Source organism: Rhinopithecus roxellana, chromosome 4, assembly GCF_007565055.1.
Source record: "Rhinopithecus roxellana isolate Shanxi Qingling chromosome 4, ASM756505v1, whole genome shotgun sequence".
Lineage (NCBI taxonomy): Eukaryota > Metazoa > Chordata > Mammalia > Primates > Cercopithecidae > Rhinopithecus > Rhinopithecus roxellana.
This window is the reverse complement of record NC_044552.1, coordinates 164,389,529-164,461,617: the sequence shown is the minus strand read 5'-3', so window position 1 is coordinate 164,461,617 and position 72,089 is coordinate 164,389,529. Positions and strand designations below refer to the sequence as shown.

The 72,089-nt window shown below is 38.5% G+C and overlaps 1 pseudogene; it reads right to left on the bottom strand.

Annotated features, from left to right (window-relative positions):
- Nucleotides 1-24,201: 24,201 nt before the first annotated feature.
- On the bottom strand, nt 24,202-24,321 carry LOC115897154 (annotated as a pseudogene).
- Nucleotides 24,322-72,089: the final 47,768 nt, after the last annotated feature.

The window sequence follows — 72,089 nt, the reverse complement described above, 5'->3', positions numbered from 1 at the left end:
CTGGAGCTATTAACACCATAGGCTAGGGTGTTATTACAGGATGGTGGAGGGTGGAGCCTCCTCTGACACCACCCTAGCAGTGTGTTGGGCATCTCTTTAGAGTCTGGTGAGGACGGAAGTCTAGGCTCTTTATTCAGCCTTTTCTAGCATGGATGGAGATAGAGCCAAGGTTTTAATATGATATTTGGCTAGAATAGAATATTTACTGTCTATAAGCTTTCTGTCTTGCTAGGCTTCTCCTTTCCTGGTCCTTTGGCTAAGGAGAGCAGACTTTTGTTAGTGCAAGAGGCTTTTGATAGTCATCCTTGTTGCTGTATATATCAGTAGGATTTTTCCTGTATACTTCTGAGTTGTATTCTATTCTATGGGTTTACCACAATTTGTTCATCCATTCAGTAGTTGTTGGCCGTTGTGTTGTTTGCAGCTTTGGGTAATTATGAATAAAGATGTTACAAATAGTCACATATAAGTCTTCCTAAGTACATTGTTTCTATTTTTCTTGGGTAAGACCTAGGAGTGGGATTTATGGGTTGTATGATAAGTGTGTGTTTAACTTTTTAAGAACTTACCAATTTTCCAAAATAGTTGTACAATTTTGCATTCCCACCAGCAATTTGTAGGAGTTTCAGTTGTTCTACATCAGCATTTTGATAAGTATGTAGTAATGTCTAACTGTGTTTTAACTGCATTTTCCTGTTTGCTGATGATGTTGGATATCTTTTCATGTGTTATATGTTATCTATATCTCTTCTCTAATGAAATTTTTTTTCTCACTTTTTGAATTGGGTTATCTTATTACTTTGCTTAGAATGTTCTTTATATATTATAGCTGCAAATTATCTGATACACACTTAGCAAATATTTTCTATTCTTTTATTTTTATTATCTATGTTATATTATATAAGGTATATAATATATAAATAAAATAACATAATAGGAATAGCCAAGAGAGTTATTGTTTCTTCTTGACTCATACCTCAGCCCATTCTCCCTTTTTCTCTTTTTAGTCCTCTAGTAGTTACAGTTGATTCCAATCACCCTTTCCCACTACCTATCACTCTAGGTTTTCAATTTTCCTTTGTGGCTAATGGATTAAGTATCTCAAATGTAAGGAAGGTATATACATAGTTTCGGGTAGCATCCATCTTATTACATTCAGCTTATCAGATAAAATATAAACACTTTCACAATATTCACAATTCATAATATTTTAAGAATTTATCATTAAAAGACTTAAACATTTGAAGGCAAGAAAAAGGTGTAAATGGAGAACTGGAGATCTTTGTCTATGTTTTCATTTATACCAAAACTAAGTCCTTCCTATTTCCTGAAACCTGACCCTCCTCCTTTTATCCCGGTGAGTGGTATCATAATGAAATAGTCACTGCAACCAAAAATCTGAGAATTGTCCTAGACTCTCTTTTTCTCACCAATAATTCATTATTACATCTGTCAATCATGTCTTATTATTTCTGCATCTTTTCTCTCTCTCCCAGTCCTTCTACCACCATACTATTAAAGGGGCCCTTTATCTAGTACCTGACCACTTGGTTCTCAAACTCTGGTATGATCAGAATCACCTCAAGGGTTTGTCAAAACAGATTTTTGGGTCCTATCTGCAGAGGTTCTGATTCTGTAAGTCTGAGTAAGACCAGTTAATTTACATCTTTATCAAATTCTTAGGTGATGCCAAGGTTGCTGGTTCAAGGGCCACACTTTGAGATTCACTGTCATTGACTATAACAAAAAGTTTCTACCTGCCCTCCAGAATCGCTGTCCCACTACTTAACAAATAAAATCCAAGCTCCTTATTAATATCTAACCCATCCTTTATTTACAAAGAATGAGAGTGGGCAGGCACTATGCTTAGTAACACTGAGGATCCAGGGATGAATAAGTCACTCTCGTTGTCTCAAAGTGCATAGATCAAAGCATAGCTGTGAAATTGTAGGTGGCACAAGGCTGGCTTCATGGTCATATGACCTGTGCAGTCCCACAAAACCCTGTGTTTAGAATGGCCTCATGCTTGGTTTCATGTTCTGCTATTGCCATCTTGAATTTCTTAACTTTTGAACAAGAGTTCCTGCATTTTATTTTTGCACTGGGCCTCATCACTATGTACCAGTCCTTGGTGGCAGGAAGGCCAGTTGGGTTACTCCATTCTAATGCTGATAATAAAGGCTTACCTGAGACTGGGTAATTTAAAGGAAAGAGGTGTAATTGATTTGCAGTTCCACATAGCTGAGGGCAGGCCTTAGGAAACTTACAATTATGGTGGAAGGGGGAGCAAACACATCCTTTTCCACATGGCAGCAGAAAGGAGAAGAATGAGAGCTAAGAGGGGAAAAGCCCCTTATAAAACTATCAGATCTCATGAGAACTCATTCAGTATCATGAGAACACCATGACGGCAATCGCCCCCATGATTCAATTACCTCCCACCAGGTCCCTCCCGTGACACATGAACTATAATTCAAGATGAGATTTGGGTGGGGACACAGCCAGACAATATCACCAACCCTAGGCAAATTTACTTTCTCAGCTTTTACTACTGGTCAAGGCTTTCGTTTTAGTTTCTCATCCAATCTTTCTCTGAGAGTTGAGCCTCATTAAACTTCACTGACCTGGGTTTATGAAAGCAATATTCTTCACTAGGCAATCACAGAGGTAAAAATTCTGATGGGTGGCTCTGGTCATGAATGCAGAAATTGTCTTCAGCCCCTCAAAATATACTAGAGGATGCCAACCGATAGTGGGTTTTCTGGAGAGTTTCTCAGCTTTGTTGAAAATCAAGAATGCTTATAATATTTATATTTTCCTTTTGAGAACTGGACAGCATGTCTGCCACCACACACATGTGGGGTTCATAAAATTACCACATATTTAGAGCTGGGAGGACTTTAAATGTTAGTAGTTTATCATATCCAGTCCCTGTCTATGACTAGATTCTAAAAGGGATAGATGAGGCTAAAGGCCTTCCATAAAATAATCCCATCCCCAGATGATACATCTTTCTCATCTTGAATCATCTATAATTTGCTTTGAACCCATGAAGTCATAAAACCTGAGAATGCCATTGAAGCTGATGATGTGCTTCCTGCAAAAAGTTACCTTTAGGCCTGAGAGCTCCACCATCAATACCTGCTGAAACCCAGAAACAAGGGGATTGCCAGAGTCAGATCCTCATGTTTCCCAGGCTCTTACTCTTCAGAGGTCTTGTTTTGTTTTTATTTATTTATTTTCATTATTATACTTTAAGTTGTAGGGTACATGTGCACAATGTGCAGGTTTGTTACATATGTATACATGTGCCATGTTGCTGTGTTGCACCCGTTAACTCGTCATTTATATTAGGTATATATCCAAACACTATCCCTCCCCACTAACCCCACCCCATGACAGGCCCTGTTGTGTGATGTTCCCCTCCCTGTGCCCAAGTGTTCTCCTTATTCAATTCCCATGTATGAGTGAGAACATGCGGTGTTTGTTTTTCTGTTCTTGTAATAGTTTGCTGAGAATCATGGTTTCCAGCTGCATTCATGTCCATACAAAGGACATGAACTCATCCTTTTTTATGGCTGCATAGTATTCCATTTTGTATATGTGCCACGTTTTCTTTTTTTTTTCTTTTTTCTTTTATATTATTTTATTTTATTATTATTATACTTTAAGTTCTAGGGTACATGTGCATAACGTGCAGGTTTGTTACATATGTATACTTGTGCCATGTTGGTGTGCTGCACCCATCAACTCGTCAGCACCCATCAACTCATCAGCACCCATCAATTCATCATTTATATCAGGTATAACTCCCAGTGCAATCCCTCCCCACTCCCCGCTCCCCATGATAGGCCCCAGTGTGTGATGTTCCCCTTCCCGAGTCCAAGTGATCTCATTGTTCAGTTCCCACCTATGAGTGAGAACATGCGGTGTTTGGTTTTCTGTTCTTGCGATAGTTTGCTGAGAATGATGGTTGCCAGCTGCATCCATGTCCCTACAAAGGACACAAACTCATCCTTTTTTTATGGCTGCATAGTATTCCATGGTGTACATGTGCCACATTTTCTTTAATCCAGTCTGTCACTGATGGACATTTGGGTTGATTCTAAGTCTTTGCTATTGTGAATAGTGCCACAATAAACATACATGTGCATGTATCTTTATAGCAGCATGATTTATAATCCTTCGAGTATATACCTAGTAATGGGATGGCTGGGTCAAATGGTATTTCTAGTTCTAGATCCTTGAGGAATCGCCACACTGTCTTCCACAGTGGTTGAACTAGTCTACAGTCCCACCAACAGTGTAAAAGTGTTCCTATTTCTCCACATCCTCTCCGGCACCTGTTGTTTCCTGACATTTTAAAGAACGCCATTCTAACTGGTGTGAGATGGTATCTCATCATGGTTTTGATTTGCATTTCTGAATAAAATACCTAGGAATCCAACTTACAAGGGACGTAAAGGACTTCTTCAAGGAGAACTACAAACCACTGCTCAACGAAACAAAAGAGGACACAAACAAATGGAAGAACATTCTATGCTCATGGATAGGAAGAATCAATATTGTGAAAATGGCCATACTGCCCAAGGCAATTTATAAATTCAGTGCCATCCCCATCAAGCTAGCAGTGACTTTCTTCACAGAATTGGAAAAAAACTACTTTAAAGTTCATATGGAACCAAAAAAGAGCTCGCATTGCCAAGACAATCCTAAACCAAAGGAACAAAGCTGGAGACATCACACTACCTAACTTCAAACTATACTAGAAGGCTATGGTAACCAAAATAGCATGGTACTGGTACCAAAACACAGACATAGACCAATGGAACAGAATTGAGCCCCCGGAAATAATACCACACATCTACAACCATCTGATCTTTAAAAAAGCTGACAAAAACAAGAAATGGTGAAAGGATTCCCTATTTAGTAAATGATGCTGGGAAAACTGGCTGGCCATATGTAGAAAGCTGAAACTGGATCCCTTCCTTACACCTTATACAAAAATTAATTCAAGATGGATTAAAGACTTAAATGTTAGAACTAAAACCATAAAAATCCTAAAAGAAAACCTAGGTAATACCATTCAGGCCATAGGCCTGGGCAAGGACTTCATGACTAAAACACCAAAAGCAATGGCAACAGAAGCCAAAATTGACAAATGGAATCTAATTAAACTAAAGAGCTTCTGCACAGCAAAATAAACTCTCATCAGAGTGAACAGGCAACCTACAGAATGGGAGAAAATTTTTACAATCTACCCATCTCACAAAGGGCTAATATCCAGAATCTACAAAGAACTTAAGCAAATTTACAAAAAAAAAAAAAAAAAAAAAAATCAAACAATCCCATCAAAAAGTGGGCAAAGGATATGAACAGACACTTCTCAAAAGAAGACATTTATGCATCCGACACATGAAAAAAATAAAGGTCTTGTTTTATAAAAGAAATGTTACTTATCATGTGTATGTGATTATGTGTGTGTGTGAATGTGGACATTTATGCATTTGGTGGTGGTGTTTGGGATGTGTATGTTTAAGTGACTATTAAAGCCTAGTTGTGTGATTTAACATTTGAAAACTCCACATTCTTCCTATAGCTGGAGGGAGTAAAAAGAGCCTATTATCATTTTCAGGCCAGATGTTTTACTTAACTGAGCCAGTCTGATCCCTGCACCTGTCTGAGACCAGCAGTTGCAGGATTAGTGTTAAGAGGCCGAATTAAAAAATCTGGACAACTGTTAGCAGACAAGCGAATGGTGTGAAAATGAACAGACTTTCAGCATAAAGGATTTACTGTTTATGACATAAGGCAATGCACATCACTGGAAGGAAAACTTGAGCATGCCCTGTTACCTCTCTGTCCGTGCATGCTTATATACATTACCAAGTGACAATTATGGGGACTTTGAGTGAGTGGAGAAACAGAAGTAGGGGATTGGGGTTAGGGTTGGAGAAACAGAGACATATTATCCCATCCATCTGTGAGACAGCCGTAGAGTTACACAAAATTATATATTATTTCTGGTGGATTATAACAATTATAAAAGGAAGAAAACAGGCCCCACTGCCATAAAGATTTTTTTTAACCATGCATCTTCAATGAAACAATGACTTGTTACCCAGAAGTAATTCCTTCCTAAAGGGTAATTTACTTTTCTCATAATATAGCAGATTAGCATACTAGTTTTTATAAAAGCAAAACAAAACAAAAAAACTTCTCAAATTGCTTATTAGGGCTAGACTAGATGTAACTGGGAAATTCTGCGTGGTCCCAACAAGTAAGAAGACGTTTTCTCCCACTTTAAGGCAATACACCCCTGCGCCCTCTGCAACATACACACTCATACTTGAGTGCTTTACTCATCTGGCTAAAATATAAAGTTTAATGCTATCCTTTAGAAAAACTGAATTCCAGTGTGTTCTCCATTATTCAGCTTTTTGTTGCATATGATTTATTACACATACATACAGTTTAAAATAATATCAAAATGACTGATGCCTTGGTTAAGAAAAAGAGGAAAAAATTGTTAATGTGGACTTGCATGCTTATTACTTTCAGGAGAAACGCACTAGATTTAGTCTAGCCCTGGCGCCACCTCACCATGTGCGTGGGACCCTGGACAAGGCATCTCCTTGAGGCTTGGCTCTTCAGTTCCAGGATTCTTACAGGGATTAAGGAAGCTAATGTATACGAAAAGCACGTCCTAATTTGTGAACTGGTTTACACGTGTTAGCTCTTACTTTCAATTGAATTTATGGAAGGAAATCTGAAGCTAATTGGTGTCAGATTATCTTAAGAATGGTGATGAAATCAAATTTACTTATAGTAAAAGCAACTGGATTTATACTTCAAGCACATACATGATACAGGAATTCTTTCAAATAGACAAAAAGATATTATTCCTTTATGAATTTTAGACATGTTAAGGTCCTTGTAATCATTCATTCAACCAGCAATACAATTGGGCACCTATTTTGTGGCAGTCCCAGGGATACAGTGATAAGCCACAATGCTTGTCCTCATGGGACTGCCTAAGGAAGACAGATATCAAATAGGCAATTACATAAACAAATATTTGATTATAAGTGCATTGTGCTCTGGAGGGGGAAGTGTGTAAGTGCCAAGAGAGAATGTAAAAGGTATACCTGAGCCAACAGGGGCATCAGCTAAGGGTTCCCTGAGGAAGTGATGTTTAAATATTATAGTCTTCCATGTAACAGAAGTCAGAGTGCTTATCTTTAATTTTGAACTGTGGTTTATATTGTTCTTTCAGATACTTGTACACTAGAAAATGTAGGGTTTACTTTTTTTAAGCTATAATGTTATATGCTATGATTTTTCAAGGCTTCTTTGGCTTGCAAGTGATATCTCAAAATTGAGTTAAGCAAAAAGGGAAATATATTGGCTTACATAACTGAATAGTACTAGGATTCTATGTTTTGGTATGATTGGCTATTGGGGCAAACCATATCATCAGGATTAGGACTCTCTCCATCTCTTAGTCTCTACTTTCCCACGGTAGATTTATTCAGCCTTTGAATGATCTTCTCTTCCTCAGTAGTTTCAAAGGAAACTCCAAAATTGAATCCTTTTTGCTGAACCTGGGTCATATGCCCACTTCTGGAGGTGAAGGCGGGGCTTGGGGGGGCAACCTCATACCAATTAGACTAACAGAGGAGGAAAGGCAGGTGTTCAAGGATAACCATCAAGAAAAAAGAGAAATGAATGGGCAGCAAACAGAAACACTTGTTCACTGTATGCTGGAACCAATCTCCTTTGTCTAGTGTTATGATTCTCAATCTTTATAGTACTTCTGTATTAGTTTTATATTGCTGTGTAAAAAGTTACCACAAATGTATCATTGTAAAACAGGTATGGCATGACATTGTTCTCAGTTCAGGGTATCAAAAGGCTAAAATAAATGTGTTGGGTGGGTTCAGTTCTCACTGGGAGGCTCAAGGTCTTCCAGTGACCTGGGAAGAACTTGCTTCCAAGGTCATTGGCCAAATTCAGTTACAGTTGACCCTTAAACAACATGGGAGTTGTGGCACTGACTCCCTGCATAGTAAAAAAGTTCATGTATATCTTTTGACTCCACCAAAACTTACTACTAATAGACTACTCTTGACTGAAAGCCTTACCGATAATATAGGTGATTAACATGTAATTTGCATATTATATGTATTATATACAGTTTTCTTAAAAGAAGGTAAGCTAAAGAAAAGAAAATGATACTAAGAAAATAATAAGGAAGAGAAAATATATTTGCTATTAATTGAGAATGGACTATCATAAAGGTCTTCACCCTCATCATCATCATGTTGAGTAGGCTGAAGAGGAGGAGGAAGAGGAAGGGTTGGTCTTGCTGGCTCAAGCGTGGCAGAGGTGGAAGAGGTGGGAGAAGTGGAAGGAGAGGTAGGAGAGGCAGGCATACTTGGTGTAACTTTACGGGAATACATTGTAATTTCTGTCTGACTTTTTTGCCTTATTTCTCTAAAAGAGTTTCTATGTATACCAATCCTTCTATGGTTTGCTTTAGTTTCAGTGTCAACATCATAGAAGGGTCCGTGTCATAAAAGAAGTCAAAAGCAGTCTTGAATAATCAGGACCCTTCTGATGGATTGTCTAATGTCAATTTGCTTTCTGGCACCACTGTTTCTATGTCTTCTTCGTCATTGGCACTGATTCAGAAGTACTCATCTCCATCAAGTTGACTTCTGTGATTTCCTTTAATATGTTGTCTATTATCTCTTGAATTTCTCTAAGAATCATATCTTGAAACCCTTTGCCTCCCACCTTCTTTTGTCATACCCACATACTCTTCATGATTTGCTTGATTGGCTCTGTAAATCCTGTGAAGTTATGCGCAGCATCTTGACATGATTTTCTTCAGCGGGAATTTATTGTTTCGGGCTATGGGGCTTTCAGTTTTTTTCTGTAACAATGATGGCATTTGTAATGGTGCAATCCTTCCAAACTTTAGTGATGTTCTCTTTATCGGGGTTCTCTTCCCTAGCATAGACAATCCTTTCTATACAGCACCACGTGTATGAGCCTTACAGGTCCTAATAACCCCCGATCTGGAGGCTGAATTAGAGATGCTATGTCTGGGGGTAGGTAGACCACTTTGATGCCTTTGGTGTTGAACTCATGGGTTCTGAGTGGCTAGTAGCATTGTCTAATATATATATATAGTAGCATTAACCTATCATTTCCTGCCACAACTCCTGGTGCTTGCCTCTCTTTTTAATAATAAATGTACTTTGTAGCATTTTTTTTTTCCAGAATGGAGCACTTTAATCTGCATTATATATTCCTTCTCAATGATTTTCTTAATTGCATCTGAGCAGTCATCTACTGCCTCTTGGTAGGCAGAAGCTGCTTCTCCCGTTATCTTAACATTTTTGAGTCAAACATCTTTCTAAAATTATCAAAACATCCTTCGCTAGGAAAGGATGTTTTGATAATAAATCCTCCAGCTTTAGTTCTTTCACCTTCATTGTGCTTTAAGTTGTCATATAATGACTTGGCTTTTCCTTGAATCATATTCAGGTCTATAGGTATGCCTTTATTTTATTATTCCAATCTTGCACCCACATAAAAGCTGCATTTTCAATACAAGATTAAAAGGCATTTTGTAAAAACTACATTTTTGCACCTGCTGGCAAAGCTTCAACAATGCCTTCACAAATGTCCTTCTCTCTCTGTTTTCTTTTTCTTTTTTTTCAGTAGTTTTTCAGTAGTTCCTATGCTGGATTCATTTATTTTGAAATGGCAGGGAACTGCAGATGCAGACCTCAGTCTATGGTACATATCAAGCAATTCAACTTTGTCTTATAATGTTATGATGTTTCTCTGCCTCTTGGGTACACTTCTAGCATCACTAATTGCACTTCATATGGGTTTCGTGGTGTTGTTCGAGGTTTACAGTACTGCATTAAACACAATGAAAACTACGTAAGAACCATGAGAGATCACTTTTTACTATTATATGCAATTTACTGGAGAGATGAACTGCTGACAAGATGATTAGTGTCACATGGCATTTTAAGTGGATACTTGCAACACTTGAGCGCACCACAATAGCAACAGGAGGTGGCTACAAAATTATTACAGAAGTACAGCATTTACTACAGTTAATTGTATGTGGTAATGCTTTAATATGGCATCTTTATTTTTTTACATTTCTCTCAACTGCAAATGGCATCATATATTATCTGTAAGTATTTTTGTGTGTAAGTTTTGATAAATTTAAACTTTTTATAATAAGTTTGTGTATACTTTATGGTAGTAAATGATAAAATAGGCTGGTATCTGTATATATTTTATACAGCCATACATACCTAACTTTTTCTTATTTTTTTGATATTTTAGGCTATGCATTTCATCTGGGAGTTTTTTCAAATTGTTGCAAATCTCCAAAACATGTTCTAATACAGTTATTGAAAAATAATCGGGTATAAATGGACCTGCTCAGTTCAAGCTGTGTTATCCGAGGGTGAACTGTATTTGTGGTTGTAAGACTGAGGTTCTTGTGTGCTTGCTGGCTGTCAGCTGGGGCTGCTCTTGTCTCCTAGAGGCTGCTTGCATTCCTTTCCATACCATGTGGCTCCCTCTAATAACAGAGGCTTTCTTATGCCTCAAAATCTCTGATTTCTTCTTTCTCTGACCTCTAGACCCAGATTTAAAAGACATATACATCACCTCTTGAATGCTTTGTTGCCTAGAGATTTCTTCCACCAGATACCTTAAATCATCTCTCTCAAGTTCAAAGTTCCACAAATCTCTAAGGCAGGGGCAAAATGCCACCAGTCTCTTTGCTAAAACATACCAAGAATCACCTTTGCCCCAGTTCCCAATAAATTCCTCATCTCCATCTGAGACCACCTCAGCCTAGACCTTATTGTCCATATCTCTATCAGGCTTTCAGTCAAAGCCATTCAACAAGTCTCTAGGAAGTTCCAAACTTTCCCACATTTCCCTGTCTTCTTCTGAGCCCTCCAAACTGTTCCAACCTCTGCCTGTTATCCAGTTTCAAAGTTGCTTCCACGTTTTCGGGTACCTTTTCAGCAGCAACCCTCTCTACTGGTACCAATGTACCGTATTTGTTCTTTTTCACACTGCTGATAAAGACATACCCGAGCCTGGCAATTTACAAAAGAAACAGGTTTATTGGATTTACAGTTCCACATGGCTGGGGAGCACTCACAATCATGGTGGAAGGTGAAAGGCATGTCTCACATGGAGGTTGACAAGAGAAGACAGTTTGTGCATGTAAACTCCCATTGTTAAAGCCATCAGATCTCATGAGACCCACTCAGTACCACCAGAACAGCATGGGAAAGACCTGCCCTCATGATTCAATCACCTCCCAACAGCGTCCTCCCATGACATGTGGGAATTGTGGGAGTTACAATTAAAGATGAGATTTAGGTGGGGGCCAAACCTTATCACCTCTCCTGGAGAAGATAATCCCCTGGGTGGCCCCAAGTCAGATTACCAAATAGGTAATGATTGGTGCACTGGAAAAATTGAGGAAATTCCAACTTTCCTTTGATAGTATTTATTACTAGGATGTTTAAAAAATCAAAGTAGTCACCAGGGGAAAAATCAGACTATTGTGGACTTTCTTACACTTATTTCCTTGCTTAGAATTACCGTAAAATTTTGATTATGCAGTGTATGTGGAACACTATCTTTTTAGTGCTTTGAGGTCTCTAAGTGTATTAATCTGACCCTGGCTAGCCAATGCCAGCCATGTTCTTTCCCTTGAGAATTTTTAAAGACTTAACAAAAATTGTAGTTAGTAGTATGGTGGTGAGTCCTGATTTAAAAGACCACATTGAACGGAAGCCAGAATTTGCTTCACAATAAGGTAATATTGCATGTCATCTTAAGTATGGGGAAGCAGAAACAGCCTTTAGAAGTGGTCAAGAGAGAACAGAACAGACAGACAGATGGACTGGAGAGAACCACACAGTGCTAGGAAGAGGGGAATGCAGACAGGAGGTGACTGGAAACATTCACACCTCCCTAAATCCAGACTGCAATGCCGCAATTAAGTTCCATGAGATGCCCTTGTATCCTTCTAAAAGACTGCCTTTTTATGAGTTTCTTTCAGTGGATTTCTGTTTAGTAAAACCAAACAATTCCAAATGATGACACCAAATAACTCCTTCCCCTATAACCAAAAAATGGCCACTCATTCCTACCCTGAAGATTTCTTAGGCAGAGAGCGTTCCTTCCTAGAAGGCTGTTCTAGGCAGAAAGGAAAACACTAAGTGTATAAACATGTCGTTAGCCTCCATTAACTTACTGTTCAGTAGGATATAAAGGTCTGCACAAGCCAATTTAGTCTAGATGGTTTGTACAGATATCTAAGAGGAGGCCAGAGAAGGAGTCGCTTCTGACCGGTATGATTGTAGAAGACTTCAAGTAGGAGGTTCCTTCTGGACAGCCTTGAAGAATGGGTCCTCTCAGGGAAGAGTCTTTCCCGCACTTCAGTGTGTGACCAGCAACCCATCCTCTCCAGAAGGAATGTTCAGGCACTCAGCCTCCCGCTGTGGCAGCCCTGAAGGGAGATCATGTTACTCCACCTTCCCAGGGCTTTATCTGCCTTTGACTTTGAAGCAAAAGGGAGAAAGAGAGGACCAGGCCCTGGCAGGAAGGCCATGAGCATAGCGATTCATTTCTCAACCCCCACACCAACTGCATTATCTGACAAGCACAATTTTACTTGTGAGGAAAATAGGGTACAATAAATAAAACTGGGGTCAGAGAAAATTCAGGAGTGGGATGGAAAACAGACTGCATGGCTAGAGCAACAGGGAACCTACTTAGAAGAGATAATGGTGGGAAGGTTGGATGAGATCAGAGAATAAACTTCCTTGAATGCCAGACTGGCTTCTGGAAGGTGGTGGAAAGCCTCTGAGGTATTCTGAGTCGGGGATATCATAAAGTATTTGTCTGATCTCCCTGATTGCTGCCTCTGCCTACAAAATACTTTTGTTTGTGTCTTTCTTGGACTGGTTAACACACACACTGCTCTGTTTAGTGATTATCTGTGTAATAATCCTGGCCTATTCTGATTTGTTCCAGAGGATGAATACACATCTCTCAGTGTAGACTAAGTACCTGGCTCAGAGCCCGGCACATTGGTGGCTCCATGCCAACAGCAGGGAGGATTCCTAGGTGAGTGGGCATGTGGATCACAGAAGAATTTGTACACATGAGTTACTGGTAAGTCAGGTGTAGAAATGTGAGATTCTATAGCCCCATCAGATTAAGAATGACAATTACATGACATGATGAAGGCAACAGGGCTTTAATTCTGAATGTCAATTTAATTTTTTGAAATAACTGTTCTCCATAGCTTCCTCACAAAAATGGATACCTTTTCACTTCTAGAATATGGTAACATGTAAATACATAAGCTGCTTCAGTGCACATAATAGGACAACTGACAAAACTATTTCTTAACACTGTGTTGCACAGTTAGGCACAAAAAATGTGCAGGTATAATGAAACCGATGACTTTTGTTCTAACCTTTTACATTATTCACTTTCTCTACTTTGCTTTTAAAAAATGTTATAGTATTTTTCTGCAATTACAATAATATTACATGTAGATCATTTGAAAACCCTCAAACCAATAAATCTGAATCTCACTACCCAGAGAAAACTATTTTAACATTATAGTTTATTTCTTATTTAAATTATTTTCCATTCATTTACTTGTTTATTGAATATTTTCGGACTGTCTGTCTCTATCATGTGGCACATTCACAGAAACATCACGGAATGAAAAGATAAAAATCCCTGCTTCTGTGAGTATTACAGTCCAATAGAGAAAAAGCAATGGAAAAGATAAATTTATAAAATATATACTATGTTGAATCCTAAAATTCATATGGAACCAAAAAAGAGCCCACATAGCCAAAGCAAGACTAAGTGAAAACAACAAATCTGAAGGCATCATATTGCCCAACTTCAAGCAATACTACAAAGCTATAGTTACCAAAGCAGCATGGTACTGCTATAAAAATAGGCATGTAGACAAATGGAACAGAATAGAGAACACAGAAATAAAACCAAATACTTACAGCCAACTGATCTTCAACAAAGCAAACAAAAACATAAAGTGGGGAAAAGATGCTCTATTCAACAAATGATGCCAGGATAATTGGCAAGCCACATGTAGAAGAATGAAACTGTATCCTAATTCTCATCATATAAAAAAATCAACTCCAGATGGATCAGAGACTTGAATCTAAGACTTGAAACCATAAAAATTCTAGAAGATAACATAGGAAAAATTTTTCTAGATCTTGGCTTAGGCGAAGACTTCATGACCAAGAACCCAGAAGCAAATGCAACAAAAAACAAAAATAGCTAGATGGGACCTAATTAAACTAAAAAGCTTCTGCACAGCAAAAGAAATAATCAACAGAGTAAACAGACAACCCATAGGGTGGGAGAAAATCTTCACAAACTATGCATCTGACAAAGGACTAAATCCAGAATCTACAAGAAACTCAAACAAATCAGCAAGAAAAAGGCCAATAATCTCATTAAAAAGTGAGCAAAGGACTTGAATAGACAATTATCAAAAGAAGATACACAAATGGTCAACGAACATGAAAAATGCTCACCATCACTAATTGTCAGGGAAACGCAAATTAAAACCACAATTACTCTTGCAAGAATAGCCAATATTAAATTTTTTTTTTTAAAAAAGATGTTGACATGGATGTGGTGAAACGGGAGCACTTTTACACTGCTGGTGGGAATGTAAACTAGTACAACCACTATGGAAAACAGGATGGAGATTCCTTAAAGAACTAAAAGTAGAATTACCATTTGATCTGGCCATCCCACTACTGACTATCTACCCAGAGGAAAATAAGTCATTATGAGGAATATACACTGGCACATGCATGTTGATAGCAGCACAATTTGCAATTGCAAAAATATGGAACCAGCCTAAATTCCCATCAACCAAAAAGTAGATAAAGAAAGTGTGGTATATACATACCATGGAATACTATTCAGCCATAAAAAGCAATAAAATAATGGCTTTCACAGCAACCTGGATGGAGTTGGAGACCATTATTCTAAGTGAAAGAACTCAGAAATGGAAAATCAAATACTGTATGTTCCCATTTACAAATGGAAGGTAAGCTGTGAGGACAAAAAGGTGTAAGAATGATATAATGGACTTTCGGGACTTGGAGGGAAGGGTGGGAGAGGTGAGGATAAAAGACTACACATTGTGTACAGTGTACACTCCTTGGGTGATGACTGCACCAAAATCTTGGAAATCACCACTAAAGAACTTATCCATGTAATCAGAAACCACCTGTTCCCCCCAAACAATTGAAATATATATATATATATAAAACAAATATATATATTGAAGACTATATACATATATATAAATATAAATATATATATATGACAAAAATTTTACATAGAGTCACCAGGGAAGAAGTGACCAGAAAGGGTCACTGAGAAAATTACACACACACACACACACACACGCAGGACTTCACAGCAAAATTCAATTGATACTATATGTATAGTTTCCTACAGCTGTGGAGTAGCTTAAACAACTCTGAGACATTTACTGTCTCACAGTTCTAGAGGTTCTGGAGGTTAGAAGTCCAAAATCAAGGTGTCTGTAAAGCTGGTTTCTTCTGAGGGCTGTTCTAGGTCTCTCCCCTAGCTCCTGGTGGTTTGCTTGCAGTCTTTGTGTTCCTTGGTGCGTAGAAGCATTGTCTTGATCTCTGACTTCATAGGTTTCTTCCTGTGTGGGTGTCTGTCTCCAGGCTCGCCACCCCACTTTTTATTGATATAGGGTCTCACTTTGTTGACCAGAGTGCAGTGGCGCAATCACGCCTCACTGCAGTTTGTCCTTTCGCGCTCAAGTGATTCTCCCACTTCAGCCTCCTGAGTAGCTGGAACTACAGGAGCACCCTACCATACCTGGCTAATTTTTTATGTTTTTGTAGAGATTAGGTTTTGCCATGTTGCCTAGACTGGTCTCAAACTCCTGGGCTCAAGCAATCTACCCATCTCAGTTTCCCAAAGTGCTGATATTATAGGCATGAGCCACCATGCTCACCCAGATTTCCCCTTTCTATAAGTAAACCAGTCATATTGAATTAGTGGCCCACCCTACCCCAGTATCACATCATCTTAACCAGTGACCTCTACAACAACCTTACTTCCAAATAAGCTCACGTTTGGAGGTTCTGAGGGTTAGGATGTCAATGTGAATTTTAGGGGACACAATTCAACCTATAATGCAAATTGTATATGCAAATTATATATGCAAATTTGTATCAGGTTTTTTACATTTACTTTATATTCTGAAAATTTGCCAATACCACTAAGATTTCTTGAAAAGATGGCTATAATGCAGGCATAACTTCATGTACTTCAGATACATCATATTGACTCAATCTTTCATACCTTAGTGTTTGACATGAAATTGTTCCCAGTTTTTCACTCTCATATTTTCCTGTAATTCTTTATTCCATATTCTTCCCAGTGAGTGGCACAATGTCAGATGTGGTTATCTGTAAGTTGTAGACTTACAGTGTGAAATTATAATTTCTTTCTTTTTGATTATCTGTCCTTTAAACAAATACTTTTAAATGAAATACATAATATTTTGTAATAAGAAAAATATACACCAAACTGATTTTAAAGCAAGCTTCATTGTTATCACTATTTCCTTTAGTACCCATTTATATTTTTTTTTTGAAAAATAGATTTCCCATGCTTTATCTTTTTATAATCTGACTGTGGAGCTTATTGCTTTAAGTTATTACAATTATTAGGGTTGTTTAGAGATCATGAGTTTATCTTCGTACCAATCTTGGAACTTGAGAAAACATAAATTGCATTGTTGCTCACGTTTAGATTTTTTTCTTTTGATGATTTCCCCTTGTTTTTGTGTGTGTGTTTGCTTGCAAATGTGGGTTGAGGATTTAAAGAAAACAAAATGCACACTAACTTTAAAGATTTGATTCATTTTTAAATAAATGAATTCTGTGTTTAGAAAAGAAATGTAATCCCTTTCAATCACATCTCTCTTTTGAGTCAATTCCACCCTTATCGCTGGTGCCAGGAGAAAACCTTGGAAGACAAAACACAGAATTACCTAGTTAGCCTTGTCACATAACTCAGCTCTGCTTTACCTACAGAACCTCAAGGTAAAGCCTTTGTTTTTGTTACCATGGCCTAATTCAAGCTAAGAAGAAAACTGACTTTTAGAAGCAGCAGAGAAAGGATTAAGTTGCCAGGTTAGGTAACATATTCCTAAAGTCCCTGTGCTTTCAGTACAGAACAAAGGAACTGCACCAAGTCTTGGAATCATTCTATTCCTCAATGACTGGTGTTCTCTGTACAGCATTTATTTTTTACTTAAAATGCATCATTTTTCTATGGCAAATAATCAAGACCCCAGCTCACCCCCAAAAGCCAGACCTCTGCAAGACATATAAAGAAAATTCTGCTGTACTTCTAAATAAAAAAAGTCTTACCATTTATTGTCTTTGTTCTTGGATTTATTTTATCAATACAATTTGAAATTCATGAAATTTTAATTGAGTATAATTTTCTGTCATTATTTTATATTATTCTGTAAATAAGAAATAAGCTGGCATCTTTCAGTTACTTAGAGCAGAGGCCAGTAAACTCTTTTTGGAAATAACCTGGAGGGCCTTACCTGTCCCTGGTGCAACTACTGGACTCTGCTGTTATTATGTGAAAACAGCCATAGATCACATTTAGACAAGTGGGTGTGCATGGGTCCCTTTATTTACAAAAATTTAAAATTTTATTTACAAAAATATGCATCAGATCAAGAATAATAAAAATGTGACATTCAAAGGTACTCTACCCCAGACCCAATCTGCTTTTTCAGACTTACGGTTTCCCAGAATAAATTTTTTTTTCAAACATACAAACTTGCTTTTTGTCTACTGAACCAACTTTCAACTTCTACACCACTGTCTCTCCTAGAATGTCACTTTTCTCTTAGCCTGTGTGAATTCTCCTTGCTTTGAGAAGACTTCGTGGCCTCATGGTGCCCACATGTAAGGAGGCACTCACTCTAGCATCCTACAGTTGCAGGGTTGGTACTTGCAGACACTAAGAGTGAGCTCCTCTTTAAACTCTGCACTCTAAGCACCTCCCTTGCACCTCAGTGCTGGCTTTGGGCTTTGATTATCTTCTCACTGCTGTGCGGATTTCCTCCTTTAGAGGTAAGCAGGAGGCTTTCCTTACATGGGAGCAAGGGTGATTTCCTATTTGTTTCTAATACCTTTCCAGTGTTTTATAGTATTTGGTGGGCAGCTTTGGCTGCAGGAGTAGAGTGAGCCAGTGTGTATAGACTTTGGCTTACAAAGCTTGTGAATTCCTTTTTTGTGTCAGATACTATCATGTTGTTAGTCTGATTCAATTTTTAAGTTACCCACATACATTTGCTTCACTCTTATGCCACCTAACCCATTTTTGTCAGAGTTCTCTGTAGTTTATTCCTATTGATCACACATTTCAACATTGGGAAAATAAAATATTAATAGCTAATGGTAATTGATATGATCCAGCAATCCCACTCCTAGGTAGATACCCAAAAGAAAGGAAATCAGTACATTAAAGAGATATCTGCACTCCCATGTTTGTTGCAGCACTATTCACAATAGCCAAGATTTGGAAGCAATTTAAGTGTCTATCAACAGATGAATGGATAAAGAAAATGTGATACCTATACACAATGCAGCACTATTCTGTCATAAAGAAGAATTAGATCCTGTCATTTGCAACAACATATATGGAACTGAAGGTCATTATGTTAAGTGAAATAAGACAGGCGCAGAAAGACAAACTTCACATGTTCTCACTTATTTGTGGGAAATAACCATTAAAATAATTGAACTCATGGAGACAGAGAGTAGAAGGATGGTAACCACAGGTTAGGAAGGGTAGTGGAGGATTGGTGGCAAGGAAGTGATGGATGGCTAATGGATACAAAAAAATAGGAAGAATGAGTAAGACCTAGTATTTGCTAGCACAACAGGATGACTATAGTAAACAATGATTTAATTGTACATTTTAAAATAAATAAAATAAATTGGATGGTTTTTAACATAAAAGATAAATACTTGAGATGATGGATATACCATTTATCCTAATGTGAATATTATGCATTCCATTCCTATATTGAAATATCTCATGTAACCCATAAAGATATACACCAACTATGTACCCACAAAAATTAAAACTAAAAAAAAATTTTAAAAAAGAGTTAATGGCTTTTGTGAGTTGGATATAGTGCTAGGCATTTTACTTAAATTATCTCATTGTATAAATACTTAAATACTTATAGCAACCCTCTGAATTAGATAATAGTTATGCCACCTTACAAATAAGAAAGTGAGCTCTAGAAAACTTAGGTAACTTTCTCATGTTCACAAAGCAATAACTTATGAAATTGGGGTTTAAACTAGGTAATATGGTCTCAGTTTCTGAGTTGTTAAACAAGAGATTTTATTGGGAAATCAGGAAGATTGTTTGGCTCATTAATTTTCTTTTTAGGAATCTTTTCTTCAAATAAAAGCTTGGGCAAAACCCCAATACGTAAATTGAATAAAAATAGAGTGCTTTATTTTGAAATGTGTGTGTGTGGTGGGGGATGGAAGTTACAGTTTAGAGTTAGATCTAATTAAATCTTCTTTACCAAGTCCTTCTTGTTATGGGTTGAATTATGCACCTTTCCCCTGAAAAGATATCTTGAAGTCCTGATCCCAGTACCTCAGAATGTGACCATATTTGAAAGGAGGTTCACTATAGGTGTAATTGAAGTGAGGTCCTACTGAAGCAGGGTGAGCCCCTAACCCAATTTGACTAGTGTCCTTATAAAGAAGATGAGGTAAAGAGAGAAAGACACATAGGGAGAACACTGTATGATGATGAAAGCAGAGACTGGAGTAGGCAGCTGCAAGCCAAGGAATGCCAAAGATTGATAGCAAATCACTGTCAACAGGAGGAGGCAAGGAAGGATTCCCCTACAGGTTTCAACAGGAGCATGGTCTTGCCAATTCCTTGATTTTGGACTTTTAGCCTTCTGAACTGTGAAAAAAAAACACACACACAAAAAACAATGGCAGTTGTTTGAAGCCGCCCAGTTTGTGGTAGTTTGATAAGGCAGTCCTAAGTAACTAATACATCCTCTCATGGGGCCTCGGAGGGGCAACATGAAACTCAATAAGTATGCATAGCTACTGTGAGGATATGATGAATGAGAAAGTTCTACATAAAAGTCTGATTTTAAAGGAAGACAAGTCATAAGGAGGAAGTGTTGAAATGTCTGTTCAACAGTAACAAACTACATAGTACTCTAACACGAATGGGTTAGATGGCAGTAGGAATCAAGTAAATTTACGTGGCTAACTTATATACCAGAGTTGCCATAGCAGATAATGGAAAAGGGATAAAAGGTTCAGAGAAGTGGGCAGGTAAGGTGGACACACCATGTAAGTTCAGGGGGAAAAAAAGTGGTTACTTTCTGTGGGACAGCACAGAGAACATGGCTTATCAGAGCAGGAGGGCTGCACAGGTGGAAAAGGAACAGGCATCACTGAGAGCTTGACGGTGCTCTACTTGGAGGACAGGGCTGATGGCAGGAGACACTGGGCTCACTAATAATAATGGAGAGATGGGATCCCAAAATAGTAGTGACAGGGAGGCAGCACTTAACTGTCAGGAGCAAGGCAGGCATAATGAGCAGTAGTCAGAATAGTAGTGGATTTGTCTGCTTGAGCTGCTGTCACAAAATATCACAGGCTGGGGGGCTTAAACAACAGAAATGTATTTCCTCACAGTTCTGGAGGCTAGAAGTCCATGACCAAGGAGCCTACAAATTCAGTGTCTGGTGAGGGCTTTCTTCCTGCTTACAGATAGCCACCTTCTCACTGTTTCTTCACATGGCCTTTCCTCTATGTGCACATGAGGTAGGAGGTGGATAGATCTCTGGTATCCATTCCTTTTTATGAGGACACTAGCTATCAGATTAGAGCCCCTTCCTTTATGAAATAATTCAACTTTAATTACTACCCAAAAATCCTATCTTTGAATACAGTCACATTGTGGATTAAGCCTTCTACCTATGAATATGGGGAGCACAAATCATGTCATTTAGTATATACAATGGAGCACAGCCAGGTAGCTTACAGCATATAACACATAGCTAGAGGGACCTAAATTGAAAAGAGCTACAGAGATAGTTGATAGAACATGGTGTCACTGAAGGAAAGATAGATGGGGAGCCAAACAGTGATATTGTTCAATCTACACAACCAAAAGAAAACAAGGATCAGTTCCTGGGAAGATGGTACTGCATATCCAGTTGACTTTTCAACCAACCTTCAGAGGACGAAGGGGAAGTCTTCTTTTGGCTCTCACAGTTTTGGCACAGTAAGCAGGATACCAAAACTGCTTTTCTGGAAATCATAGTCAAGAGAACCCTAGGACCTGACAAGGCAGCACAAAGGGCCACTATCACACTGATAACAACACAAGACAAAAAAGTACAAAGGCTCAGTCCATCACAGCCACAGCCAACACCACCATGGACCACATGGGAGCCAGAGGGTTGTCCTGCCATTGCCCATGCCACACCTACTTCCCAGAGACCTGAAGACTTGCCCACCCACCTGGCCCACTACTGCCACAATCAGTACCCAAGCAAGCCACCTAGAGGTTCAAGAATCGGCCTATCTGGACATGATAACACTGGTGCTGGTGTACACCACCCTGGGCTCAAAGGATAAGCATGCTTGGCCTATTGCTGCCACCACTGGGGCCTGAGGACTGGCTCAGTTGACATCCCTCTCCCCAGAAAAACTTTACCACAGTCTGCACTCACAACTGCACCCTAACCCACTGAGGCAATCACAGACAACACTGACACTGTTTACAGCCAAAGAAATTATCCAAGAACTATACTACTACTACACACACCCAGAATCAAAGCCAAAGTGCCTTACCTAACCAACACTATAAATACATCTCCAGAAGAAAGTCCTCCCCTATGAAAGCAAATCCAAAAATCTACAAAAAGCAACTATTATACCCAATGCACATATATCAATATAAGGGCACAGAAACATGAAAAAACAAGGAAACATGACACCTCCAAAGAAACACAGTAATTCTCTAGCAAAAGATTACAATGGAAAAAAGTTTTGAAATGCCAGAAAAATAATTCAAAATAATGATATTAAGGAAGCTCAATGAGATAAAAGAGAACACAGATAAGTAAAATAAAGAATCAGAAAAACATATCAGGGTATAAATGAGAAATTTACCAAAGAGGTAGATATAAAAAAAATCAAATAGAAATTCTGTAACTGAATAATTCATTGAATGAAATAAAAAATACATAAAAGAGCTACAACAGTAGACTAGGTCAAGCGAAGAAAGACTCTCAGAACTTGAAGACAGATCTCTGGAAATAACCCAGTTAGACAAAAATAAAGAAAAAGAACAACAAAAAAAATTAACAAAGCTTACATGACATATGTAATACCACAAAATGGTGAAATGTTTAAATATTTTATGTTACAGAAGGCAAAGAGAAAACCATAAAATAATAGCCAAAAACTTCCCAGGTCAGGCAAGAGAGTTAGACATACAGATACAGGGAACTCAGAGATCCCCAAATACATACAACCCAAAAATGTCTTCTCCATGACACATTATGGTTAAACTATCAAAAGTCAAAACAAAGAGAGATTTTGTAAAAACAGCAAGAGAAAAGCATCTAATCAATTATAAGGGAATCCCCTTCTGACTAATAGCAGATCTCTTAACAGAAACCTTATAGGCCAGAAGAGAATAGAACAATATATTCAAACTGCCAAGAGACAAAAAGACTGTTAATCTAGGATACTATAACCAAAATTATCCTTCATAAATGAAGGAGAAATAAATTATTTCCAAGATAATCAAAAACTGGGGGAATTTATCACCACTAGATGTGCCCTATAAGAAATGCAGAAGGGAGTCGTACACCTGGAAGCAGAATTTCAATATCATCATAAAAATATGAAAGTATAAGACCCAGTGGTAGAGCAAACACACAAATAAGTAAAGAAAAAAATCCAAATGTTACCACTACAGAAAACCACGAAACCACAATGATAAACAATAAGAGAGAAAGAAACAAAGGGTATATGAAACAATGATACCATCATAAAAACACATGAAAGTATGAAACCTACTGGTAGAGTAAACAATCAAATAAGAAAGAGAAAGAACTCAAATATTACCACTACAGAAAACCATCAAACTGAAATGAGAAAAATAAGAGAGAAAGAAAGAACAAAGGGAACACACACACACCCAGAAAACAAGTAACAAAAGAATAGGAATAAGTCCTTACATTTCAATAACCTTGAATGTAAGTAGATTGAACTTTCCACTTGAAAGGTATAGACTGGCTGAATGGATTTTTAAAAAAGCACAACCCAACTATATGCTGCCTACAAGAAACTTTACCTCACCAGTAAAGACCCACATAGATGGCAAGAAAAGAGATGGGAAAAAAAGTTCCATGTAAACAGAAACAAAAGCAAACAGGAATAGCTGTACTTATAAAGATAAAACAGAGAATATAATAATAATATCTACAGATATAGAATAAAGAATTGGGTATACACATATATATACATATGTATGTAGGGTGAGATGATAGATAGATAGATAGACAGACAGATAGATAGAATTTGGTGTCTTTGTGTGTTTATACAATCAACATCAGAGCACCCAGATGTATAAAACAAATATTATCAGATTTAAAGGGAGAGATAGACTCCAATACAACAGATGGACCTATAACATTTACAGAACATTTCATCTAACAACTGCAGAATACACATTCTTTTTACCAGCAAATGGTACATTCTTCAGGGTAGACCATTTGTTAGGCCATGAAACAAGTCTCAATAAGTTTTTAAAAATCATTATATCAAGTATCTTCTCAAACCACAATGGAATGAAACTAGAAATCAATATTAAAAAGAACTTTGGAAACTATACAAATACATGAAAACTATACAATATGCTCCAGAATGACCATTAGGTAAATTAAATAATTAGGAAGCAAGTAAAAAAGTTCTTAAAACAAATGAAATACAGCACTTGGTATTCCCAGGCGATCTTTCATCCAAGTTCTAACCAGGCCCAACCCTGCTTAGCTTCCAAGGTCAGAAGAGATCAGGTGTACTCAGGGTGGTATGGTCAATAAGAGCTATTTATGACAAACCCACAGCCAATATCATACTGAATGGGCAAAAGCTGGAAGCATTACTTTGAAAACTGGCACAAGAAAAGGATGCCCTCTCTCATCACTTCTATTCAACATAGTGTTGGAAATTCTGGCTAGGGCAATCAGGCAAGAGAGAGAAATAAAGGGTATTCGAATAGGAAAAGAATACATCAAATTGTCTCTGTTTGCAGATAACATGATTGCATATTTAGAAAACCCCATCATCTCAGCCCCAAATCTCCTTAAGCTGATAAGCAACCTCAGCAAAGTCTCAGGATACAAAATCAATGTGCAAAAATCACAAGCATTCCTATACACTAAGCATAGACAAACAGAAAGCCAAATCATGAGTAAACTCCCATTCACAACTGCTACAAAGAGAATAAAATACCTAGGCATACAACTTACAAGAGATGTGAAGAACCTCTGCAGGGCAAACTACAAACCACTGCTCAAGGAAATAATAGAGGACACAAACAAATGGAAAAACATTCCATGCTCATGGATAGGAAGAATCAATATCATGAAAATGGCCATACTGCCCAAAGTAATTTATGGATTCAATGAAATCCTCATCAAGCTACCATTTACTTTCTTCCCAGAATTGGAAAAAACTACTTCAATCTTCATATGGAACCAGAAAAGAGCCCATATAGCCAAGACAATTCTAAGCAAAAAGAACAAAGCTGGAGGCATCACGCCACCTGACTTCAAACTATACTACAAGGCTACAGTAACCAAAACAGCATAGTAGTGGTATCAAAACAGAGATATAGACCAATGGAACAGAACAGAGGCCTCAGAAATAACACCGCACATCTACAACCATCTGATTTTTGACAAAACTGACACAAACAAGAAATGGGGAAAGGATTCCCTATTTAATAAGTTGTGTTGGGAAAACTGACTAGCCACACGCAGAAAACTGAAACTGGACCCCTTCCTTACACCTTATACAAAAATTAACTCAAGATGAATTACAGACTTAAATGTAAGACCTAAAACCACAAAACACTAGAACAAAACTTAGGCAATACCATTCAGGACATAGGCATGGGCAGAGACTTCATGACTAAAATATAAAAAGCAGTGGCAACAAAAGCCAAAATTGACAAATAGGATCTAATTAAACTAAAGAGCTTCCGTACAGCAAAAGAAACTCTCATCAGAGTGAAGAGGCAACCTGCAGAATGGGAGAAAATTTTTGCAAGCTATCCATCTGACAAAAGACTAATATCCAGAATCTGCAAGGAATGTAAACAAATTTACCAGAAAAAAACAACCAACCCCATCAAAAAGTGGGCAAAGGATATGAACAGACACTTCTCAAAAGAAGACATTTATGCAGACAACAAACATATGAAAAATGCTCATCATCACTGTCATTAGAGAAATGCAAGTCAAAACCACAATGAGATAACCATCACACACCAGTTAGAATGGCGATCATTAAAAAGTCAGGAAACAACAGATGCTGGAGAGGATGTGGAGAAACAGAAATGCTTTTACACTGTTGGTGGGAGTATAAATTAGTTCAACCATTGTGGATGACAGTGTGGTGATTCCTCAAGGATCTAGAACTAGAAATACCATTTGACCTAGCAATCCCATTACTGGGTATATACCTAAAGGATTATAAATCATTCTGCTGTAAAGATATTTGCACACATAAGTTTATTGCAGCACTATTCACAATAGCAAAGACTTGGAACTAACCCAAATGTCCACCAATGATAGACTGGATAAAGAAAATGTGGCACGTATACACCATGGAATATTATACAGCCATAAAAGGATGAGTTCATGTCCTTTGCAGGGACATGGATGAAGCTGGAAACCATCATTCTCACCAAACTAACATAAGAACAGAAAACCAAACACCACATGTTCTCACTCATAAGTGGGAAATGAACCATGAGAACACATGGACACAGGGAGGGGAACATCACACACCAGGGCCTGTTGTGGGGTCGGGGGTTAGGGGAAGGATAGCATTAGGGGAAATACCTAATGTAGGTGATGAGTTGATGGGTGCAGCAAACCACTATGGCATGTGTATGCCTATGTAACAAACCTGCACGTTCTGCACATGTACCCTAAACCTTAAGGCATAGTTAAAAAAAATGAAAATGAAAACACTACATACCAAAAACTGTAAGATTCAGCAAAAGCTGTGATAAGAGGAAAGTTTATAGCAATGAAACCCACATTATTAGTTCCTATACACTAATAATGAACTATTTGAAAAAGAAATCAAGGAGGCAATCTCGTTTACAATAGCTACAAAAAGTAGAAAGGTTTCAAATAAATAATCTAACATTGCATTTAAAAGGAACTAGAAAAGCAAAAACAAACCAAGTTGAAATTAGTAAAGAAAAATAAAAAATGCAGGTCTGAGTAGAACTAAACAAAATGGAAACTAATAGAAAAATACAATGGATAAACGAGATGAAAATTTGGTGTGTTGAAAAGTTAAATAAAATCAATAAATCACTTGCTAGACTAACCAAGTAAAAGGGGAGAAGACTCAAGTAAACAAAATTGGAAATGAAAAAGGAGACATTACAACTGACGTCACGGAAATACAAAAGATCATCAGAGAACGTTATAAACAATTATAGAATAACAAACTGGAAAACCTAGAGGAAATAAATAAATTCCTTGGCACATAAGATGTACCAAGATTGAATTAGGAAGAAATAGGAAGTCTGAACAGATCAATAATGAGTAATGAGGTTGAGTCAGCAATAAAAATCTTCCAACAAAGCAAAGTCCAGGACCAGATGGCTTCACTGCCAAATTCGACTAAACTTTCAAAAAAGAATAAACACAAATTCTCCTTAAAGTATCCCCAGATAATCACAGAGGAGGAAATTCTCATTCCACCAGGCCAGCATTACCTTGATACCAAAACCAGATAAGGACACAATAAAAAAAGAAAACTACAGGCCAATATCTCTAATTAACATAGACGCAAAATTTCTCAACAGAATACTAACAAACAAAATCCAATGGCACATCAAAAAGATAATACGCCATGATTATTCCAGACATGCAAGGAAAATCAACATACGTAAATCAATAAATGTAACATACCATATCAATAGAATAAAAGAAAAAACCCATATGATCATCCAACACACACAGAAAAAGCATTTGATAAAAAATGACATTATGATAAAAACTCTCATCAAACGAAGCGTAGAAGCAATGTACCTCAACATAAGAAAAATCATAGATGAAAAACCAAGAGCTGACACCCTACTCACTGGGGAAAAGTTGAAAGCCTTTTCTCTAAGAACTGGAACAAGACAAGGATGCCCACTTTCATCACTCCTTTTCAACAAAGAACTACAACTTCTAGCCGGCGCAATTGGGCAAAAGAAAAAAATAAAATGGGCCGGGCGCGGTGGCTCAAGCCTGTAATCCCAGCACTTTGGGAGGCCGAGACGGGCGGATCACGAGGTCAGGAGATCGAGACCATCCTGGCTAACCCGGTGAAACCCCGTCTCTACTAAAAAAATACAAAAAACTAGCCGGGCGAGGTGGTGGGCGCCTGTAGTCCCAGCTACTCGGGAGGCTGAGGCAGGAGAATGGCGTAAACCCGGGAGGCGGAGCTTGCAGTGAGCTGAGATCCGGCCACTGCACTCCAACCTGGGTGACAGAGCAAGACTCCGTCTCAAAAAAAAAAAAAAGAAAAGAAAAAAGAAAATGTATCCTAATTGGAAAACAGAAAGTCAAATTGTCCATCTTTGCTGATAATATGATCATATACCTAGAAAACCTACAAATTCCACCAAAAAAATTCTTAAACCTGATAAATTAATTCAGTAAAATTTCAGGATACAATATCAACATACCAAAATAGAAGTGTTCCTATACACTAATAATGAACTATTTGAAAAAGAAATCAAGGAGGCAATCTTGTTTACAATAGCTACAAAAAAAAAAAAAAAAAAAAAAAAAAAAAAAAAAAAAACCTAACAATAAATTTAACTAAGGAGGTGAAATTTCCCTGTAAAGAAAACTATAAAACACTGATGAAAGAAATTAAAGAATGCCTAAACAAATGGATATCCCATGCTTATGATCAGAAGAATTTATATTGTTTAAATGAACATACTATACACAAAGCAATCTACAGATTCAATGCAATCCCTATGAAAATACCAGTGTCATTTTTCACAGAAATGGAAAAAGCAATCCCAAAATTCATATGGAACAAAAAAAGCCAGAGCAATTCTGAAAAAAGAATAAAAGATAGAGGCATTACACTACTTGACTTCAAAATATATTACAAGGCTATAGTAACCAAAACAGCGTGTTATTGGTATAAAAACATACATATAGACCAGTGACACAGAATAGAGAACCAAGAAATAAATCTACATATTTAAAGCCACCTAATTTTTTTTTCTTTTTTATTTATTTATTTATTTATTTTATTATGCTTTAAGTTCTAGGGTACATGTGCATAACGTGCAGGTTTGTTACATATGTATACTTATGCCATGTTGGTGTGCTGCACCCATCAACTCATCAGCACCCATCAATTCATCATTTATATCATGTATAACTCCCCACTGCAATCCCTCCCTCCTCCCCCCTCCCCATGATAGGCCCCAGTGTGTGATGTTCCCCTTCCCGAGTCCAAGTGATCTCATTGTTCAGTTCCCACCTATGAGTGAGAACATGTGGTGTTTGGTTTTCTCTTCTTGTGATAGTTTGCTAAGAATGATGGTTTCCAGCTGCATCCATGTCCCTACAAAGGACGCAAACTCATCCTTTTTTATGGCTGCATAGTGTTCCATGGTGTATATGTGCCACATTTTCTTAATCCAGTCTGTCACAGATGGACATTTGGGTTGATTCCAAGTCTTTGCTATTGTGAATAGTGCCGCAATAAACATATGTGTGCATGTGTCTTTGTAGTAGAATAATTTATAATCCTTTGGGTATATACCCAGTAGTGGGATGGCTGGGTCATATGGTACATTTAGTTCTAGATCCTTGAGGAATTGCCATACTGTTTTCCATAATGGTTGAACTAGTTTACAGTCCCACCAACAGTGTAAAAGTGTTCCTATTTCTCCACATCCTCTCCAACACCTGTTGTTTCCTGACTTCTTAATGATTACCATTCTAACTGGTGTGAGATGGTATCTCATTGTGGTTTTGATTTGCATTTCTCTGATGGCGAGTGATGATGAGCATTTTTTCATGTGTCTGTTGGCTGTATGAATGTCTTCTTTTGAGAAATGTCTGTTCATATCCTTTCCCCACTTTTTGATGGGGTTGTTTGTTTTTTTCTTGTATATTTGTTTGAGTTCTTTGTAGATTCTGGATATTAGCCCTTTGTCAGATGAGTAGGTTGCAAAAATTTTCTCCCATTCTGTAGGTTGCCTGTTCACTCTGATGGTAGTTTCTTTTGCTGTGCAGAAGCTCTTTAGTTTAATTAGATCCCATTTGTCAATTTTTGCTTTTGCTGCCGTTGCTTTTGGTGTTTTAGACATGAAGTCCTTGCCCATGCCTATGTCCTGAATGGTACTACCTAGATTTTCTTCTAGGGTTTTTATGGTATTAGGTCTAATATTTAAGTCTCTAATCCATCTTGAATTAATCTTCGTATAAGGGGTAAGGAAAGGATCCAGTTTCAGCTTTCTACTTATGGCTAGCCAATTTTCCCAGCACCATTTATTAAATAGGGAATCCTTTCCCCATTTCTTGTTTCTCTCAGGTTTGTCAAAGATCAGATGGCTGTAGATGTGTGGTATTATTTCTGAGGACTCTGTTCTGTTCCATTGGTCTATAGCTCTGTTTTGGTAACAGTACCATGCTGTTTTGGTTACTGTGGCCTTGTAGTATAGTTTGAAGTCAGGTAGCGTGACGCCTCCAGCTTTGTCCTTTTGACTTAGGATTGTCTTGGCAATGCGGGCTCTTTTTTGGTTCCATATGAACTTTAAAGCAGTTTTTTCCAATTCTGTGAAGAAAAGCCACCTAATTTTTGACAAAGGTATCAAGAATATGCATTAGTGAAAGGATACCTTCTTCAATAAATAGTACTGGGAAAACTGGATATCCATATGTAGAAGAATGAAACTGGACCCCTATCTCTAACCACATACAAAATCAACTCAAGATGGATTAAAAACTTAAATATAAGACCCTAAACTATAAAACTACTAGAAGAAAACATAGGAAAAATACCTTAGAACATTGGTCTGGGCAAAGATTGTATGGTTAAAACCTTAAAAGCACACACAACAAAAACAAAACTAGACAAATGGAACAATATTAAACCAAAAACCTTCTGTATAGCAAAAGATACAATCAACAGAGTAAAGAGATAACCTGTTAAATAGGAGAAAATATTTGCAAAACTATGCATGTGATATGAGACTAATATCCACAGTATACAAGGAACTCAACTCAGAAGTAAGAAAAAAATAATAATCCCATTGAAAAGTAGACAAAGAACGTGAATAGGCATTTTTCAAAAGAAGACATAAAAATCGTCAACAAGTATATGAAAAAGAACTAAATCATGACATTTGCAGCAACATAGATGGTACTGGAAGTCATTATGTTAAGCATAACAAACCAGGTACAACATCAGTAATTAACACCCCTATCATGCAAAAAATGCAAATCAAAACCACAAAGAGATGTCATTTCACTCAGTTAGAATGAATATTATTAAAAAGACAAAAAAAAAAAAAAAACCAGATTCTGGGAAAAATGTGGAGAAAAGGGAACTCTTATATACTGTTGATTGGAATGTACATTAGTTCAAGTCCTATGGATAACAGAACAAAGATTTCTCTAAAAACTAAAAATAGAACTACATATGATACAGTATTCCTACTACTGGGTATTTATCCAAGGGAAATACAGTCAGTATATCAAACAGATACCCACACTTGCATGTTTATTACAGCATATTCACAATAGCAAGGATATGGAACAACCTGTAAATGAAAAAGAAAATGTGGTATGTATACAAAATGGAATACTATTCAGCCATAAAAAAGAATACAATCACATCATTTGTAGTAACATGGAGTGTACAAGAGGTCATTATGTTAACTGTAATAAGTGTAAGAAGTGTAATAGGCCAGACACAGAAAAGCATGTTCACACTCATATGTGGAAGCTAAAAATGTTGATATCATAAAAGCAGGGAGTAGAATGATAGACCTCAGAGGCTGGGAAGGATGTGTGGGTGGACCAGGAGTGGAGTGAATGAAGAGAAATCTTTAATTTATCTTGAGTTAATTTTTGTATATGGTGAAAGGTAGGAGTCCAATTTTATTCTTCTGCATATGTCTAGCCAGTTATCCCAGCACCATTTATTAAATAAGGACTTCTTTCCCTATTGCTTGTTTTTGTTGGCCTTGGCAAAGAATTTTTAGCTAAGTCCCCAAAAGCAATTGCAACACCAAAAAAAAAAAAAAAAAAAAAAAAAAAAATGTGTTATGGACCTATGTGACATAATTAATTAAACTGAAGAGCTTCTGCACAGCAAAAGAAACTATGAAGAGAATAAACAGACAATTTACAGAATGGGAGAAAATATTACAAACAATTCATTCAATAAAGTTCTAATATCCAGAATCTATAAGGAACTTAAACAAATCAGCAAGCAAAAACCAAATAACCTCATTATAATATAAGCAAATGACATGAACAGACACTTCTAAAAAGAAGACGTATAATCAGCCAACAAACATATGAAAACGTGCTCAACATCACTAATCATCAGAGAAATGCAAATCAAAACCACAACGAGATACCATCTCACATCAGTGAGAATGGCAATCATTAACAAGTCAAAAATAACAGATGTTAATGAGGCTGCGGAGAAAAGGGAATGCTTACAACGCTGTCGGTGGGAATGTAAATTAGTTCAGCCACCATGGTAGTCAGTTTAGAGATTTCTCAAATAACTTGAAACAGAGCTACCATTTAATCCAGCAATCCCATCACTGGGATAAATTCTCAAAGGAAAATAAATTGTTGTAGCAAAAAGACATGCACTTGTATGTTAATCACAGAACTATTCACAATAGTAAAGACATGAAATCAACCTACAGGCTCATCAGTAGTGGACTGGATAAGAAATGTGATACATATACACTATGGAATACTATGCAGTCATATAAAAGAATGAAATGTCCTTTGCAGCAACATGGATGCAGCTGGAGGCCATTATCCTAAGTGAATTAACGCAGGAACAGAAAATTAAATACTATATGTTCTCGCTTATAAGTGGGAGCTAAACTTTGAGTACACATGGACATAAATATGGGAGCAGCAGACTACTAGCACTGTGAACTACTAGTGAAGGGAAGGGAGTGTAGGTTGAAAAACTACCATTTAGGTACTATGCTCACTACTTGGGTGATGGGGTCTGTACTCCAAACCTTAGCATCACACAATATATTCATGTAACAAACCTGCACATGTATTCCCTGAATCTAAAATAAGAGTTTATTATGGAAAAAAATAGACATTATAATCACTGAAAAAATAAAAAATAAAAGAGAGGCAAACAGATCCTGGAGGATGACTATGACAAATTCACAGTTAGCAGCTCCAATTGCACTTGTGTGAGATGTAGTGTCTTTGCTAGAGAAAATTAATGTGACCTCAGAATATGAAATGCAGTCATGGATGTGCTTTAAAAGTATTCTTTTCTATCCATATAAAAAATGAGGATCAGAAACAGTTCACATTCACTAGGCACGCAAAAGAGTAGATGCTTACAAGCTTGCCCAAGAACTTTATTAATTCTCCTTCCCTCTGTCATAATGTAGTCCAAAGACACCTGGACCATTGACTATATCAATGATATCATGGCTAATTGGACCAAATACACAAGAAGTGGCAAGTTCTTTGGACTCCTTAGTAAGACATATGCACTCCTGAGTATGGGAGATATCCCCAAAAATGTCAGGAATATGAAACATCATCAGTGAAATTTATAGAGGTCCAGTGGCCTAGTAAAAGTTGAACATCCTTTTCAAAAGAAAGGAAATATTTCCTCTCCCATCTCCCTCCACAAAGAGGGATGCACAATACCATATTTTTCACCTTTGGCTTTTGAAAACAATATTTCTTACCTAGGAATACTGCTCTGGTCCATACACTGAATTGTCATGAAAAGTTTCCAGCTTCACTTTGAGTAGGGTCTACTGCAGGAAAGGCTTCTGGCGAAAGTCAATCCTGTTGTATAAGCAGTCCTGACACTTGGTACATGCACAGCCTGTGGCAATGGCAGACTCTGTGGTGAGAAATGACACTGCTTGAAGTGTCTTTTCCAATAGAAGTCTCAATAGAAGAATGGCCATGTAGATGTTATTAACATGCTATTTAAAAGCCCTGACAAAAGAATTGTCGTGTAGATATCTAGGTTCCAGGGCAGGACTATGCCATCCAGGGCAGAGGATTATATGCCATTCACAAAACAGCTCCCTAGTAGAGATAAGCAGCATGACTTTCCACCATGAGCTGTGTTATGTCAGTCTCACTAAGTCATAGGGTTAAATGGGCCCCATAGTAGTCCATCATAAAATGGGAGTGGTATATCTGGAACTGGGTAAAAACAAGACTGGGAAGCACAAGAAAGCAGCATGAGCAGATGATCCAGAGACCTGTGCCATCTACCAGTACCTGTTGTTCAGTTCACATCTATGGCCTCGTGGGTTATGTATGGGGGCACCCATTATGGCTGCCTGATGGTGGGGGGCAAATGGGTTGATTAAGAGAAGGGTTGCCACGATATATGAGCTAAGCCAAAAACGTCTCACTCAAGGGTAGCTCTGATAGGAAGTAAAGAGAATAAGCCCTCTCAATGGGCAAGGCTTTCCCTTTTGTGTGGTTAGAATATGTACAGGCAGTGGTACATAGCATGGCTAGTTGGTCAAGGGTCTAAAAGGGAACTAGGACAAAGTCTGTGGTAGTATTGGTGTGGACATTTGTGAGGGGCATAATGTGTAAAGATCTTTGTATTGCATGTTAATGTCCACCAGAGAGCATCCGCCTAGAAGTTGACACTAAACAATTAAGTAAACACAATGACTTTTTCTGTTGACATCAGTCAGCCTCTGCCATCAGGCATCCCAGTGCTCAGGTAATGAGCTCATGATTAGAATAGTCACGGTGGCAGGGACAGAAGCCAGGCATGGTCTCAACAGCACAGTCTCCACTTATCAAGGCTAATCTAACTACCGCTGCAACCTAATATTCAACCACAAATACCAACACTGAGCTCCTGAATGTGGCACCATCCGTCAAGAACACCACCCATTCACTTTGTGACAAGTTGATTACTTTGGACTTTTCCTTGCTAGAAGAGGCAGTAATTCATTTTCACTGGAACAGATATCCATTCCAGGTAGATATTCCTTTTATACCTTAAAGACCTTAGCCAATGTAGAGACTGAATGTTTGTGCCCCCTCAATATTTGTATGTTGAAATCCTAACCCAAAATATTATGGTTTTAGGAGGTAGGGCTTTGGGGAGGTAATTAGGTCATTAGAGTGGAGTTCTCATGAATGAATTTAGTGCTCTCGTAAGAAGAGACATAAGATCTTACCTTCTATCTCTGCTCTCCACCTTATGAGGATGACAAGACAGGCCCTCTGTAAACCAGGAAGTGGCCCCTCACTAGACCCAGGATCAGCTGGCACCTTGATCTTGGACTTCCCAGTCCCTACATTATAAGAAATGAATGTTGGTTGTTCAAGCCACCCAGTCTACGATAATTTGTTATAGCAGCCAAAACTAAGCCAGCACCACTATCTGAGGGCTTACAGAGTGTTTGATCCATCAACACTGGAGCCCCTTTAATACTGTATCAGAGTAAAGGATATGAGGCTGTGGACACATGACAATAGGATTCACTGGTCTTGTGACATATCACACCACCCAGTTTGAAAGAATGATGGGACAGCCTATTGATATCACAGCTGAGGCACCAGCTCAAGGATGGTACCTTGTAAGGCTAGACCACCATTCTTCACATGACATAGTTTACATGCTGCGATTCCATGCAGCACACAAGCAACAGCAGTAATAAAATGCTGTGACTTCAATAAGTAGAATACAGGGGTCTAGAAACCAAGAGATGGAAGCAGAATGACCCTGCTTACAATCATTCCCAGCAATTATCTTTGGGAATTTGTGCTTCCTGTCCCCACAACTCTAGGCTCTGTGGATTTAAGATCCTGGTTTACAAAGAGGGAAAGCATCCAACAGAGGACTCGGCAAAAATCCCATTGAACTTTAAGCTGTGGCTGCTATCCAGGCATTTCGGGTTCCTCATGCCAAGGACCAGCAGACAAGAAGAGGAGTCACCATTCTGGCAGGCATAATTTAGCCTGATAATTTAGCAGGAGGAGATAGGACTGCTGCACAGTGGTGGCAGGGAAGAATGTATTTGGCACCCCCAGTAATCCACATGGGTGTCCTTGGGTACTCTTTTGCCTAATTTTGACAATAAATGGACAAATGTAGCAACCTCAGCCTGAGTATGGGGACCAGGGACTCAGACATCTGAAGTTTGAAAGTCTGGTTCATCTTTCCAGGAAAACCAACGAGTTCAAGATGTACTACTAATGATAAGGAGAATCTAGAATGGATATGAGAAGAAGGAAGTGATGTGTATCATTTGTGGCCCTGGGAACAGCTGCAGCAGAATGGGCTACAGCTGGCCCACTAATCTTGTAAGTTTCCTCCAGGAAAAGAGCCCTCCAGAATCTTAAAGGAGCTGCTGTCAGGACTTATGGGAAGAAATGGAACTACATGGTTCAAGTTTTCACTCAGGAGTGATGAACCCATCCCTGAGCTTTCAAGAGTGCTGCCAGCTGGTGGCCCTCAGCCCTGTCCCATCAGCACTTCCCGGAAACTGCCAGCCATTTGGTTCAGATTACATCAACTTCCTGGGCCCTGCATCTAGTAACTGGTTGATCCAAGATGGGAAAGTAATACAAAAACCTGACCCTTCTACCCCAATTTGAGTTATCTCTGAAGGGTTACCCAAGGTCCAGAGTTCTCTGCAGGACTGAACAAGACCTGTGTTGTGGTTATATTCCAGCCAACTTTTCCCTTTGTCCAGTCCTGCTTCCCTCTCTTCCCTCACTGACATTAATTCTAAAAGCGTACTCTAATAAAATGCTAATTTCTATCTCATAGTCTGCTTCTCAAGGAATCTGACCTATAACTATGTTACTTTTTTGTATTATTTCAAATACACATGATGACTGCATTAGAAAATAGAAAATATTGGCCGGGCACGGTGGCTCAAGCCTGCAATCCCAGCACTTTGGGAGGCCGAGGCGGGTGGATCACGAGGTCAGGAGATCGAGACCATCCTGACTAACACGGTGAAACCCCGTCTCTACTAAAAAATACAAAAAGCTAGCCAGGCGAGGTGGCGGGCGCCTGTAGTCCCAGCTACTCGGGAGGCTAAGGCAGGAGAATGGCATAAACCCGGGAGGCGGAGTTTGCAGTGAGCTGAGATCTGGCCACTGCACTCCAGCCTGGGTGACAGAGCGAGACTCCTTCTCAAAAAAAAAAAAAAAAAAAAAAAAAAAAAAAGAAAATAGAAAATAGAAAATATTTATTGGGTGCCTAATACATTTCAGTTCTGTTCTAGGTTCATACAGTCTCAGCTCTCATGGAGCTTACATCTTAGAGGCAGGAGTTAAATAACAAGGAAATCAACTAATAATGGATAAAAGAACTATCAGATAGTAATTATAGTAATTAGTCTTATGCAGAGAATTAAAATGGTGTGATGTTGTGAGGTGACAGAAAGTGACTGAATGGCTATTTTTTTTTTTCTTTTTTTTTTTTTGACAGTCTCATTCTGTCGCCCAGGCTGGAGTGCAGTGGCGCGATCTCGGCTCTCGCAACCTCCGCCTCCCAGGTTCAAGTGATTCTCCTTCCTCAGCCTCCTGAGTCGCTGGGACTACAGGCACGTGCCACCACACCCAGGTAATTTTTGTATTTTTAGTAGAGACAGGGTTTCACCATGTTGGTCAGGTTGGTCTTAAACTCCTGACCTCGTGATCTGCCCACCTCAGCCTCCTTAAAGGCCTCTCTAAGGAGGTGCCATCAAAGCTGAGACCTGAATGTTAAGGAATCAGTGATGCGAACATAAGGGCAAGAACTTTCCAGACAGAGAGAATGGCTCATATAAAGACTTAAGACTGAAATAGGTTTAGTGTGTTCAAGGAGAGAAGGATGGTGATGTGGCTAGACCTGGATGGGAGTAGCAAAGAGTACAGCATAAGATAATCAGAGGTACCTGAAAGCAAGATAGGTCACCAGCAGCTCTACTGGAGCCGTCTGTGAAGATTTGGTCAGAGTTCTCACTCTTGTCACCTCTACTCAAACTTGCATGGTTGCGATCCAGAAACATGGCCTCAATGTGTGCTGCCAGTGTTTCCATCAGTATGCAAAGGATATAGATTTCATTAAGTTGGACTAAGTGATCTTCCTTGAATGGATTATCCAAGGCATCCACCTCATGAAAGAAACTATGCTAGCTCTTTGTACATAAAATAAAATGAAATAAAAATCAGAGGTAGACATGGCATAGGGAACATAGGAGGTTTGGGAGGGAGAGTTTATTTGGAGAGCAGAAAATTTAAAAATTCTGGTCAAATGTGATAGAATTAATAGGTAGAATTGAAGGCTCATTTGCAATAGAGGTCATGGATTTAAAACAAGCGAAAAGAGTGGTGTGTTTTTTTCTAGCATTGTTCAGCCATTGAATCAAGCAAGAAATAGGCAGATAGGATTACTTGTGTTGAGCCTTTTGGCACATTAGGCTGATGGAAGGAGAGCCTGTGAAGGAATTAAGGGTTTTGTCATGAGAGAGAGAGAATCTAAGCTGGGTAAGAGGGGCATAAAGTAGTAATGCCTATTGAAAGAATGGTAGATTTAGTGGGTTGGAGATCCAGATGAGAGCAAAGGATTGCTTGAGTAGGAGTTCTAAAGCAGGTGAGATCGAAAGACAAGCTGTAGGGTACACATAAAGGGGTATTTGAAATGGACCTTTTTGAAATTGCGCTGTCATTGGTGGTGGTAAAGTCAAAGGTGTGGCTCTGGAGTAGATGGTTGGGATGGAGCGAAGGAAAAATATCTTTGCAAGTCAGAAGGCTGAGAGAAATCAGCACATTGCAGGGATTAGCCACATGGATGTAGAAGTTACTGATAATGGAAGTCACTGAGTCAGATATTGCAATCACATTAAAACGGGAGAGTAATTTAGTGTGATAACAAAAGGAGTAGTCAAAGTTTGATGGCATACATTTCAAATAATATATTTTAAAATATTTTCCCACCTAGAATTTTTAATTTGTCTTTTTTTTTTTTTTTTTTTTTGAGACGGGGTCTCGCTCTGTCACCGAGGCTGGAGTGCAGTGGCCGGATCTCAGCTCACTGCAAGCTCCGCCTCCCGGGTTTACGCCATTCTCCTGCCTCAGCCTCCCAAGTAGCTGGGACTACAGGCGCCCGCCACCTCGCCCAGCAAGTTTTTTCTATTTTTCAGTAGAGACGGGGTTTCACCGGGTTAGCCAGGATGGTCGCGATCTCCTGACCTCGTGATCCACCCGTCTCGGCCTCCCAAAGTGCTGGGATTACAGGCTTGAGCCACCACGCCCGGCCTGTTTGTCTATTTTTAATAGAATTTATTTTTAAAATTTTTAGATTTACAGAAGAATTGAGAAAATAATAGAGTTCCCATATACCAGCACCAAGTTTCCCCAATCATTAACATCTTACATTAGTATGGCACATTTGTTAACAATTAGTGAATCCATGTTGGTATGTTATTGTCAACTAAACTTCATACTCTATACAGATTTACTTAATATTTACCTAATGTCCTCTTTCTATTCCAGGAGGATCCCATCCAAGATACGACATTATGTTTAGTAGCCATGTCCATAGCTTATTCTTGGTTGTGATATTTTCTCAGACTTCTTGTTTTTGATGACCTTTACAGTTTTGAGGAATACTCTCCAGATGTCATATAGGATACATCTCTATTGAAATTTTTCTAATATTTTTTCCTAATAAAACTAGGGTATGGGGGGAAGATCACAGACATAAAGTAGTATTATCATTACATCATATCAAGGGCATATACTATCAACATGAATAATCCCTGTTGATGTTAGTTGATTACTTGGCTAAGGTGTAGTGTTTGCAATATTTCTCCACTCTAAAATTGCTCCTCTTCCATATAGTACTCTCACTTCCTTCCAAAGAGGGGAAAGGGAGTAATTTTACTTTGGAGAAATATTGAGCCCCACACTTGAAGAGTGTTGAGCCCTCACTTAAAGAGTAAAGCCTTATGCATCCCCTCCTTGGGCGTAGAATATCTGCATAAATTACTTGGAATTCTCCACTCCGTGAAAGAAACCATACTAGTTCTTTGCATATAAAATTAAAAATTTTTTAAAAAGATAATAAGAGGTAGACATGGCATAGAAAATGTAGAAGGTTTGAGAGGGAGAGTTTATTTGTAGAGTTCTGTCCTTTTTTCCTGATTTATTAATTTATTCAATCATTTATTTCTATCAGTATGGGCTCACAAACAGCTTACTATAGATAACAGCTAGTTACATATAGAAATATGTATAGATATGGAAGTAAGTTCCTTTGCCTTAAGTCTTAGAGATTCTACTCATTTCAAAGTTACTTAGATTATGCCTTTCAACCCACCCCTTTCAGTGAGTTTCCACACACTTGTAATACAGATAGATTCTCTTGTCATTGTCTGCATTTTTTTCCCAGGATCCCCTGACATCCTAAATGTTTTTTTGAAAATTTCCATACGTTAAAGTTTATTCCTTTTTTAGTGAAGTTTATGGGTTTCAACAAATGTATGATGTCATGTGTCCATAATTACAGTATTACACAGAATAGTTTCACTATCCTAAAAATTCCTTGTTTTTCACCTATTCAACCCTTCCCCTATCCTCTAACCCCAGCAACTATTGATCTTGTTACTGGCTTTACAATTTCTCCTTTTCTATAATGTAATATAATTGGAATTACACAGCATATAGCATTTTTAAGACTGGATTCTTTTACTTAGTAATATACATGTAAGGTTCCTTCTTATAAGAAGAGGAAAATGCCACTTGAAGATAGAGACATACAGGGGTAAGAAGGCTACATTAGTTTTAGAAAAAGAAGACTTCAGAACAAGGAAAATAATCAGAGATCAGTTATCAGAGCCAGTTCCCCAAGAAGTCATAACAATCCTTATCATGTACTCATCTACCAATAGAGTTTTAAAATATGAGGGAAAAATGACAAAATTGCAAAGATAAATAGACAAATCCACTATTATAGTTGGAGACTCCTCATTAAGTAATTGATGAGGCAGAAATGGGTAAAGATAGAGTTGACCTGAATAGTGCTATAAACCAAGTTGATCAAATTGACATTTATAGACTACGTCATCCAGCAACAGCAGAATACACATTCTTCTCAACCCCCCATGGAATATCCACCAAGATGGCCCATAAATTGCACCTTAATAAAGAAGAGTACATAGTTTATGTTATCAGATTACAATGTAATTTAACTAGTAATTAACAGAAAGATAGATGAAAATTTTCAAAATGTTTAGAAATAGCACAACACACTTCTAATAACCATAGGTGGAAGAAGTCTGAGAAATTAAAAATATTTTAAACTAAATGAAAATGTAAATACAACTTATTGAGATTTGTGGAAACAACACAAAAGTGAAATTTTTCTTGGCTCTTTCTCACAAGATCCTGGTGAGATTCCTGAGACTACAGCACCCTGGACTTTTTCACTCTCATGCCAGTTCACACTCAGCCTCCAGCAATTCATCAAAGTTACCATTTAAGTGTTCCTACCAATTGTGGCTCCATCAGCTTGTGCTCCAGATAAGCTGACTGTGGCTGTGATTTTCTTCATTTACCCTTCTTTCTAGATTTTGGGGTAGCAATTTGTTCTCTGATCTCAATTTTCTCAGGACTCCAGGGAAAGTAACTGAATTTTTATTTGTTCAGCTTTTTTCTTGTTATAAGCATGGGAATGATGACTCATAGGCTCCTTTTATGTCAGAACTGACTGATACTAGTTTTTTAAATAAGTAATTTACTCATATGGTTCACAATTCAAAAACTCCAGTAACAAATGGGTCTCTTCTATTTCATTCTTAGTTGCCATTTTTCCCGCCTGAAGTCTACCAGTCTTATCTCTTTCTGCTTATCTCTTCAGGAATGCTCTAAGCACATACACAAGTATCTGGGTTTTTTTCCCACACAACTGATAGCATATTCTATGCCCTACTTTGTATTTTCCTTTTAAAAATTAGTACACTTCAGAGGCAATTCCATGTCAGTTCCATGACAAATGTCCTTTTAAAAGCTATGTAATATTTCATCATATTTCCCTATTGAAGGATCTTTAGATTGTGTCCAATGTTGACCATTCCAAAAAAAAAAAAAAACACTGCAAAAGTGACTAACTCCATATATCTTTATGTGGTGAATGAGAATATCTTATATACATATTCTGAAAAGTGGAATTGATGAGTAAATGTTATGTTCACCTTTAATTCTGATAGATATTGCTAAATTATTTTCCATATAAATTTTACCAGTTTATATTACCATCAGAAATATATGAGAACCACCCCTGCACATCCTTGCCACCACTTGGGGAAAAATGGCATCTTATGGTTGAAATTTGCATTTCTCTTATCAATGAGTTTGGCCATCCTTTAATATATTAAGCAATCATTTTTTACTCCTATCTTTTGCTCAGTTTCTTATTAGTTTTTATCTTTTCTATACACATTAAGTAACTCTTAAAATATTAAGAATATTGAACAGGGCTGGCAAGATGGCCAAATAGGAATAACTCCAGTCTGTAGCTCCCAGTGAGATCAATGTAGAAGGCGGGTGATTTCTGCATTTCCAACTGAGGTACCCAGCTCATCTCACTGGGACTGGTTAGAGAGTGGGTGCAGCCCATGGAGGGCAAGCTGAAGCAGGGTGGGGTGTCACCTTACCCAGGAAGTGCAAGGGGTCAGGGAACTCCATCCCCTAGCGAGGGGAAGCCTTGAGTGACTGTGCCATGAGAAATGGTACACTCTGGCCCAGATACTACGCTTTTCCCATGGTCTTAGCAACCTACAGACCAGGAGAGTCTCTTGGGTGCCTATGCCACCAGGACTCTGGGTTTCAAGCACAAAACTAGGCAGTCATTTAGGCAGACACTGAGCTAGCTGCAGGAGTTTCTTTTTTTTTTTTTTCTTCATACCACAGTGGTGCCTGGAACGTCAGTGAGACAGAAACCTTCACTACCCTGGAAAGTGGACTGAAGCCAGGGAGTCAAGTGATCTAGCACAGCAAATCCCACCCCCATGAAGCCCACTGGCTTGAAATTCTCACTGCCAGCATAGCAGTCTGAATTCAGCCTGGGATGCTTGAGCTTGGAGGTGGGAGAAGCATCCACCATTACTGAGGCTTGAGTAGGCAGTTTTCCCCTTTTGTAAACAAAGATCCCAGGAAGTTTGAACTGGGTGGAGCCCACTGCAGCTCCACAAAGCCACTGTAGCCAGACTGCCTATCTAAATTCCTCCTCTCTGGGCAGGGCATCTCTGAAAGGAAGGCAACAGCCACAGTCAGGAGCTTACAGATCAAACTCCCATCTCCCTGGGACAGAACATATAGGGGAAGGGGTGGCCATGGTGCAGCTTCAGCAGACTTAAATGTTCCTGCCTGCCAGCTCTGAAGAGAGCAGCAAATCCAGCACAACACTCAAGCTCTGCTAAGGGACAGACTGCCTCCTCAAGTGGGTCCTGACCCTTGTGCCTCCTGACTGGGAGACACCTCCCAGCAGGGGATGACAGACACCTCATGCAGGAGAGCTCTGGCTGGCATCTAGCAGGTGCCCCTCTGGGATGAAGCTTCCAGAGGAAGGAACGGGCAGCAATCTTTGCTGTTCTGCAGCTTCTGCTAGTGACACCCAGGCAAACAGGGTCTAGAGTGGACCTCCAGCAAACTCCAGCAGACCTGCATCAGAAAGGCCTGATTGTTAGAAGGAAAACTAACAAAACAGAAAGGAATAGCATCAACATCAACAGAAAGGATGTACACAAAAACCCCATCCAAATGTCAACAACATCAGAGAACAAAGATAGATAAATCCATGAAGATGAGGAAGAAGCATGAGAAGAGAATGAGTTTGACAAATTGACAGAAGTAGGCTTCAGAAGGTGGGTAATAACAAACTCTTCTGAGGTAAAGGAGCATGTTCTAACCCAATGCAAGGAAGCTAAGAACCTTGATAAAAGGTTAGAGGAAATGCTAACTAGAATAACCAGTTTAGAGAAGAACATAAATGAGCTGATGGAGCTGCAAAACACAGCATAAGAACTTCATGAAGCATACACAAGTATCAATAGCCAAATAGATCAAGTGGAAGAAAGGATGTCAGAGATTGAAGATAAATTTTATGAAATAAAGCAAGAAGACAAGATGAGAGAAAAAACAATGAAAAGGAATGAACAAAGCCTCTAAGAAATATGGGACTATGTGGAAAGACCAAACCTACATTGATTTGTGTATCTGAAAGTGATGGGAAGAATGGAATCAAGTTGGAAAACACTCTTCAGAATATTATCCAGGAGAATTTCCCCAACCTAGTAAGACAGGCCAACATTCAAATTCAGGAAATACAGAGAACACCACAAGAATACTCCTTGAGAAGAGCAACCCCAAGACACATAATCATCAAATTCACCAAGGCTGAAATGAAGGAAAATATGTTAAGGGAAGCCAGAGAGAAAGGTCGGGTTACCCACAAGGGAAGCCTGTCAGATTAACAAAAGATCTCTTGGCAGAAACCCTACAGGCCAGAAGAGAGTGGGGACCAATATTCAACATTCTTAAAGAAAAGAATTTTCAACCCAGAATTTCATATCCAGCGAAACTAAGCTTCATAAGCAAAGAGAGAAATAAAATCCTTTACACACAGGCAAATGCTGAGAGATTTTGTCACGACCAGGCCTACCTTACAAGAGGTCCTGATGGAAGCACTAAACATGGAAAGGAAACACCATTCTCAGCCACTGCAAAACCATACCAAAATGTAAAGACCATCGACACTATGAAGAAACTGGCAAATAATGAGCTAACAGGCAAAATAATGAGCTAGCATCATAATGACAGGATCAAACACACACATGACAATATTAACCTTAAATGTAAATGGGCTAAATGCCCCAATTAAAAGACACAGACTGGCAAATTGGATAAAGAGTCAAGACCCATTGGTGTGCTGTATTCAAGAGACCCACCTTATGTACAAAGACACACATAAGCTCAAAATAAAGGAATAGAGGAATATTTACCAAGCAAATGGAAAGCAAAGAAAAGCAAGGGTTACAATCTTAGTCTCTAATAAAACAGACTTTAAACCAACAAAGATCAAAAAAGACAAAGAAGGGCATTACATACATAATGGTAAAGGGATCAATGCAACAAGAAGAGCTATCTATCCTAAATATATATGCACCCAATACAGAAGCACCCAGATCCATAAAGCAAGTTCTTAGACATCTACAAAGAGACTTAGACTCCCACACAATAATAGTGGGAGACTTTAACACCCCACTGTCAATGTTAGACAGATCAATGAGACAGAAAATTAACAAAGATATTCAGCACTTGAACTCAGCTCTGGCCCAGCAGACTTAACACACATATACAGAGTTCTTCACCCAAATCAACAGAATATACATTCTTCTCAGCACCACATTGCACTTGTTCTAAAAGTGATTATATAACTGAAAGTAAAACGCTCCTCAGAAAATGCAAAAGAATGGAAATCATAACAGTCTTTCAGACCACAGTGCAATCAAATTAGAACTCAGGACTAAGAAACTCACTAAAAACCTCACAACTACATGGAAACTGAACAACCTGCTCCTGAATGACTACTGGATACACAATGAAATTAAGGCAGAAATAAGTAAGTTCTTTGAAACCAATGAGAACAAAGACACAACATACAGAATCTGTGGCACACAGCTAAAGCAGTGTTTAGAGGGAAATTTATAGCACTAAATACCCACAGGAGAAAGCAGGAAAGATCTAAAATCAACACCCTAACATCACAATTAAAAGAACTAGGGAAGCAAGAGCAAACAAATTCAAAAGCTAGCAGAAGACAAGAAATAACTTAAGATCAGAGTAGAACTGAAGGAGATAGAGACACAAAAAACCCTTCAAAAAAATCAATGAATCCAGGAGCTGTTTTTTTTTTAAAAAAAAAAGAAAAGAAAAGAAAAAAGATCATAGACCACGAGCCAGACTAATAAAGAAGAAAAGAGAGAAGAATCAAAGAGACACAATAAAAACAAGATAAAGGGGGCCAGGCATGGTGGCTCACACCTGTAATCCCAGAACTTTGGGAGGCCGAGGCAGGCAGATCACAAGGTCAAGAGATTGAGACCATCAGGTCAACATGGTGAAACCCTATCTCTACTAAAAATACAAAAATTAGCCAGGTGTGGTGGCACATGCCTGTCGTCCCAGCTACTCGGGAGGCTGAGGAAGAAGAATCGCTTGAACCCAGGAGGCAGAGGTTGCAGTGAGCCAATATTGCACCACTGCACTCCAGCCTGGCAACACAGCAAGACTCCATCTCAATAAATAAATAAATAAATAAATAAATAAATAAATAAACAAATAAAGGGGATATCACCACTGATTCCACAGAAATGTAAACTACCATCAGAGAATACTATAAACATCTCTATGCAAATAAACTAGAAAATCTAGAAGAAATGGATAAATTCCTGGACACATACACCCTTTCAAGAATAAACCAGGTTACTGTAGTCCTGTAGTATAGTTTGAAGTCAGGTAGCGTGATGACTCCAGCTTTGTTCTTTTAACCAAAACAGCATGGTACTGGTACCAAAACAGAGATATAGAACAATGGAAGAGAACAGAGCCCTCAGAAATAATACCACACATCTACAACCATCTGATCTTTGACAAACCTGACAAAAACAAGAAATGGGAAAAGGATTCCCTATTTAATAAATGGTGCTGGGAAAACTGGCTAGCCATATGTAGAAAGCTGAAACTGGATCCCTTCCTTATACCTTACACAAAAATTAATTCAAGATGGACTAGAGACTTAAATGTTAGACCTAAAATCATAAAAAACCTAGAAGAAAACTTAGGCAATACCATTCAGGACATAGGCATGGGGAAGGACTTCATGTCTAAAACACCAAAAGCAAGGGCAACAAAAGCCAAAATTGACAAATGGGATCTAATTAAACTAAAGAGCTTCTGCACAGCAAAAGAAACTACCATCAGAGTGAACAGACAACCTACAGAATGGGAGAAAATTTTTGTAATCTACTCATCTGACAAAGGACTAATACCCAGAACCTACAAAGAATACAAACAAATTTACAAGAAAAAAACAAACAATCCCATCAAAAAGTGGGTAAAGAATATGAACAGACACTTCTCAAAAGAAGACATTTATGCAACCAACAGACACATAAAAAATGCTCATCATCACTGGCCATCAGAGATATGCAAATCAAAACCACAATGAGATACCATCTCATACCAATTAGAATGGTGATCATTAAAAAGTTAGGAAACAGCAGGTGCTGGAGAGGATGTGGAGAAATAGGAACACTTTTACACTGTTGGTGGAACTATAAACTAGTTCACACATTGTGGAAAACAGTTTGGTGATTCCTCAAGGATCTAGAACTAGAAATACAATTTGACTCAGCCATCCATTACTGGGTATACACTCAAAGGATTATAAATCATGCTGCTATAAAGACATATGCACACGTATGTTTATTGCGGCACTATTCACAATAGCAAAGACGTGGAACCAACCCAAATGTCTATCAATGACAGACTGGATTAAGAAAATGTGGCACATATACACTATGGAATACTATACGGCCATAAAAAAGGATGAGTTCGTGTCCTTTGTAGGGACATGGATGCAGCTGGAAACCATCATTCTCAGCAAACTATCACAAGAACAGAAAACCAAACACCTCATGTTCTCACTCACTCTCTCCCATTGTTCAGTGGGAACTGAACAACGAGAACACTTGGACACAGGAAGGGAAACATCCACACCAGGGCCAGTCATGGGGTTGAGGGAGTAGGGAGGGATAGCATTAGGAGATATACCTGATGTAAATGACGAGTTAATGGGTGCAGCACACCAACATGGCACATATATACATATGTAACAAACCTGCAAGTTGTGCACATGTACCCTAGAACTTAAAGAATAATACAAAAATAAAAAAAGAATAAACCAGGAAGATGTTGAATCCCTGAACGGACCAATGACAGCTCTGAAATTGATGCAGTAATTAATAGCCTACTAACCAATAAAAGCCCAGGACCAGATAGATTCATAACCAAATTCTACCAGAGGTTCAAAGAGAAGATGGTACCATTCCTTCTGAAACAATTCCAAATAATAGAAAAAGAGGGAATCCTACCTAACTCATTTTATGAGGCCAGCATCATCCTGATACCAATACCTTGCAGAGACACACACACACACACAAAGAAAATTTCAGGCCAATATCCCTGATGAACATCCATGCAAAAATCCTCAATAAAATACTGGCAAACGAAACCGAGCAGCACACCAAATCTTATCCACCAAGATCAAGTCAGCCTCATCCCTGGGATGCAAGGCCGGTTCACCATACACAAATCAATAAACGTAATCCATCACATAAACAGAACCAGTGACAAAAACCACATGATTATCTCAATAGACGCAGAAAAGGCCTTCAATAAAATTCAACACCCCTTCATGCTAAACACTCTCAATTAACTAGGTATTGATGGAATGTATCTCAAAATAATAAGAGCTATTTATGACAAACCCACAGCCAATATACTGAATGGGCAAAAGCTGGAAGCATTCCCTTTGAAAACTGGCACAAGACAAGGATGCCCTCTCTCACCACTCCTATTCAACATAGTATTGGAAGTTCTTGCCAGGGTAATCAGGCAAGAGAAATAAATAAACCATATTCAGATAGGAAAACAGTAAGTCAAATTGTCTCTGTTTGCAGATGACATGACTGTATATTTAGAAAACCCCATCATCTCACCCCAAAATCTTCTTAAGCTGATAAGCAACCTCAGCAAAGTCTCAAGATACAAAATCAATGTGCAAAAATCACAAGCATTCCTATACACCAATCATAGAGAGCCAAATCATGAGTGAACTCCCACTCACAGTTGCTACAAAGAGAATAAAATACTTAGGAATACAACTTACAAGTGATGTGAAGGACCTCTTCAAGGAGAAATACAAAGCACTGCTCAAGGAAATAACAGGATACAAACAAATGGAAAAACATTCCATGCTCATGGATAAAAAGAATCAATATGAAAATGACCATACGGCCCAAAGTAATTTCTAGATTCTATGCTATCCCCAACAAGCTACCACTGGCTTTCTTCAAAGAATTAGAAAAAACTACTTTAAATTTCATATGGAACCAAAAAAGGAGCCCATATAGCAAAGACAATTCTAAGCAAAAAGAACAAAGCTGGAGGCATCCCGCCACCTGACTTCATACTACACTACAAGGCTACAGTGACCAAAACAGCATGGTACTAGTACTAAACCAACAGATATATAGTCCAGTGGAACAGAACAGAGGCCTCAGAAACAATACCCCACATCTACAGCCATATGATATTTGACAAACCTAAGAAAAATAAGCAATGGGGAAAGGATTCCCTATTTAATAAGTGGTGTTGGGAAAACTGGCTAGCCATATCAAGAAAACTGAAACTGGACCCCTTCCTTACAAGTTATATAAAATTAACTCAAGATGGATTAAAGACTTAAACGTAAGACTTAAAACCGTAAAAACCCTAGAAGAAAACCTAGACAATACCATTCAGGACATTGGCATGAGCAAAGACTTCATGACTCAAACATCAAAAGCAATTGTAACCAAAGCCAAAATTGACTAATGGGATCTAAGTAAACGAAAGAGTTTCTGCACAGCAAAAGAAATGATCATCAGAGTGAACAGGTAACCTACAGAATGGAAGAAAATTCTTGCAATCTCTCCATCTGACAAAGGGCTAATATCCAGAACCTACAAGGAATTTAAACAAATTTACAAGAAAAAAACAACCCCATTAAAAAGTGGGCGAAGTATATGAACAGACGCTTCTCAAAATAAGACATTTATGCAGCCAACAAATATATGAAAATGGAATGAGATACATTCCATCAATGTATCATCATTAAAAGTCAGGAAACAACAGATGCTGGAGAAAACGTGGAGAAATAGGAATACTTGTACACTGTTGGTGGGAGTGCAAATTTGTTAAACCATTGTGGAACACAGTGTAGCAGTTCTTCATGGATCTAGAACCAGAAATATCATTTGACCCAGCAATCCCATTACTGGATACCCGAAGGATTATAAATCATTCTACTATAAAGACACATGCACACGTATGTTTATTGCAGGACTGTTCATAATAGCAATGACTTGGAACCAGTGAAAATGCCCATCAATGATAGACTGGATAAAGAAAATGTGACACATATACACCATGGAATACTATGCAGCCATAAAAAACAATAAGTTCATGTCCTTTGCAGGGACATGGATGAAGCTGGAAACCATCATTCTCACAAACTAACACAGGAACAGAAAACGAAACACCACATGTTCTCACTCATGAGTGGGAATTGAGCAATGAGAACACATGTACACAGGGAGGGGAACATCACACACTGGGGCCTGTCAGTCGTTGGGGGATGGGGAAGGGATAGCATTAGGAGAAATACCTAATGTAGATGACAGGTTGATGGGTGCAGCAAACCACCATGGCACATGTATACCTATGTAACAAACCTGCATGTTCTGCACATGTATCCCAGAACTTAAAATATAATAATAAAAAAAATTAACCACCAAAATGGAATGAGTCAAAACCATAACAATCATTAGTATTGCTCTCAAATCTGGAGACTCACTGGAATGAACTAGATATTTCTTGCCCAGAGGTTCACATGGGCTTTGGTCAGATGGTGACTGGGGTTGGAGTAATCTTAAAGGTGTCTTCATTCATATATCTTATGCCTGGTTTAGAAAAACAGAGAAGTCACAAGTCAATGTCCACCATATTAGTTGATTAAGACTTAGACCTTTGTATATCCACTCAAAAGAGATCTATTGGCTCTGCTAGATAGGGGAGCTAAGTGACATAAATAAGCTTTCCTTTGACACTGTGAGGGGGCAGGTACCATGAAATATGCCCACTGTAGCATTAAGAGCCATGTCTGTATAGCAAAATGGTCTTGGAGGAAGGAGTAATGATAGCAGTAAATGCAGTGTCTGCAAAAAAGAAAAAAAAAAAAGAATACTTAAATGTTCATGCACCCAAGATGTATTAAGTAATTATTATCTTCCAGATAAGTTCCAGGTATGGGGTCTTTAGTTGACAAGGGAGGTAGAAGGGAACACAGGTCAAGTCATTACTTTCATGGAGTTTACAAACAAATGAGTCTGTAATATGTCAGACTCACTGAGTTCCTTGAGGGACTGAGAGCAGATGGAGAAAGGGTAAGAGGACTAAACTGCAGGCCCTCCAATATTTGCAATTCCGGGATATGGGAAATAATTGGAAGAGAACACTGAGAAGGGGCCAACTGTGAAGACAGAAAATCAAGAGGCAACGTATCCTGGAAATCAAGTGAAGAAGTGTTTTGAAAAGGCAAGACTGATTAACTGTGCCACTTGATTCTAATCACAGGACTGAGATGACCACTGGATTTTGTTAATAGAGGTTATCAGTGACCTTCCCAAGAACTGTTTCAGAGGAGTAGTAAATAAAATGAGAAGGGAAGAGATGGAGACAGGATATAGACTGCTTTGTGAATTTTGCTATAAACAGGAACAGAGAAATGGAGATGTTACTGGAAGGATATTTGGGGTGAAGGCAGATGTTTTCTTTCTTTCTTTTTTCAAGTGCAACATGTTGGGCATCGTTTTTATTTACTTACTTATTTTTTATTTTTATTTTTATTATACTTTAAGTTCTAGGGTACATGTGCACAACGTGCAGGTTTGTTACATATGTATACATGTGCCATGTTGGTGTGCTGCACCCATCAACTCATCAGCACCCATCAACTCGTCATTTACATCAGGTATAACTCCCAATGCCATCTCGCCCCCCTCCCCTGTCTCCACAATAGGCCCCAATGTGTGATGTTCCCCTTCCCATGTCCAAGTGATCTCATTGTTCAATTCCCAACTATGAGTGAGAACATGCGGTATTTGGTTTTCTGTTCTTGTGATAGTTTGCTGAGAATGATGGTTTCCAGCTGCATCCATGGCCCTACAAAGGACACGAACTCATCCTTTTTTATGGCTGCATAGTATTCCATGATGTATATGCCTCACAGTTTTTTCTTAATCCAGTCTGTCACTGATGGACATTTGGGTTGATTCCAAGTCTTTGCTATTGTGAATAGGGCCACAATAAACATACGTGTGCATGCATCTTTATAGCAGCATGATTTATAATCCTTTGGATATATACCCAGTAATGGGATGGCTGGGTCAAATGGTATTTCTAGTTCTACATCCTTGAGGAATCGTCAAACTGTCTTCCACAATGGTTTAACTCGTTTACAATCCCACCAACAGTGTAAAAGTGCTCCTATTTCTCCATATCCTCTCCAGCTATCATCAACTTTTTAATGATAGCCATTCTAACTGGTGTGAGATGGTATCTCATTGTGGTTTTGATTTGCATTTCTCTGATGGCCAGTGATGATCAGCATCTTTTCATGTGTCTGTTGGCTGTATGAATGTCTTCTTTTGAGAAATGTCTGTTCATATACTTTGCCCACTTTTTGATGGGGTTGTTTGTTTTTTTCTTGTAAATTTGTTTGAGTTCTTTGTAGGTTCTGGATATTAGCCCTTTGTCAGATGAGTAGATTACAAAAATTTTCTCCCATTCTGTAGGCTGCCTGTTCACTCTGATGGTAGTTTCTTTTGCTGTGCAGAAGCTCTTTAGTTTAGATCCCATTTGTCAATTTTGGCTTTTATTGCCATTGCTTTTGGTGTTTTAGACACGAAGTCCTTGCCCATGCCTATGTCCTAAATGGTATGGCCTAGATTTTCTTCTAGGGTTTTTATGGTATTAGGTCTAACATTTAAGTCTCTAATCCATCTTGAATTAATTTTCGTATAAGGAGTAAGGAAAGGATCCAGTTTCAGCTTTCTACTTATGGCTAGCCAATTTTCCCAGCACCATTTATTAAACAGGGAATCCTTTTCCCATTTCTTGTTTCTCTCAGGTTTGTCAAAGATCAGATGGCTGTAGATGTTTGGTATTATTTCTGAGGGCTCTGTTCTGTTTCATTGGTCTATATCTCTGTTTTGGTACCAGTACCATGCTGTTTTGGTTACTGCAGCCTTGTAGTATAGTTTGAAGTTAGGTAGCGTGATGCCTCCAGCTTTGTTCTTTTGACTTAGGATTGTCTTGGCAATGCAGGCTCTTTTTTGGTTCCATATGAACTTTAAAGCAGTTTTTCCAATTCTGTGAAGAAACTCATTGGTAGCTTGATGGGGATGGCATTGAATCTATAAATTACCTTGGGCAGTATGGCCATTTTCACAATATTGATTCTTCCTATCCATGAACATGGTATGTTCTTCCATTTGTTTGTGTCCTCTTTTATTTCACTGAGCAGTAGTTTGTAGTTCTCCTTGAAGAAGTCCTTTACATCCCTTGTAAGTTGGATTCCTAGGTATTTTATTTTCTTTGAAGCTATTGTGAATGGGAGTTCATTCCTGATTTGGCTCTCTGTTTGTCTGTTACTGATGTATAAGAATGCTTGTGATTTTTGCACATTGGTTTTGTATCCTGAGACTTTGCTGAAGTTGCTTATCAGCTTAAGGAGATTTTGGGCTGAGATGATGGAGTTTTCTAAATATACAATCATGTCATCTGCAAACAGGGACAATTTGACTTCTTCTTTGCCTAACTGAATACCTTTATTTCTTTCTCTTGGAAGGTAGATGTTTTCAAAGATAGGTGTATTAGTCTGTTTTCACCCTGCTACAAAGAAATCCCTGAGGCTGCATAATTTATAAAGAAAAGAGGTTTAATTGACTCAGTTCCAGAGGCTGTACAGGAAGCATGGTTGGGAGGCCTCAGGAAATTTAGAATCATGGTAGAAGGTAAAGGGGAAGCAAACACGTTTACCATGGTGGAGCAGGAGAGAGAGAAAGAAGGAGGAGATACTACACACTTTCAAACAACCAGATCTTGTGATATCTCTATCATGAGACAGCACTAGAGGGATGGTGCTAAACCATTATAAACCATCCCCATGCTCCAATCACTACTCACCAGGCCCTATCTCCAACAGTCAGGATCACAATTTAACATGAGATTTGGGTGGGGACACAGATCCAAGTAATGTCAATGGGTACTATTTAGCATAGCTGCATATTGCTGGGGATAATCTTATCAAGTGGAAAAATTTATGTAAGAGGTGAAGTTCAATTGCTGGAGTGATTTCATTAAATAGGTGAGAGAGGATAGGCTTTGGAGAAGTGGAGGAGTTTGTCTTAGAAAGGAACATGGGCAATTTAACCACAGGAAGAGCTGGAGAGGCAAAATATATGAGCACATATGCAAATAGGTGGGCCTTTATTGTGAGATCTGCAGAAGTTCTCATCTGAGAGCATCCCCTTTCTTATGAAATGAAACCAAAGTTATTAGCTATATGTAAGGGAAGAGCAAGTAATTCAAAATAAGCATTCAGAGAAGATTGTGAGGGGATGAAGAAGGGAAATGCGTGCTCATGATGCGAAGCCTAAGGACCCACTTGAGATAAGTGAGCATGAATTTAAAGGAAGGCATGTTTTTGAAAAACTGGATGATAAAGAAGAAACCAGTTATCTTTTCTATTATTAGGACTGAGACCAAAGCTAATCTGTGACAGAGAGAAATTAGTATAAGTAATTAAAATCACTTTGATAAAGAGAAGCTAAGACAAACAAATATTTACTGTTTTTGTTGTGTGCTCGGCATGTGGCTGAAAAATGTTTATCTCTTACCTTAAAGAAATGCCTGGGCTAACTGAGAAGACATAGATGAAAATTTAAAAAGAAGACATTTAATACTATTATTTACCAATCGCCACTAAAACAGTAAATCAAAAGCAGAATGTGCTCATTTGCTCCATGTGTAGTCTAGGCAGTGAGCATTATGGGTCTGAGAAAAGCCAGTTTGCTGTGAAGTGGAGGAAAGATAATTCTATGGAAACTGCATAGGGCAATGATGAAATAAACCATACAGGAAAGTAGAATGAGAGCAAAATAAAGTCTATCAATTTTTGGAGGCAACTGTTAAAATTCAAATTTTGTGGTCCCACTTACTAGCATTATGGGCAAACTACCTAATATTTCTGCACCTCAATTTCCTCACCTATAAAAAGGAGATTGTAATTCATCTCCTTTTAGTCTCACAGAGTTTCTATTTTGAAGATAGAGCCGGCTTCTGGGTACCTGCAGGGGAAACAAACTATTCCTGTCTTTAGTAAAAAAGAATTTAACAGAAGCTCACAGGGAGGCTCACATGATTCCCAAAACTGAAAAAGTAGGTGCAAGTTGGGGGTGCTCTAGCATCTGGGGGTACACTAGCAGCTCATCAGCAGAACCATACGGTCTGTGCCTGTGCTGTGCATACAGTAGCTGTAAACAGCTGCCACTGCCAAATCCTACAGCTCTGATGCCATGGTTAGTCGATTCACTGAAAATCTGAAGTCCTAATATAGGAATGTCTGATTGGCCAAGTTTTAGTTTTGAGCCTATTTCTTTGCTAACAGAGAATAAACAGAATAAAACCTACCTCTTTGTCTTTCACCTTCCACAAAAAAACTTATACGGTGAGAGATTTCTTTTAAAAAGTAGTGTGAATGTGTGGCAGGTATAAAAATCACAAATGGTCACTACCATGTTTATATAAAATACACATTTGTCCACCGGCCCACATTTTTACTTCCACACACACAAAAATGCTCCCACTACTATAATGCCACACACTCTTCCCTGCCCAAAGTGAAATCACCCAAGTTCCACGCTTTACTGCAACCATCTCCATGTTCAGGATTTTGGAGTGATGTCATCTTCTCTTTAGTTCTGTCTCATCCTGCCCTCAGGTTCTGTGAATCATGAAATAAAATGTAAACTCAACAACCCACAATAAAGTCTAAAAACAAGAGGGAAGAAATAAAGAAAAATGAAAATAGAAATTTATGAAGTTATATTAATAAAAAATAGATAAATGTACAGCAAGGAACCATGTAGGTGCAAACTCTAATCCTAATAAGAACACAGGTTCAAAACTATCCTTTATCTACTACCATTCATATTCTTTTTTCCTTCAGCTTAAAACTCAGCTAGATGGAGTTCTTTACCTCCTGAAGTAACTCATCATCCTACCTACAGCATCTGAGCCCTTGATAGTTCTAGTCACATGGGCTTGCAATCTGCCATTAAGTTCCATTGATCTCTTTTCTGCCATCAGGAAGAAACAACCCTATGTCTTAACAATCAAGATCAATCACTCTTGGCTGCACCATAACCTCACCCTTTTATTTTATTTTATTTTATTTTATTTTATTTTATTTTATTTTACTTTATTTTATTTTATTTTATTTTATCTAGTGCCATGAAGAGATATAAAAAGCTAGCTGGAAGTCTCATCTGCTAGTTTAGCAGAATTATTTTTGAGGGTCCCTTAGGGGAAACATTTAATTCTTTAAATTATCAAAGGCTGCAGATATGAAGATAGGATAGCACAAATTTTGTAGGGTTGATCATTAGGTCTAACCTCGGGAATTGGTATTCCTACTTCTACCCTTGTTTCTTGGATTGATATATTCTGACTATGACAGAAACAGAATCATACCTTTTCCTACAGCATGAATCAGGGGAAAAGGATGTTTTTGTATGTGGCTACCTCAGAGAATATCCCGTATCCTATAGAACACCCACAATGTCACAAGACATTATCTTCCAGGAGGCAAAATAAGTGAGGTTTCAATAGATCATTCCTCCAATTTTTTTAGGGTAGCCACTTCTGGGTGACATGGTACATAAGATGAGTAAATTCCATGGACATCAGGCTATTTCTAATACTTCTTTCACTGTCAATTGAAAGCTAAATTAGGTAGGACACTATGGTGATATATAGGCATTCTAGAAGTACACAGGTGGTGTCCCTAACAGAAAATAATGAGTGGCGAATATAAATCCAGATCCTGTAAGTAGGCTTATTCCAGTGAGAACAAATTGCTACCCTCAAGAACAGTCAAGTAGGAGTAGAAAATTGGACATCAGCAGTAGATGTAGCCAATAAAATTACCCTACTTTCCACCAGGGAGCTGAGTTGTCTCTTTTAGTCTGACATCAAAATGGGGATGCCTGCTGCTGGCAATAGTTCACTCACTGGGTAAATATCCAGATCATCCTAGAGAAGGGTAGATCCATATTATTGGGCCCATGATCCTATTGAGCAAGCACCAAAGAGGCTAGGAAAGATATTAACTGACATGTGCAGAGAAAGTCATGCTATCTGACATCTCATTAAAGGGTACTCATTAAAGTGTTCCTCAATAGAGAAGGACTTTAAGGAGGATTTACATGAGACAAATATATCCTGAAATCCTGGACCTATTCCAAAAGATCAATCCACATACACTTGACCCAAACTTCCATGTTACTATTCTTCTGGGTCCATGACCATCTGGCTAGTAGAGACCAACTCTACTAGCCCGAGTTCATAGATTGAATGCAGATTCTTGTTTCTGGTCACCTTTCCTGCCTGCCAACATAGACAAGGAGATTTATTCTTGAATTTCTGCCCCAGAGATGATTTCTCATTTTTTGTCTTTCAACATCTTCATTTCTTTCCTCAAAGAAGGCTGTAATATTACAGAAGTCCAATTTGGCTGAATTAAGCATACTTTACAGGAACTTATATAAAGATATCTTTAGACATCGTTGTACTCTTTAATTTATTGGACTTAGGAACTTCCCTAAAAGGCCAAAGTTGTAGCTTGAGGAAGGAGTGGCAATACAGCAGGAATAGGCAATTACTTTTTAGAACCTGCCTGGCTATTCTTGCTACTTCTACTTGATAACAAAGTGTTTCTGGGCACCTCTAACTTTATGATGAATCTGTGTATCTGACATGCCCATAATGAGTGTTTTCGTTCAGTAATGAGCTAAGAAGTGTTTGTTTTTTATTTTTTTAATTAATTAATTTATTTATTTATTTATTGACACCGAGTCTCGCATTGTCGCCCAGGCTGGAGTGCAGTGGTGCAATCTCGGCTCACTGCAAGCTCCGCCTCCTGGATTCACGCTATTCTTCTGCCTCAGTCTCCCAAGTAGCTGGGACCACAGGTGCCTGCCATAATGCCCCACTAATTTTTTTTTTTTTTTTTTTTTTTTTTAGTGGAGATGGGGTTTCACCATGTTAACCAGGATGGTCTTGATCTCCTGACCTCGTGAGCCACCCGCCTTGGCCTCCCAAAGTGATGGAATTATAGGCATGAGCCACCAAAGAAGTGTTTCTTAAATACGAAATTGTTTTCTTGTGGGGGTTATAGCTTTGCTCTAAAATCCTAGGTCTTTTCACTACCCCTGTACAGCATCCTGGATTGCTTTCACTAGAGCAAAATTAGATCTACTGGATGATAAAGGCCAAGTGGCAGACCTTCTTGCACTGTCTCTGGCCAAGTTGGTTGACCCTTTTTTTGTTCTGGACCCCCTCAAATCTAGTAGTTTTCCAATCATCCAATTAATGCACCAAGAAATGGTTGCCCTAGTTAGTATATGATATCTCTAAAATCCAATAAATCTCATCACCTGATGTGATTTTTTACCAACAGTAGACATAGGCAGGAAGGTACAGAAATGTGCTCTGTTTTGTAGGTAATATTCCAACATGTCTCAGACCTGGATTCTGGAAACTTCACTGAAGTGGGCCCTAGTGGGGCTTGTGAGGTTACTACTCTCTAGCACAATGCTTCAAAATGGCCTGTAGTGAAATAGTTTTTATTTTTATTTCCAATCTGCCATGCACTGAAATATCAACTCAACTAGACAAGTCCACTCATTTCAGGCTTAGCTGTTGCATCATTGTCAAATCATTACAAACTTTTCTGATCTCTTATCTGATTGTGAACCAGTGACAGAAAATTTGCAAACAGGGCCATACTCTGAGTCACTGCCCTAACATGCACATGAGTTACAAAAAAAATTAGATATTTCTCTTTTCTATTCTGTAAATCCTATCAAGATAATATTAGGTTGGTGCAAAAGTAGTAATTGCGGTTTTGGACCATGAATTCTAAATTATTATAACTAGGCCCGAACATATCTTTAGTAATCAAAATAGGGACAATTAAAATCAACACATTTTTGCCAATGAGCAATAAGTTTGAGTATTCCTGTAGTGTAAAAATCTGTGCTTTGGGATTCAATAAACTCTTAGAAAGCATTTTCTGCATCCTGCTGTTTGTAGAAGTGTTTTTCCTGCAAAAAGTTGTCAAGATGCTTGAAGAAGTGGTAGTTGGTTGGCGAGAGGCCAGTTGAATATAGCAGATGATAGTGGCAATTCATAGCCCAATTTGTTTGACTTTTGAAGCATTGGTTGTGCAACATGCGGTTGGGCATTGTCATGGAGAAGAACTGGGCCCTTTCTGTTGACCAATTCCGGCTGCAAGCATTGCAGTTTTCGGTGCATCTCACCGATTTGCTGAGCATAATTCTCAGATGTAATGGTTTTGCTGGGATTAAGAAAGCTGTAGTGGATCAGATAAGCAGCAGACCACAAAAGAGTGATCATGACTTTTTTTGATATCACTTCAGTAACAAGTGTAATATCTTGAAAGATGCTGGCTGACATGGTTAAAGTACCAAAGGATTAAATTGTGTCAGAGATGTGGACAGTTGATGTTGTCCTGACTCAGAACACTGAAGATTTGCTGGTGTCCTGACCAGGTGAAAGAAACAGTGTTTGGTGTTTTCTGAATATTAGACTAGAGAAAATCCTTTATCAGATCAACAAGCATATGTTAGATGACAGGTTCTGGATTGATTTGCTCCAGGAAGGGTGACATATCTGGAAATACAAACTAATCACTGAATAAGTTGTTAAGTATACAATAAACCATTGCATATATCCATCTGTCTTCTGCACTTGGCAAACTATAGAGCAATATAGACATACAGCTTATAATCTCTACATTTTTGAACTATTTGGTAGTGGTTTTCAAATCTGAAATTACCCCAGGACTAGGCTGGCTTGGGCCATTGCTTTGAGTTGCAATTTTAGTATGGCAGGCTCACTTCACAGTCTTCCATTTTGCATTTTGTACCATAACAGTTGGGGCACCAATGTGAGAATTCTAGAAAATTGATGGGTATTTCCATGGCAGCAAAATGCTTAGATACTAGGTAAATAACTTTGGGAAAGGATTAGGTTTCTATTGGGTCTACCATGAAGAATTAGGTTTCTATTAAGCATATTCAAGTTGAAATTTCATCTATTTTATGTCTTTTGTTGATCACATTCTGACTGGTAAACTGCAGTGACATTCAGGGACTCATACTGGTTCAGACGTAAGCCAGTATATAATATTCATGAAAGGCTATTTATATTGCCCTATTTTCTACTACACAGTTACCTTGATAGATGGATACAGATCCATTTCAACAAGATGAAAATGTATATTTATAGTTCTCTTGTGACAGCATTTAAGGGCCCTTCCTCAAGGATACATAGCCTCCTCTTCTTATTCAAATGGTACTGGGAATATATATTGACTCAGATTTAGGAATGGTCTTTCTTCATCAGACTAGGAAGGTTTTATTTGCTTTATTTTACACCACAAATATAACTTTACTGAGATGATCAATTTACTAACAATAAAGATTTCTCAGGGCCAATCAATTTTGATAGCTGCACTGGCTTTTCTATCTACTATGGTATCAAACTAACTTAGCCACTGTAGGATAAGTGACACTATTTTGTTTCTGCTATTCTGTGGCTTTCCAATCTTCATGGTAATCAGAGGGCTCATTTCAACTTCATTGTCTCTTACCAGCATTTCCTGGCATTCAATGAATAGCTAAATAAAAAGCTTCTTAGAAATACTGGCTTTCCCCCTCCAATGTGTATTTGAGACCCCAGAGAAGAACATGTATACATTCTGGTCCCTCCCAAGGGACATAGAGAATGGGTAAATAAGTAATGCATTATAAATTCATGCCAACATTCCTCTCTCTCAAACTCATTATATTTTCCCTCACATTTAATGAAAATCAAAATACCTAATGGAAATAATGAGTTGATGGGTGCAGCAAACCAACATGGCACGTGTATACCTATGTAACAAACCTGCACATTGTACACATGTGCCCCAGAACTTAAAGTATAATAATAAAAAAAAAAAGTTAAAAGAAAAAAAAGAAAATCTCTATCACATACGTTTAGAACAAGCCACAGTTAAGACCAGGTAAACATAAACCACTCACGTAAACTACTAAAAATATGCTCAGATGCTAATTTGGTGTATGAGCCTTCTCTTCAAGTCTTTGATTTAATAATAGGTCCTCTAGGGCATTCATGGATATAACTGAACTGAAAAGACTTAAAACAAGGTGCAAAAGTGACACACACGAAAACTCCTTGAGATGAGGAAATTACAATGCTTTCACATCATGCTGTAATTTGATGTCAAAGTTTAATTCGAAAAATGGAAACCACCCTAGATATTTTAATCAGAAAAAGAAATCACTGGAGGAGTGGAAATCATGACTTTTGGCTTGAGGTAGAGTAGAAACACCATAGCTGTGATCCAGAAGTCAGGAATGCCTGCTGCTGCCCATATACTCTTGTTGTCTTTGCTCCCTCCACCCATGAAGCTGGTGACAGATAATGGAACTTAATGTCCAGCTTCTGCAAAGAGTCGCATCTGTTGGCACTAACACATACACTTACCCTATCTTCTATAACTTATGTGCGTCAAATTGGTAGATTTAGGGAGATACAATTTTTAGCTTTTAAATGTCTCTGGGCTAACTGCCTTCACCCTACCTTATGTCCTGAGACTTTGACTTGTTTTAATAAGTTTCCTTGTCCAGTGACTTACAAATTGGTCTGGACAAACCTGGGTGCCAGGAGTAGATAGGTAACAAAGCAATGAGGTCAGAATGTTTATTCACTCCCCTAGCCCCTCCCCATGAGGTTATTGAGAATTGGCTGCATCATTTTTACCAAAACCTGCTGCTCCTATCCTGATAGCCCTTTCTGTCTCTGCATTCTGATAACTTCTCTATCTCTGCACATCTTCAGGTTTATGAGTGGTAATGGCACCCAGTTCTTACAAATGCTGTGGTATTGTGGTTTTCCCTTCCCCCCTTGACATACTTTTGTCCATAATCTCTTTATCAAATTCTCCAATTACTCAGTTTGTGCCATTCATTTCCTGCCTGAAAACCAAACGGTTTATTATCCACATTCAAGTACAGCAAAATAGCATGTGAGGGAAACCAGTGTAAGTTTCATCAGGTTTATGGGATGTGCCTGATGACACCCAGGTTAAAATCTGGATTTTTGTTTTTGCTCCTATAGCCATATATCAGGAAAAGAAGAGTATTTTTTTTAAAGTCATGAACATGGGAATTCCTTAGGTCTCACTCTATGTATTGAATTGAAAGGATGGTTTGCTGTTCTCCATTTAAGTTGTCCAGAATTGTTAGAAGCACTTACCTCAACTGCAGACCTTGAATTCCTCATGCTCTTTATACTAAAATGTGGCAGCTACAAGGCAGGCCGCAGAGCATTGCCTTTAGTGGGTAGGCTCTTCCCAAGATAAAGTGGGGCTCAACCCATGGCAGATGTGGTTGCCATTAGACAATTATCGTTGATCTAAGATTTATACTAGGTGTTAAACTCTTTCTAAGACTGCAACTCAAGAAAGACAAGGCAAAATCACAATTATATAAAGAGACAAATGTGGAGACAATCTTAGAATAAGAGTAGTATTTGGCAGGGAAAATTGTGCAATTTCTATGGAAACTAGTAGGAAATTCTTTTCCTTTCTGGCTAAGATTTCTTCCTTGAAGTTTTAAAGAAAGCACAAAACAATTTTATTAGGGTTTTTTTTAGCAGATTTTTTTGAAAATAAGTAATTTATTCACTAAACTTATGATTATATTTCCAGTCTATATAAAATATGGATAGAGCAGGACATACAGATAGATGTTCCAGAAAAATACATAAATATTTAGAATACAAGGTAGTCGATGCTAAAAGTAATATGAGTAACTCAGATAATAACTTGATGGAGAAGTCTTTATAAATTATATTATACCTGGGTTACTTTATATATTATGCTTATAGTAGATCATTATAATACATCCACAGTGTTTTAAAATCACCACACAGCTAAAAGAGAAAAAATAATTCTGACAAATAACATGTCTTAGGCAATAAGAAAAGAAAACTAGGAAAATTTTCAATAAAGTCTTGCTAAAATGCAATGTAGCATTTGCCCGCTACAGATAAACACCTGTGTTTTTTTCTCTCTGGTAAATGCTACTTTGGGAGGAGAATCAGGGAGTACTACCAACTGCACTTGCTTTGAATGATGCTTCCATTAGTAGAACTATAACAACATTTAAGTGGTTTCCTTTCCCTTGCATATTGCCACTAGGTTTAATAGCCTTAGATCTTTCATAACATGAAAACAACTTTTAAAAGCAAAGGTTGCCTTGAACTTTGTGTTTTATCAAATGGAAATTCTTCTGTGTATTTCTGAACCCCCTTGGCTTGTACTTCTTGAAGGACAAAGAGGATGCAGATGCTGGTCTGCTAACTAGGTGTTTTTTGTTGTCATTGCTTTTTCTTTAAAAACAAAACAAAACAAAACAAAAAACAGTAAGTTCTATAGTTTTCATGATGAGCTTCTGGGTCTTGGCTAACTAGTTCTGAGGTAAGCCATCTCTAAATTTTGGATTTGCTTTCATAGCCTCATGTCCTGCTGTTTGCTTATCATAGCCTTTATGTCCTACTGTTTGCTTATCAGCCCCAAAACTAACAAAGAGAGCCTCTCCTGAGATCCCTGGGGCTGCTTCTCATGAGGTATGGGGAGGTTTCTCGCATCCCCCTCTAACCATGTATAATCTTTCTGTCTACTGGGTTATTTCCCTGTTGGTATTTAGGCGTGCCCAATTTTCTCCTAAGTTTAAAAAATAAAAAAGAAGAAAAATAAAAATAAAAACCCTCCCTCAATCCTATGTGTATCTATAACTACTCCCTGTGAAGACTGGTGTAGTTTCTTCTTCAATTTCCCAATTTTCACTTTTCTTCAAGCCCTGTAACTGCTTTCCTTCTCCCCCAAACAAAAACACTAAGGTCAACAGTCACTTTCTTACATACATCAAATGACCTCTTTACAGTCCTTATCTAGTTTAACTGATTAGCAGCATTTGAAACAGTTACTACTCTAAAATTATGGAAACAATTTTTCTCTTAGCTTGAATTATATCACACTGAAAAGATTTTTTTTTTTTTTTTTTTAGCAAAGAATGTGAGCTCCAGATCCAGAATGCCTGGTTTCAAATCTCAGCTCCCCCACTTAGTAGCTATGTAACCCTAGACATGTTTCATAATTCTTTAGCTCCTCAATTTCTTCTACCAAGGGGAATATGCTACAGTTATTGTAGTGATTAAAGATGTTAAATCTAAAAGCACTAACAATAGTGCTCAACAGGCTTATAAGTATTCAATAAATGTTAGTTATTATGATTGATTGATTCTTTCCCCCATAAAACTTGTTCTACCTGCAGTCTTCCTCAAATCCTGGCCAATGATGGGAGGTGACAACATGCTGGCAGCCCTCACTCTCCACTTCCTTAGCCTTGGCGTCCACTGTGGCAGTGCTTGAGGAGCCCTTCAGCCCCCAGCGGCACTGTGGGAGCCCCTCTCTGGGCTGGTCCAGACCGGATCCAGCTCCCTCTGCTTGCGGGGAGGTGCGGAGGGAGAGGTGCTGGTGGGAACTGGGGCTGCCCGCAGCACTCACGGGCCAGTGCAAGTTCTGGGTCGGGGTGGGCTCGGGGACCTGCACTCGGAGCAGCCGCCTGGTGCCCGGTCCTGGGCAGTGAGGGGCTTAGCACCCGGCCAGCAGCTGCAGAGGGTGCGCCGGGTCCCCCAGCAGTGCCGGCCCACTGGGCTGCGCTCGAATTCTCCCTGGGGCTCAGTTGCCTCCCTGCAGGGCAGGGCCCAGGACCTGCAGCCTGCCATGCCCAAGCCTCCCCTGGCCCCGCCTTGGCTCCTGCATCCCCAAGCCTCCCCAGGAAGCACCAGGCAGGAGGAGCACTGCCCCCTGTGCTGCAGCGCCCAGTCCCATCAACCACCCAAGGGCTGAGGAATGAGGGCGCATAGAAGGGGACCCCCGCCTGCAGCCCTGGTGCGGGCTCCACTAGGTGAAGCCATCTGGGCTCCTGAGTCTAGTAGGGACTTGGAGAACTTTTACCTCTAGGTAAGGAATTGTAAATACGCCAGTCAGAACCCTGTGTCTAGCTCAAGGTATGCAAATACACCAATCAGCACCCTGTGTCTAGCTCAAGGTTTGTAGATACACCAATCAGTACTCTGTATCTAGCTAATCTAGTGGGGACTTGGAGAACTTTTCTGTCTGGCAGTGTGTGTCTAGCTAAAGGATTATAAATGCACCAATCAGCACTCTGTGTCTAGCTCAGGGATTGTAAACGCACCAATTAGCACTCTGTCAAAACGGACCAATCAGCTCTCTGTAAAATAGACCAATCAGCTCTCTGTAAAATGGACCAATCAGCAGTGTGGGTGGGGTCAGATAAGGGAATAAACGCAGGCTGCCAGAGCCACCAGTGGCAACTGGCTCTGGTCACCCTCCAGGCTGTGGAACGTATGTTCTTTTGCTCTGCAATAAATCTTGCTGCTGCTCACTCTTTGGGTTCTCACCACCTTTATAAGCTGTAACACTCACTGGGAGGGTCTGCCCCCTCACTCTTGAAGCCAGCAAGACCACGAACCCACTGGAAGGAAGGAATTCTGAACACGTCTGAACACAGAAGGAACAAACTCTGGAGACACCATCTTTAAGAACACTCACTGCCAGAGTCTGCAGCTTCATTCTTGAAGTCAGTGAGACCACAAACCCACCAATTCTGGACACAATGAGATTAGATGCTTCACAATTTTACTTTGAAAGCCAGATTTGGTGGGTTAGACCATAGAATTTACATAAAGGAGACCCATGTAGGAAGAGGAATTGAAGGAATCCCAGTCTTATCAAAGAAGACTAAAGCAGAGTCAGAAATGAACAAAGCCAATAGAGATATGTTCAAATTTCTAAACTGAAGAAGTGTTAGATATGTTAGATGGAGAGTGATTTTAATGGGCTGTGAACTTCACTTTTTGGGCACTCTGAATTCTTGGGTAGTATGGATGAGATCTAAAACTTCCTCCTGCTCCAGTACACATGCTGCCCCAGGAGGACCAAGGAGTTCAGTTGGGAGCCCTTGGCTGGTCATGGTGCAGGCTAATGAGACTCACAGCAGAGACTGGGGTGGACTACCTGGCCTAGGATGCCTGAGGAGGAGCTGCGAGAGATTCAACTATTTGTAGTGCCAGTGAGAGCCCTGAGGAAGGCTGTCAGTCCAGGTTTGTTACTAGCTCTGAGGAACCTGAGAGAGAACAGATTTTGAGTTAGATTAGCAGCTGGCTTTAGCATTGGAGGCAAATTGAGTGCTAGCAATGGGGGGGGGGGGGCAGTGTGGGGACGCTGCTTGCATCTTAGGACCTTTTTGTTCTGAGGTCATAAGTTCACTTGAGACCTGATGATTAATTCTCCTATATACCTCTTGAATCTCTCTTCTTTATTCCTGGAATAGGAACCTTCACTTATTGCCTGGATTCTTGCAATAATAATTAGTCCATCTCTCTCCAGGCTTGCTGCTTGCAACCCATTTATAACATTGTGGGCAGAGTGAGATTTCCTTTTTCTTAGGCTATCTTTAAAAATATGCTATGATCTGAATGTTTGCATCCCTCTAAAATTCATATGTTGAAACCAAATCCCCTGTGCAAATAGTATGAAGAGGTAGGACCTTTAGGAGATGATCAGGTCACAAGGGCAGAGTCCTCATGAATGGGATAGTTGCCTCTATAAAAGAGGCCCAAGGGAGCTTGCTTTCTCTTTCCACCACATGATGCTGTACCTGTTTGTTATTTATAAGCCGCCTAATTTATGGTTTTTTTGTTATAACAGCTTAAACAGACTAAGAAAAACTACAAATCTAACTATGTGACTTTTCAACTAAAACTCTTCAAAGGCTTCCCTCTTTTTTCTCAGGAAGCTAGATTCCTACATATGGCTTATGGGATCCTTTAGAACTGGCTGGCTCTTCCAGTCTCACCCCATTTCCTCTCCTTTCCTGTTCTCTACATTCTCAGTCTATTGAGCTATTGTTGGTTTCTCCATTCTGCCATGCTGACCCCAGTGCCTCTGTGCATGATGTTTCCTCTTCCAAGAACACAGTTTTTGCACACTTGCTTGTACCTTTACTTGGATAAACATATAATTATTCTTGATGGTTTTTGCAATAGACCTTTTCTGACTCCCTGAATCCTGGTTAAGGTCTCTCTCCTATGTGTTCTCGTAGTATCATATATTTTCCTTACCACAGCGATCAGCATGGCCCACTACCGTTTATGCTCTAGAGGAATTGCTGAGATTTTTATTAAACTTAGTAGTGGACATTCTTTTATCCCACCTCAGCTTGGGACCACAGGGAAAAGGAGACAGAGGAGTCAAACTTTTCTGTCCTCAATTTTTGACCTTTAAAACTGTGTTGGAGAGCATGGTTTACGTGAGGAGAAATGGGACAAACTCTCCCTTGAACTGGTTATATTCAAAATCCCATAGATACTGTTAGGCCAAGAGCAGATGATGACAGTGGGCAGCTGAATACCTAAGACAGAGAAGAAACCAACTGTCTTCATCTGTGTGGGCTGCTAAAACAAAATACTGGTGGCCTATAGACAGCACAAATTTATTTCTCACAGTTCTGGAAGCTGGAAAGTCCCAAATCAAGGCTCCAGCAGATTTGGTGTCTGGTGAGGTCTACTTTCTGATTCATAGATGGTGCCATCTCCCTATGTCCTCCTAAAGTGGATGAGGCAAGGGTCTCTCTGGGGCCTCTTTTACAGTGGCACTAATCTCATTAATGAGGGCTCTACCCTCATGACCCAATCACTTTCCAAGGTCCCACCTTCAAATATGATCCCACTGGGGATTCAATTTCAACATATGAATTTGGTGGGGACATAAACATTCAGACCATAGCACCAACCTATATACTTCCAGGTCCTTCTCAGAAACTCTCCAATCAGGGAAGTCATTCTTGCATCTCGAGAGAGGAGAGTAAGGTGATGGGATCAGAATCCAGGAGTATTATCTTAATGGATACGTAAGTTTGGAAACATAAAACTGACAGAGGATGACTCCTATCCTCCAACCTCCTCAAAAGAAGGACTACATCCTGTTCAATGTCATAATGTATGGCATGAATGGATATCTACAGTGAGTATTCATTGGCCAAATACGCATCATCAATAGTTTTGGGTGTAGACTTGGCTACATAGAAGATCTGGGCCAGTGAACTCTTGGGATTTCTTTTCATTGTCATGATTTTCAGGTTAACTTCTGAGTGGCTGCATTACTCAGACTGTGTTACTATATAAAGATTACAATTTGGTGCCCTACAGTTGTAATTTAGTCAGCATATCTTGTCTGGTCTGTCCAAGATTTTAGAAGATTTTGATTTAGGACTTCAAAAATTTTCAGAAACTCATGGGTTTCCATTGTATCTTTAAAAGTCAGGAGATACTGTAAAATAAGCTTGCATTCCCAAATACCATGCGCAGACCATTTGAGAGCTGAGCAGCAGTTAGTTGCTTCTTTAGATGCAGCATGCCCTTGCATGTGGGCCTCAGTGACCCTCCCGCTGTCTTTATTGTCTTGTACCAAACCTCATTCTACCTGGTTATATTTCCTGCCTGGTTCTATAACTGTTTGATTGTATGACTCTTGTACAATGTTTCGGACAAATTACAAATGTGGGTCTTCCCTGGCATATTCAAAATAATTTTTCTCTAAAATGCATTGTATGTATTTTATTCTCCCATTTGAAAATTCAATGATTGTAATTAACAAGATTCATTGCTATGGAATCAGTCTTTAAAATGATTAAAGTTTGATTTGACTTGAAAACAGTTCATTTTAAGAATCTTTAAGGTAACTCATCCATTACATAAAGCAAGGCATATTTGATCATGGAAAAATTACCTGATTTCTTGATTACTTGATTAAAAGAATTTAGTCCCCTTGCCGTCCTTGTAGCTTGTCCTTAGGTACGATTTAAGGCTTTCCTTTGCCTGACAATTTGTCTGAAAGGTGGTAATGCTATTCTTCTAAAATAAGGGCAGTGATTCATATTGGCTGGGGTAAATGGTGTATTTGCAAAACACTTTGCGTTTCCCTTATCAAAGGAGCTATACAAATTCTCTGAAAGGAGTAACAGGATAATTGTGATCCTATGATCATAGAAACTCATATCACACATGAGGAAGCAAGATGAGTATTTATAACAAAAGAATTCACAAGGATTCATGTAATTCAGAACCAAGGTAAAAGGGTCTCATGTCAGAAATAGCACTAATAAAAGCCAGATCATTATAGAGGTTGTTTAATTAATTCTTTACTCCAAGGAGAAATGCCATTGACACTTCATTATTTTGATACTGAAACCACAATTGGGGGCTTTCAAAATGTGTATAGGAAACCACAAATAGATCCCCTCGGTTCTTTGTCAAGAGAGCTTCTATTTCTCTATTCAAAAGCACGGTCTGCTTGGTATGTCCTTGTAGCTCTCTCCTAATATATTTTTGCACTTTGCCCCGGGGGTCTATGTTTATGTGAATTGTTATGTGCTGTTTTCAGAATTTAAAAAATCATATCTTTGGAATAGGATGGGAAGTGTTCTGAAAACTAGGTTACCAATAATTTTTAAAAATCATTTCATTCAAAGAAAAATGACACTCAGAAAAGATTCTTATAATAAATTACTGTTTGATAGAATGCAGAACAATCCCAATCCCAAGGATTTCATTATGTTTATCGTTTCTGCTTATTACTTCAAATACTTTATATACATTAGACTTAAGAGATGGTGATTTTCTATAAATTTTTCCATTAAAAAGATGAATCTTTAAGACCAAGAAAGTGACTTAAAAACTACAAGTTTGTATTCTTAAGCTCTTTTTGTTTGTTTTTAAATTATGTTTCAAAAAGGCAAATTATTCGCTTGTGTAGCTTTTTCCAAGAAATCCTCCTTTGGAAATATTTCTAATTGTGTGTTTTGGAAGGCAGCTGTAGATATAAAATAGTTTTTCTTTGAATTTACATTTTCTTCTCACTATCTTTATATCCAATATTGATCATAAGTGAATCTTTAATTGTTGCATGATGGGTAGAAGTAAATTGTATAAAACATTGCAAAATATATGGAAAAGTTAGTAAATGATAGTAAGAATAAGGTAATAGGCCGGGCGCGGTGGCTCAAGCCTGTAATCCCAGCACTTTGGGAGGCCGAGACGGGTGGATCACGAGGTCAGGAGATCGAGACCATCCTGGCTAACACGGTGAAACCCCGTCTCTACTAAAAAAATACAAAAAACTAGCCGGGCGAGGTGGCGGGCGCCTGTAGTCCCAGCTACTCGGGAGGCTGAGGCAGGAGAATGGCGTAAACCCGGGAGGCGGAGCTTGCAGTGAGCTGAGATCCGGCCACTGCACTCCAGCCTGGACGGCAGAGCGAGACTCCGTCTCAAAAAAAAAAAAAAAAAAAAAAAAAAAAAAAAAAAAAAGAATAAGGTAATAAACATTTTTGGCACACACTGTCAATCATTCAACCCTGAAATATATTTTAATCTTTCATTCTGTATACAGCTTCTGAAAACTGGGCAGAAGTTATAAATAGCAGAATGGGCCTGGCAACAATCAAACTAAGGGGTAAATCTAATGAATGACTTTTGTAATTCAGGGTTTAATTCAGAGTGATCCACATCACTGTTCAAACTGCTCTCCTCTTGCATCCTCCGCGTTAGGGAACAGCCCAAAACTGACATATCTCCCAAGTCTGAAGCCCTAAGGTAATCTTTGGTTCTCCCCTTGCTGAGACCTCCCACATCAAATGGGTTAAAACACATTGTCAGTTCTACCTCCCTCAGTATCTGCACAGATTTGATTGCTTCATCTCTCACACAATCTGCTGGAATAACACCTATTGGCCTTCCTGCTTCCAGTGTTATTTTTTTCCTACCGATTCATTCTGTATGTTGCTGCCAGTGTATAGAGTTTTAAGAAATCAAATTATAAAACATACAAGTACAAAATAATGGCTTAACAAAGTGAGCACACTCATGTAACCGTATTCAAACAAGGAAAAAAAATTATCAGTATTTTTAAAGGTCACTGGGTATGGTATTCTATAAATACTACTTAGGGTCTAAGTTAATTCTGTTGATCAAACTATCTATGGCCTTACTAATTGATTTTTGTTTTAGTCACTCATCAGTTGCCAATAAAGGAATATTAAAGTCTCCAACAATGATTGTGGAATTATTTATTTCTTCCTTTAATTCTGTCATTTTTGCCTTATGTATTTTTTATTTCTGTTGTTGAACACATGCATATTTATTATTATTATATCTTTCTGATAAGTCGAAATTTCAATCATGAAATATCCCTTTCTCTTGTTGGTAATATTATTTGTCTTGAAGTCTATAATATCTCATATTAATATAGTCTCCCTACTTTTCTGATGCCTTCTATGTGCAAGGCATATTTTTTATATTAACTTCCAACCTAGATGTGTTATTATATTTAAAGTCCGTCTCATGTAGGCAGTATATAGTGGAGTTTTTTAGTCTATTTTGATCATCTCTGCCTGTTAGTTGAAGTATGTAGTCCATTTGCATTTATCACAATTACTAATTACTAATGTGATTGGATTTGTGAATACCACTTTATTATTTGTTTTCTGTTTCTTTCTTCTGTTTTTGATACTCCTGTTTCTCCTTTTCTTCCTTCTTTTGAATAATTTGAATAATTTTTAGAATTTCATTTCAACTTATGTACTGATTTTTAAGTTCTTTGCATTATTTTATGGGTTGCTGTAGGGATTACAATATACATTCTTGACTTCTACATTCTACTTATAGTCAGTATTGTACTATTTCAATTAAAGGACAGAAATTGCAACAATATAGGTCAATGTATCTTACTCTGACTTTTTGTGATAGTTGTGATATATTTAAGTCTACATACATTATAAAACCACACAAATATGTTTTAATTTTGTTTTAAATAGTCCTGTGTTTTATACAGAAAGGAAAAACAATGTTTTATTTTCTCAGATATTTACCTTTTTAATGCTTCCCTCCTTCCTGAAGATATAATCTGGTAGTTTTTCTCAGCTTAAAG